Source organism: Apodemus sylvaticus, chromosome 9 (assembly GCF_947179515.1).
Source record: "Apodemus sylvaticus chromosome 9, mApoSyl1.1, whole genome shotgun sequence".
Lineage (NCBI taxonomy): Eukaryota > Metazoa > Chordata > Mammalia > Rodentia > Muridae > Apodemus > Apodemus sylvaticus.
Window position 1 is genome coordinate 10,245,976 of NC_067480.1, and position 72,089 is coordinate 10,318,064.

Consider the following 72,089-nt stretch of genomic DNA (forward strand, 5'->3'; position numbering starts at 1 on the left):
GCAGCTGCCAAGACCTGGTCACATTATCTTCTTCCTCACACACATAGTCACTGGGTGATTCCAGTGTCTCATTAACACTATTAACAGTATTAACATTAATACTATGTCCTCAAATTATTCAACTTGATAACTATTTCTCTAATTATGTTTTAATTACGTATTATTTTTTAATCACACTTTCTGTGTGTAGGGGTGAGGTGGGAGTATGCACGTGACTGCAGTACCTATGGTGGCCAGAAGAGGGTGTCAAATCCCCTGGAGCAACTGGTGCTCGTGAACTGACCAACTTGGGTACTGAGAACCAAATACGGGTCCTCCGAAAGAACAGTTTGTTCTCTTAACAACCGAACCCTTTCTCCAGCAGCCCCGTCAAGTTCTTGCTATAATTCTAGCAGCCACAACTGTAAGGGTATTTTTCGTGTAAGCTGAAGCTAAGAAAAGAAGGAAGGGATTATGCTGAGATGGTCAGCTATACTTTTCAAAACATTTACTTAGGCTGCAAAAGGAAAGAGAACCGGTAAGGGATGCGGAATGGATGCGTGTGGGTGGATGAGTTACAAAACTTGGTCCGTCGCCCAGAAAAGACTAATAGTATTTGTCACAAATCAGATGAGGACATTAGGAAGATTACTCCCAGATTTCCAGTTTGTATTTTGGGAAGAGGTAACATCTGCAATGCCGAGAACACTGGAGAGAACCGGGGCTTCCAAACGTAGGCAACCACAAAGGGAGTAGTCCGTCTAGCTTGACTCCAAGGACGCTTGATAGTAAAAGCCTCCGGGAAAAGCAAGATGAAGGGAGGTAGTCAGCTGGACTTACGAGTCTTGGACGGAAGGTTTGCAAGATGTAAGTTTCCGAGACACGGACAACAACATTGCTTAAGAGAGAGGTTTGGGAAACAGAACGTGAGCAACCCGATTGTTTTGACACTGGACAGAGAACCGATTGTTTTGACACTGGACAGAGAAGAGGTATGAAAAGAAGTGTCCAAAGTGAGAGGCCAAGAAATCACATAGTCTCCAGCTGTTAGCATAGTGCATTGTCTCATGTAAATATCTGACAGACAGGAATATTGTTCCAACATCCATACTTGCCTCCCCTAATGATGAAAGTCTATGATTTCTCTGCGATTTTCACAAGCCAGATGTGGTGTAGATGGTGCTGGGTTTAGGGAACCTTGGTATGTATCCTGAAATCACCTTCAATCTGTTATTGTGCATTGCTTAACCCCTCTTACAGGTAAAACGGGGGCAGAATGTTTACTCTACCTTAAGTCTTTGTGAAAATTGAACACAATAATGTAAAGTGTGCTGCACAGTATGTAGCATATGGTAAAAGCTATATTCCCTAATATTCCCTAGTATTCCCTAGTATTTCGCTTTCTATGGAAATATTAGGGAATAATACTGAGAATAACACGAAACAAAACACATCAGTGTTTTAGGATCTAACAAAGAAAGAGGTTATACCTTATTTTGCAGAAATAAGCAAGTGAGGGAAAAATCAGACTTCTGTTTTAATCACTGTCCAGTTGCTGTGAAGAGACACCATGGCCACCATCACTGTAGTAAGAGAAAGCATTTCGTCAGGATGTGCTTAGAGCTTTGGAGGTTTGTCCATGAAGCATGCATGGCTGACATGGGGCTGGAGAAGGAACTGAGAGTTCTCCTTCCAGACATGCAGGTAGCAGGAAGAGATAGACACTGGGCCTGAACTTGTGCTTTTGAAACCCCAAAGCCCACCCCAGTGATGCACTTCCTCCAACAAAGTCACACCTACTCCAACAAGGCCACACCGCCCAATCCTTCTCAAGGAGTATCTCTCCTAGATGACTTACACATCTAAGTATGTGAGCCTGTTGGGGTCCATTTTTAGTCAAACCACCACAATCAGGGTGGAGACCACCAAGGACCTTCAGTCCCAGGAACTTTGCCAGCTCTCCATCCACCCTGCAGCTTCTCCCAAAATACTGGGGTACACAGAAGGAGAAAGGAAGAGAAGAGGCGATTTGAGGCGAGGTGAGGAGAGGAGACAAGATAGGAGAGGAGAGGGAAAGGGAGAAGAGAGGGAAGGGGAGGGGAGGGGAAAGGAGAGGAGAGGGGAGGGGAGGGAAGGGGGAGGGGAGGAAAGGAGGGGAGAAGAGGAGGGGAAGGGGAGGAAAGGAGGGGAGGAGAGGAGGGGGAGGGGAGGAGAGGAGGGGGAGGGGAGGGAAGGGGAGGGAAAGAGAGGAGGGGGAGGGGAGGGGAGGGGAGGGAAGGAGAGGAGGGGAGGGGAGGGGAGGGAAGGAGAGGAGGGGGAGGGGAGGAGAGGAGGGGAGGAGAGGAGGGGGAGGGGAGGAGAGGAGGGGGAGGGGAGGGAGAGGAGGGGGAGGGGAGGGGAGGGAAGGAGAGGAGGGGGAGGGGAGGAGAGGAGGGGGAGGGGAGGAAAGGAGAGGAGGGGGAGGGGAGGGGGAGGGGAGGGAAGGAGAGGAGGGGGAGGGGAGGAGAGGAGGGGGAGGGGAGGGAAGAGGAGAGGAAGAAGCCATGCCTTCCGTAAACTATATGAGCAGATTACAGAATGTTCCGTGCTTTGTAATCTCCTCCATTTTTCTTCACCAAATGCAAAGCAGACATTCTTTCATTGAACAAACTGTCACGTTCATGTTGCTATAATCAAACGCCTAACAGAAGCGATTTAAAGGAGGAGAGGTTGATTTTGGCTCATGGTTTCAGAGGGAACACTCCATCACGGTGAGGAAGGCAGGCAATTGATGGGGCTTCGATCGTGGCCACAGGAGATTTTTGTCTGCCACTTCTTATACCTTGATGGACCAGTAAGGACATTGCTAAGGCCAGAATAAAAAGCAAATATTACCTCTAGAGCTCCCTGGTGACCCACTTCTTAGCTGTCATAGGCCTAAGGGTTCTGCAGCATCCCACAGTGCACCTGGCTGAGGACAGAGAGTTTAAATACTGAAGCCTGTGGGGACATTTCAGATTCAAACCATAACATATATTCTTATGGTTATTAATATAGAGTTATTTGCGTTAGGAGCACTGGCAAACACTGCACAAAGATCTTGTCCTTATGAAAGGGCCAGTCTGGTAGGAAAAGATAAAACTGGCCCGAGCTGTTAAACACATCTTAAAATAGGCTTATAAAATAAACTCCCAGACCATGAGGTGAGTTAAAAATCCTCACTGGTATCTGGGCAGATGCCTTATAAACTCCCAGCCTTGTGAGACAGGCTCTAAATCCCTGGCTCTCTGGCCATACCTCAGGCTCTGAGCTCAGGTTCTACCCTTCTGTATCTCTGTGGTTTGGGGACAGCTCTGTGTCCCTGAGCCATTGTTAGATTTGCTTCAAATAAACGGGGCTCATCAATGCCTCAGTATCTGTCATGAGGATCAGCTGTGATGGTTCACAGGAAGAGCATCCCAGCAGTGTCGTCACACTGTGGAGATCAGCACATATGTATGAGTAGCGTTATTGTCTGATGAAACCAGAACTTGGAGTTATCAGCAGGGGACAGTGGAGAGGAGAGATCTTGGGACAGGCACAGCCTAGTCTGTTGGGCAATTGGTGTGCTTTCTCAACTTTGCACCCCTTTCCCATAGAGAATATGTTGTATAGGAATAACATCTCACTTGCTGTATTATCACAAAGGTGAGACCAGTACACAGAAAGCATTAAAAACAGCACCCGGGCAATCAGCGGACACTAATAATCCATACGCCATGGATGTTGAAGGAGGGGTGTGCTACAGCCATAACTTGGCCTGAAACTCAAGAGCCAGCAAGCAGGAGCAGGAGGCTCCAGTTGCTGGTTGTGTCTTTGACATGATTTTGGGAGGGAGGAGAGAGCTGTTGGTAAGATTTCACTCGGGGGGAAAGATTAAAAACAGATAAGTGGGAGTGAGTCATTGCCTGAGACGGGTGATTTGCTATTTTACCAATAACGAATACTAAATTATTCCAGTGACAATAGCTTAATATTTCTGTGGCTGATTTGTGTGTGTGTGTGTGTGTGTGTGTGTGTGTGTCAGAAAAAGAGAGACTGTCTGTGTGTGTTTGTATATGTCTGTGTGTGTCTGTAGGTGTATGTGTGTGTGTCTCTATATGTGTCTGTGTGTGAGTCTGTGTGTCTGTGTATGTGTGTGTGTGTGTGTCTCTCTCTCTCTCTCTCTCTCTCTCTCTCTCTCTCTGTGTGTGTGTGTGTGTGTGTGTGTGTGTGTGTGTGTGATGTCAGTAATTGCCATAGGATTTATCTTCCGCTGGCTCCAGGAGACACACTGCTCCTAGAAACAGCATTGTGCATGGCAAGAACTTAGATTATTGCAATCACACCAGCACCCGGGAGCTGGTGCGGTTACTGTAGGGTAGGATGTAGGCGACATCTTATTTTGTTTTCCAAATAGCCTGGATTATTTCAGTCTGCAGCTGTGACTGAGAACTGTCTTAGGAGAAAGAGGCACCTTCAGAATCCAAATCAGTGGTCATCAAAACCCTTTTCCTGGCAGCTGCTTGCTACACAGGGCGCGTCAGCATGCAGAATAAAGCCTGAGTTTTTCTGTCACATCACGAAAAGCTGACTTCAATTTCTTTTGCTCCCATTTGGCAAAACGAAAGGAAAAGAATAAAAAAAGACTTTTGTTCTGTTCGTCCAGCCAATATTTAATGAGCATCTGCTACAGGACAGCATTGTCTTTAGTGTGAAGGCTATGGTGATGAGCTTATATGTAGTAAAGGGAATTGTGCCCTAGCAGTTGCTTAACTGACTGATTCATGTTTTATGTATTTCAAGTTCAACATACAACTTGTAACTGGTTAAAATCGATTTGTGGATTTATTTTAGTTTTGAGAGATGAGCTAGTTATGTTGTCCAGGCTTAAATTTATAATACTCCTGCCTTAACCTAAACACTGGGTTTCAGGTATGTACCACTGCCTAAAAACTTGTGGGTTCTCCAGGTAAAATTGTCTTCTCAACTTTTTAATTGTAGTAAAAATACATCCAGCACCAACAGTCTTAGCATTTCTTCAGCATGAAGAGGTTAACCATACCCAAGAAAATGCAAAGAATAAATAATCAAAGACCAGCACATCCAAAACGGAAGAATAAACCCCACATCATAACAACAAGATCAATAGTCAGTGCTCATTGACAGCTCTCAACACCAACAGTCTCGGCTCCCCAATTAAAAAGGCACAGACTAACAGACTGAATTAAAATAAACGGGGTCCATCCTTCTGCTACATCCAAGAAACACACCTCATCATCAAGGACAAACCTCACTTCAAGTGAGAAAAGGATGGTGTCTTAGGGTTTTATTGCTGGGAAGAGATGCCATCACTACCTTAGATCTTACAAAGGAAAACATTGAATTGGTCCTGTCTTACAGTTTCAGAGGTTTTGTCCATTACTGTCATGTGTCGTGGTTGGGCATGGTGTCATGTGGAAGAGAAACTGAGAGTTCTACTTGATCCACAGGGAACAGGAGACTGTCTGCCACCCTGGATATAGCTTAAGCATATAAGACCTCACAGCCCACCCCCACCACAGTGACACACTCCCTCAAACAAGTCCATACCTACTCCAACAAGGCCACACCTCTTAATGGTGTCACTCCCTATAGCCAAGCATTCGAACACACGAATGTATAGGGGTCATACAATCCTATTCAAACCAGCACAGATGGAAAAGTCTGTTCTACGGAAAAGGATCCAAGAAGTAAAATGGCAGGGATCCATCTTAATACTTGACAAAATAGACTTCAAACCAAAACTAGTCAGAGGAGATAAGCAAGGACAGTAGATACTCATTAGAGGAAAATCTATCACAAGGATACTGCAATTCCAAACATTAATACACCCAACATAAAGTCACTCAAGTTCATAGAAGAAACATTACTCCAGTGAAATATCATGTATTGACCCTAATGCAGAAATATTGGCTGAGTTCAATACCCAGCTCTTAGCAATAGACAGGTAATCCAGGCAAAACCCGAACAGAAAAAAATGCTAGAATTACATAATTTCATTAAATGAACCTGGCAGATACTTACGTAACATTTCACCCAAACACAAAAGAGTATTCTTTCTTCTCAGTATTCATGTGACTTTCTCCTAAACTGACCACGCACTTGGACTCAAAGCAAGTCTCAATAGATGTAATAAAGTAGAAATAACACACTGCCCCCTATCCTAATCTCATCACTGTGAATTTTGCTGGATATCAACCACAGAAAACAAGAAAAGGCATGCAAACTCACTGAAACTGAACAGCTCACTACTGAAAGAAAAATGGGACAAGACACAAATCAAGAAGTAAATTTAAAACATTTTAGAAATTAATGAAAATAAAAACACAACATACCCAAACCTATCAGACACAATAAATGCAGTTCTAAGAGGTAAGTTCATAACACTACATACCTACATAAATAAATAAATAAATAAATAAATAAATAAATAAATAAATAAAATGCAGATCTTGTATTAGCAACTTAACAGCACACCTGAAAGCTCTAGACTAAACAAAAAGAAAGAAAGAAAAGAAAGAACACCCTAAAAGGGTAGACTACAACAAATAAAACTTAGGCTTAAAATCAATAAAATAGAAACACCATCCCAATAGCAATAACAAGAAAAACAATTCAAAATTGCACAATATCAAAAAAATGAAAAGTTATTTTTTGAGAAAAATCAATAAGATCAATAAAACTGCAGGCAAATTAACTAACAGATGAAGAGAAAGGGTTTAAATTAATAAAATTAGGAATGAGACAGGGGACATCACAATGGACACCAGTGAAATCCAAAGGATCATAAGGACATCCTTTAAAAATCTGAACTGCACCAAACCAGAAAACAACAGCAATAACAACAATCTGAATGGCGGAATTTCTGGATATACATGGCCTACCAATGTTCACTCAAAATTAGATAAGCAATTTAAACAGGCCCAGAACCCCTAGTGACATTGAACCAATTTCTAAAAGACTCCCAATTCCCGAGATAGAATTTAGCACAGATTTAACAAAGAAGTTTGATGCCAATACTCCTCAAATTAGTCCCCAAATTTTTAACTGGAGAAAATGATTCTCTAGTTCTCTGAGGTCACTGTTCCTCTAATATCTAAAGCACACAAAGACCTAACAACAAAAAGAAAACTGCAGAGCAATATCCTTTATGAACATAGAAGCAAAAATTCTCAATAAAATACTAAGAAAATAAATTCAAAGATATATCAAAAAGATCATCCACCATGGTCAAGTAGGTTTTATCTCAGAGAATCAGGGACAGCTCAAAATATATAAAGGTATCCCACCATATAAACAGGGTGAGAGAAAAGCCCACATGATTATTTCATTTCATGAAGAAAAGGCCTTTGACTAAAATCTAATGCCACTTCATGATAAAAGTCCTGGAGAGAGACTGGGTGTATACAGGACTTATCTTAACACAATAAAGGCAATTTACAGCAATCCTACGGTCAACATCAACCTAACCAGAGAGAAACAGAAAGCATTTCCACTTAAATAAAAAACAAGACAAAGTTATCCACTCTTTTCATGTCTATTCAATATAATACTTGGAGTCTTAGCTAGGGTGATATATATAGTAGAGTCTTCCTAAAATAAAATATTTAAATATATGAAAGAAATCTAAATGGAGTCACCACCAAATCACAGGGGGAAACAGTGCCTCAACTAGAAATCTTTTGTTACCAAGTAAAACATTCAACTAGGTTGCATCTAGTTGAGTCCTTGGCCAGTGGGATCCCATGGGAACCCCCCAAATGGCTCAAGCAATTTTCAAGGTTCCTCTCTACAAACTAATGTTAAGGCTCTATTTCTAAAGAAAGTATTTGCATATCTCACTGAACACAGAGAGGCTGACCTACACTCCATGGAGAGCCGTCAACCCTACTGACTACTGGAAGATACTCTGCCTTCTACAGAGGAAGGAGAAAGGAAACCGTCAGTGCACTGTAAACACTGATCTGCAAAAGGGATCTGCATATGAGATATGGAGGTATAATAGTGGCAGAAATGCTGCGGGGCTAACCAATCACCTTCTGATTTAAGGACCTAAGAGGTGGGACCTGTGCCTGACAGTGCTCCGGAGGCCACAAACCTTAGCCTGGATAGGCCATGGACCTAAGGCAAAACCAACTATGACAGACTCCTAGTGACATTCTACAGTACCAATAGATCAGTGCCTGGCTCAGATCTCCTCCTCAGTAGCTTCCTCTTACAGAAGGTGAGGACTAACACGGAGACCCAGCGCTAGACAACGTGCAGACAGGGCGAGCTTTTGGAAGACTCATGCCTTCGCGATGCCTTCATCCAACTTCCCCCATCAGGATTCAGGGAACATTAAAGAAGAAGAAAAAGCTTGTAGTGTGTTGTCTAATGCTGCTTGTATTATGTTCATTTGGGTCCCCAAAATTGCACGAGAATACACAGGTCCACATGCAAGACGCCGAGGGACCCTGCCCCCAGGTAGTTTTGATTGCTAAATAAAGTCGAAGGCAGCCAGTGGCTGGGCTGACAGACAGAGGCGGGGCTTTAGGATTCCTGGGCAAGGGGCTGAGGAAGGAGAGCTACCAGGCTGGGAGAAGGTGGAGAAGTGGCACACCTGAGAAGGTCATAGAGCTTAGCCACCATGTGGGAGCCAGAGGGGCCTCAAGCGGCTGCCTGACTGGGTCCGGGGCAGAGGAGATGGAATCCAGATTTTAGTAAGGAATGACTTGGGAATATCAAAGGGAGGTGGATTAGCCATGTCGAGGTTAGGAAGTGGCCCAGCCATTGAGCTGCTTAAGGCATATCAAAATATAAAGGCGCGCGTGCGTGCGTGTGTGTGTGTGTGTGTGTGTGTGTGTGTGTGTGTGTGATTCAGGAACCCAGAACTTTGGGGCAGGTAGTGAGGAACCTGCTGCAGCCGCTGCTGGCGGTGGAATCAATCTGAATAATTAATTGAGTGCTTCTACAGTAGCTGAAAGACTATAGACACCAGAGGCAATGGAGGACTCCAAGAAAATGCTGTCTCCCATACACAACAGGACTGATGCACATAGAAGCCCACAGAGATTTTGGTAGCACGTACCAGCTCTCTTCTGGTTCAAGCCAAATAGTGTCCCCGCACTGAGAGAGGGAACGATGTCACTGGCTCCTTCTAGCCAAGAAACTGCCTGCAACTGACAGTGAGTTTTCTCCGCCGGAGACTCACCGCATATACTAACCTCACACACAGACAGCCCTCGCGTCCGGCTTTAGGTGGTCAACACAGAATGAAGTCAGTTTATTTTGTAGATGTTTTCTCTCATTCTGCTTTGTTTTGTTGTTGTTTTTGTTTTTTGTTTTGTTTTGTTGTGTTTTTTAATCATAATGGCCTTTTGCTTGTCCATTATGGTTCCCACTTTTTTTGTTTTTAGTGTATGTTGTGTTTACTGTATTTTTTTCTTTTGTCTGTTTGCTTATTAGAAATAAAGGGCATGTAGTTGGGTGGGGTTGGGATACCGGAAGGATCTTGGAGGAGTTAGGGAGGAGAAACAATGATCAGAATATATTATACAAAAATCTTTTTATTAGTAAAAAAAATATATTTTAAAAATAACTTTTAAAAAGGTACAAGACATAGTTATTTTTTTCTCATTTATAAAACACATCACTGACCTTTTGACTTTGCATTGTGATTATAAATTGAACATTTTAACTATTTTCTGTTAGCTAGTTATACTAGTTTTGAAAACCATACTCTGGCTGGACACTATCAACACGTTAGAAAAAAGTTTAAATTCATTTGAATTCTGTGTTGGCTTGTGGCAATTATAACCATGCAAGACATTAGATGAATACACAAAAACTGCATTGAGTTGGGAATAGCTAGGTCTATAGAGCAGTGATATAATATCAGGGCCAATATTCTGTTTCTAGAAGCATGTCAGCCATGCATTTAAACAACTTAGATTCCAGATACACTCCGTTTTTATTGGCCTAGAAGAAGCAGAAGCCATAAACATATCCAGTATAGCCTCGGTTGGTCGGATATCACGCCCTTCCCGTGCCTCTGCAGGTCTTCCTCTGCCTTCCCACTGGCTCTGATAAACAGCCCGACACTGTGGGAAGCTGTCCGTTATCAGACTTGAGCTTACTTGGGAGACTGGTGGTCAGTGATATGTATTTCAGTGTAAAATGGAAAATGCCGATCTTGTTGGGTACTTAGAAGCCACTGACTGGGACTGGGACAAATGTGTAACATGGAGTGTACCTTGTTACAGTCAGAACTAAAACAAAGTGATATCCCTTCAGGATTGTTCTGTCCTTACTGCCTTTCCACGGTGGGTGGAAAGAAGAGCAGGCGTTTCGAATGTAAGGCCAAGGATTCTCTACTCTTTGTGAACGAAAAAGTTGCCCTTTCTATTCAGTGAGACATGAGCCCTTGACCAATTTGTAAGTAAGATGAGATGGGTAATCCAGAATACAGAGCCAGCCTTTAAAAAAAACAGTGTTTGCGCCATTCCAACTGAAGGCAGCAAGATGCGCTGGGCTATCCGAAGAGCATCACGCAGGCTGCATAGCTGAACATAGACCATGATGAGGACGATGCTCTTCTTGTGCTCGGGATGAAGAGAGGTTTTCTGAATCCTGTTATTTCACTTTCTGTTTGGTATAAGGCACAGAGAGGTAATGTTCTCTTCCAGTAAGGGAAGCTCTTCCCCTGGTGAAACCATCACAGGCTTGACACTCCCAGTCTCTTTATTACCCTTGTACCCTTGGCTTTCTAGTTTTACATTTCGGTACAGCTAATGTCACACACTGTGTGTTTGTTACATATATCAACACAACCTGAACTCGTAGATTCAACGCAGTTTCCTTACAGGATCAGCCTAAGATACAACTCAGAATTGGTCAAGTGTAGCAGTGTGTTGATTTTTTTCGTGTTGATGACCACATATCTAACACAACAATTCAAGGGCCAGGTTTGGGGACTCAGTTTCACAATATTCAGCCCATGGGTGCTACCTGGGATGAACCATGTATACCACAGGGGCAAGACCCCATGGTAGAGACTCTTCATGGTTGACAGGAAGTGGAGACAGAGACTAAAGACCTGCTGTTGCATGTCCCCTTTCCTCTTTTATTGTCCCCAGGTTCCCAGTTTATGAGACATGGCTGCTCAAATTCTTCCTCAGTTTTTGCTCTTTGAAAACTCCCTCAGAGACATACCTAGGTGTCTCCCATCCATTTCCTAGGTGATTCTAAATCCTGGCAAGTTGGAAATGAAGACAGTCTACTTGCACTACCTGGTTTTAGAACTCTATAAGATTTTCTGCTATAAATTTAGCAACTTCTAATCTGGGCAGGTATGAAGTGTCCTCACTAATGGGTACAGTGGTGTGCACCTAATTTAATTCCAGCACCCAGGTGGTAGAAGCAGGTATATCTCTGTGAGTTCAAGGCCAGCCTAATCTACATAGTAAAATAATGTCTACCCATTTGACTGTCTTCCTTCCCAGCTTTTAAAACCAAGATGTTTTAAAAAGTCTTTTGGATGCTGTGTGCTCAGCCTTGAAATTATCTGCTGGCATTCTGCTGCCCAAAGCCCTTGGTACTGAATCTGAAGAGACATTTCAATGGACAGCCATTTAGAACACTCAGAGGATATGAACATTTGATTTGAATAAAATCAAATAAAAACAATGATTTGAATAAATCATTGACCCAAACAAGAAAAGTGTCCACATTATTTTAAGTGCATTGATAATTATCAGTGAATTGGGGTACAGTAGATTTTTGCTCCAAGAGCAGAATTCATCACTTTTCTGACCCCATCTAATTAAAAATTAATACTCCATAAGGCTCCCTTCTGGTCATTGAAAGAATAAATTGTTGTAAAATTTATGACCTAGCCTCCCCCAATTCATGTTTGCTTCCTGTTCATCTACAAAATCCAGCCTTTTGAAGCCATCGTTCAAAAACCATTCCACTAAATAATAAGAATTAACAAAACTTTGAATGTTAATTGTTCATAGTCTCTAATAATTAAACAGGATTCATTGTTTTGAAGGACTTATTTTTGCACTACTTGTGATTTAAGCTATGATTGCAAGTATTAAAATATCTTCATATGGATGGTGTTATATACTCACTTCGTAAGTAACCAACTTAGCTATGTTTCATGTGTACCTCAATAAAATGTACTTTAAAACTGATTGCATAAGCCGGGCGTGGTGGCACATGCCTGTAATCCCAGCCCTTGGGAGGCAGAGGCAGGCGGATTTCTGAGTTCGAGGCCAGCCTGGTCTACAGAGTAAGTTCCAGGACAGCCAGGACTACACAGAGAAACCCTATCTCAAAAAAAAACAAAAACAAAAACAAAACAAACAAAAACAAAAACAAAAACAAAACAAAACAAAAAAACCTGATTGCATAAAGAAGTACATAATAATAACCATGGAAAATATTTACAGGTCACATCACAAGTCAAAAATGAATTTTCCTAATAATATACAGTTTGTAAGATAAAAACGGAAAGGGCCCACAGCACTAGAAAAGTAAATGTGCAAAGAATGTGAATTTGTTTGCATTGAGACAGCACAGCGGGTAAAGGCACGTCCTGCGAGGTTTGATGACCTGAGTTCAACCCCTGCACCCACATGGAGGAGGAAGAGAGTTGACTCCCACAAGCCATCCTCTGATCTCCACATTTACACCTTACAGGGGAAGAGTGAGCCCTGAACATGTAAGATGATGGCCAACCTTCTTTAAGAAGGAAAATGCAAATAAGATATGATTGAAATAACTTTTTGTCTACCAGATTGCCAAAATTATGGCAAGATCATGAGCAGACACATTTCTATGTTGTAGGGTGAGATAAACTGGTGCCACGTTCACTGAAGATGATTTTATGATAACTACCACATGTGCAAATGGACTTTCTTTGGCCCAGTGAAGTATTCAGAAATTGACACACGTACCAGGATATTCATGGCAGCAATCCTTGCAAGTGCTTGGAAAGCCACCTAACTCTAACAGTGATGAGCTCTTCGATAATGCCACAGCCCCAAACTAAGTCAGTCCGAAAAAGGAATGGGGGCGTTCGTAGGAACTCACAAGATATTATATTCAAGATATAGTTATTGTTTGGGGCTGGAGGGATGGCTCAGCAGTTAAGAGCACTGACTGCTCTTCCAGAGGTCATGAGTTCAAACCCCAGCAACCACATAGTGGCTCACAACTATCTCTAATTATATATGATGCCTTCTTCTAGTGTGTCTGAAGACAGCAACAGTGTACTTACATATAATAAATAAATCTTTAAAGAAAAGATATATTGCTGGCTGAAAATAATAACAGAGTATGATGGCAGTGTACGTAGTTACCTACCATCTACAAAAGGCAGAGATGAAATATATTAATATTTGCTGGGTATATACAAAATATCCTTAGAAAGATATCCCAGAAATTTGATATTATTAATATCTCCAGAAAGGGCCACCGGTTGGTGTGGGTGCCAGGGCTCAAAGTGGGGTTTCTCTTTAAATTGCTTCTGAACATTTTGAATATATACTAAGTGAATTTATTTATAAAATGATAGGTTTTTTTTAATATGTCGCCAAGTTTCTATCTTTCCAAGTGAGTCTGAGATGCCTTCCAAAACAGAATAAATCTGAACCACAGGGTTTGCACAGGATCGGGTCAAAGGGTTGATTTCCTCTGCCTTAAGGGAACTGCAGGGTGGAGACACGGAACAATATTAGTTTCTTCAAAGAATTCTCAGAACCAGTTACAGAATATGGTCATTCAGATTCTAACTCAATCTCATATTCATTGGGATTTTGCTCATCTTTCTGAAGAATGTTTTTTCTCAAATACTTCTATTCATAGCGCACAGAAGACAGTTTTTATATTAAGACAAATTAGCTTGCTGGGTTTGTGTCATGTCTTATTTAGGGTGTGCAGCATCATGCTGATAAGTCTCTGAAAACTATCCAAACTAGGCTTGGCAGTCAATTATCAAATGGCAGGCTGGGCTGCCATTTGATGAACTGTCCAACACAAAAAGTAAACACATTGAAGCCCTGAGTTAGAAGTCAGGCCACGTGAGCGACAGCCTTAGGTGGGTCCCAGCGCTGAGAGACTCACTCAGGGGACGTACTCATCTTTCCGATAGGATAGAGTGGTCACTCTGCGATCATTTGGAGTCACATCTACAAACAGAGCAGACGCTTTTCAGTTGCTCTTCTTATTATTAATGGAGGACAAGACACTGAAGGTTCACTTTGCATCAGGAACTTTGGGTAAATGGGTTTTATCACTGTAAGAGTTGGCTTAATTATCTCTATTTTCTAAAGAAGACCCAAACAGAATTGTACAGATTCAAAGCTGTTACAGCAAGGATTCAAACAATTTCAAGTCAACACCAAGTGTAAGAAGCTCTTGTTCCGGTGCTATTAACTCAAACTCCCTATGTAGTCCAGGCTAGACTCCTGAGTCAGCTTCCTAGACACTGGCCTTATAGATGTAAACCACATGGGCATTATGAAAATAGCATCTCTATTTAAAATGCTAAAGTGTTCATTTTGTACCTGTTTTTCTTGATGGCATTCAAGTTTGTATTCTTAGCTGGAAGAAAATGTGGTCGTATTTTTCACATAGTATATCACCAGGAAGCACAAGATATGCATTAGTTGCTTGTGTATGACATGGCCCAAGTACTGAACATTTCTCCATCTTGTAATTTCTGGTATTCCTCTGTCTTGGTTACACCAACAGTACATAGAAGGATATGTTATGACTGAACATATATCATACATCTTACTAAATTTATCCGTATGTTTAGCATGTACTCGTAATTTTGATAAAATTCAGTTACTTAAATATTTGTCTGTTTTGTTATAAAAATACTTACAGGTTCTGGGAAGAAGAGTAAGGACCATTTGTGCTTGGATCCCTGGTGCCTATTAAGAGTTGGCCACCGCGGCCGGGATCTGCAGCCCTAGTTCGGGAGGAGTAGAGATGGGTCATAGGTCATACCATGTTCCTAACCAAACTAATAGTCTCTGGGTTCAGTGAGAGATTTTGTCCCCCAGAATAAGTTGGGGAGAAATTGAGGAAGACCCCCACATTAACCTCTGACTCTATGTGCATGCACACATGTGCATCCACATGTACACACCAACATAAACATTCACAGACATTACACACTCGGGCAGACAGAAATGACAACCTTGTTAAAAATCTGAGGATGTTAGTAGTCTTGTAGATCTTGATCTAAAGTTCATTTGATAGATTTGATAAATATTATCTTAAGGTAAATTTTTTTCTACTTTGGTTTGTAGTTCTGAGAATTTTAGCATATGGGTAAATTGTGCTCCCCTCTCCTTGCAATTGGTATATAAAGCAGTAGCAGCCTCCAAACTCCCTTATTAATTGTTTTCTATAAACAATTGAATTTATTTATATACTTCTTCTTTATTAAATATGTATTCTATTCATAACTCCTTTATAGATACTTTTCTGGTTTTCTGTCATATTTAACCAGTCACATAAAGTTGTAATGGCTTTGTAGAGCATAGGTTTATTAGTTAAGTTCCTTTGGATTAGAATCTCCCTGTGAGATAGCTAGATCCTCTGTTCAGGGTCTCACCTGACTGAAATGAGAGTGCCAGTAGGGAGTGAGGTTGCCTGATATCCAGAGCCATATTCCCGACTCATTTCAGGCTCTGAGGACCAAGGACCTCAGCGTTGAGAGAACCTCCCTCTTCAGTATTTCATAGCATGGCAGTCTGCCTGTTTGAATCAAGGAGAAAGTGCTTCCGACCTCTGTCTGTGGACTCCCCAGGTCCAGCCCAGTCCTTCTAGGGGTATGTTCCCTCTAACTAATTCACAGCCCACAGAATTAGAAACTTAGCTGCATCTGTAATCTCCCTTGCTCTATAATAAAACAGTCATTATCGTGACACCCGGTCTACACCCACAGATTCAGACCATATGCAAGAGAGGGAATCACACTTTAGATCTAGGGCTCTAGGGAACCCCATATCAGGACGTACAAACCTTAGGGCTATCTGGAATTCCGAAACAGATATCTAGAGAAAAGCTCTCTAAAATGTCAGTGTGTGTGTGTGGTGTGTGTGTGTATGTGTGAAGTTAACTTGAGTGGTCCCAGAAGTTGTAACTTGAACCAGGTGCAACTCCACACAACCAGGCTTAGCTTAGTAGGACAACAGCTACTCACACTGAGGCAATAAAATTCCTTCTGTGACAGGGGTGGGGGGGTGGGGGGTGGGGGGGTGGGGGTGGGGGTGGGAAGGTAGGGGGTGGGGGTGGGGGTTGGGGGGGTGCACCTGTTAGATCTCCTGAGCTCTTAGAAGAGAAATTACTATTCTAAGTTTGTAATGTAATCTACCATTTCAGAAAAAAAGAACTAAAAATTTTAATAGTTTTTACAATTTACATTTTAAAAAAGTTAAGCTGGAAGAATGGATAGTTTGGGGACTACATTTGTACTACAGTCCCTCACTTTAAGGAACTGTCCTGGTGTGAACCCCAGGCTGAATAAATAAGTTTCCTAAGTTAGGAAAGCTGACCATGAGTCACTGAAGCTCCTGTCAGGGTTTCAATTAGCACCCGGTTCCCACAGTGCCCAGCACCTCCTTGGCCTCAGCGCCCATCAGTTTGTTCCACTGCTGTGCGTCCAAATAATCCACTTGAAATTGAGAGTGTTTTAAAGAGGTTAACAATTTCTCAAGACATGTACTTTTCAAACTTAAAAAAAAATGAAAGTCTTCTTTATTTTGAAATTGGTCGCCACAGGGCAGGTTTTTATTCATGGTTTCTCTAACAGGATATAATTCATCAAGTTTTAGCAATAATTAATATATTGCTTTTGAAAAAATATTCCAAGAGAGTACCCAGAAAACCATGCAGAAAAGCAAAGGGTCTGCCAAATTAACTCATCACATGAGATGTCTACACAAGTGGGTACTTCATGGAGTCTCACATCAGAACAAATATAATAATGAAGATATCTCTCGGGACCTTTCTTTAATATAAGAAATTACTACCTGAAGAGTAGTAATTGCACATAGAAGCTGCTTCGTACATCTCAAGTACTGTTTATAATCAATAACCTTGAATGCCTTTGACATTAATCAAATATGATCTAATTTGACATCAATCAAAGTTGTCCATGGTCAAAGAGTAGTATACATGCAGAATATCATACTCAATGAGTCTAGTCAAATGTGTGTGCATGTGTGTGTGTGTATGTGTGTGTGTGTGTGTGTGTGTGAAATAGATACAAATACTGCAAAAGAAATAAACACAAATCACGATAATTCTAAAGCCTATGGAAAAAGTTGTACAGAGTAATAGTAAATTTGTGATAGAACACAATAAAATTTGCCTTTGAATATTGCTTTGAATTAAGTTAAGTTCTCTCTTTCTCTTTCTCTTTTTTTCTTTTTGTTACGCTGCAGAAATATTTTTATTATAAAAACAGTCAACAGAGATCGACAATGCAAATGCTATCTCGGGACATTTCCCCTTGCTTCTTGAACTTCTGAGTTTACATTAGTATTTCTCTCATTTGTAGGTGCTTCTCAGACATTTGATTTTATCAGTTGAAAATTCTTTCTTTAGCTGTGCATCCCATTTTTTAATAGGGTTATTTGGTTCTCTGGAGTCTAACATCTTGAGCTCTTTGTATATATTGGATATTAGCCCTTTGTTGGATATAGGGTTGGTAAAGATCTTTTCCCAATTTGTTGATTGCTGTTTTGTCCTATTGACAGTGTCCTTTACCTTACAGAAACTTTGTAATTTTATGAGGTCCCATTTGTCAGTTCTGGATCTTAGAGCATAAGCTATTGGTGTTCTGTTCAGGAAATTTTCCCCTGTGTCCATGTGTTCAAGGCTCTTCCCCAGTTTCTTTTCTATTAGTTTCAGTGTGTCTGGTTTTCTGTGGAAGTCCTTGATCCACTTGGACTTGAGCTTTGTACTAGGAGATAAGAATGGATCAATTTGCATTCTTCTGCATGCTGACTGCCAGTTGAACCAGCACCATTTGTTGAAAATGCTGTCTTTTTTCCACTGGATGGTTTTAGCTCTTTTGTCAAAGATCAAGTGACCATAAGTGTGTGGGTTCATTTCTGGGTCTTCAATTCTATTCCATTGATCTACCTGCCTTGATTTTTATGGTCCTTTCAAACATGATTACTACATGTATATGTTGCTTTGAAACAAACACAAATCCATCTGACAGTAAATCCAGCCAAAACAAAAGCAGGAACGATGCCCCCAGGCCATGTTCTATTGTGCTTTCACATTTTCTACAGGGAGACAAAATTAGTTCCTACACTTTCAAAACGGAACAGAAAAGTAAAATTAATACTGTAACCACATAGTGAAATATCAATGAGTCTTCCATTCACAAGTTACTGAATCAAACCCCAGGAGTTGGTCATTTCAGTTCCTTTAGAAACCCTAAAGGAAGTCAGCACAATGGTAATGCTAACAGCTAGGAAACCAAGGTCTGAGGATCATGAGTGCAAAGCCAGCTTGGGCTAAATAGAAACTTTGAAACCAGCATGAGCTACAGGACAAAACTTAAAAGTCTTAAAGAAACTAACACCCACAAGTCTTTGTAGTCCTAGAAAATGTATAGATGTTTCCCAGGGCACAATCATGCAGCTTCTATCTCACTGGGATTAAGAAGAGCTGCTTTCAGAATGCTTGCCACTTATCCTGGCATTGAAACTCCCTCTACTAGAATACTTCAATATGAAAATGACAAGCCAGTTAAACATGGGCAAAGGAACTGAACATATATCCCTGCAAAGAAAATATTCGGTGAGCAATAAGTAAATGGAAAGATATTCAAAATCGTTAGGTGAAGAAAACGGTGAGGAGCACTGTAACCACGGTGATGACTCGAACCAAACGCTGGCCTGCAAGGCTGATGCCCTAAGTTTAACCCCAGGACTCACATGCTGAAGGAAAGAACCAACTCCTGCAAGTTGCCTTCGGACCTCTACTCATTTTTAGGTTGTTGTCTGTGTATTCACAAAGAATAAATACATATGAAAGCGTTTACATTGTTGAGCTGGCAGTGTAGCTCAGAGGTAAAGCACTTGCCTAGTGTGTGAGGCCCTGGCTTCAAGCCTGCGTGCACACACATTGTCAAAGGAAGGCATGGACATCAAGAATCGGATGTCGCCGGCATTATATAGTCCATCATTTTCCTTAAAAGGTAGAAATACTCACAAATACTAAAACAGATACTTTTTCTAAATAAAAATTGCATTGGTTAAAATGCAGGCATTATGACCCTTTTATACTGCTGACAGAACAGTGTAATGTTATACTATTTAATAGTTTCTCAAAGCCTAGAAACAGAATAGCCATATGACCTGGCAATATGACCTGCTTGCATAGATACAACAATATAACCATAGATATAACCCAGAGACAAAAGACAGGCCTTGCAAGTGCCTGCTGCAGCATTATCCACAATGGCTAAAAAGTAGAAGAAGCCAAGTGCACAGCGCATGTACAACACACATATATTCTCATCTATAAAGAGGAATGACCTTCTAACATATGCAATGACATTATTAAACCTTGTAAGCATTAGGTAAGTGAAATAACTCATGCATAAAAGCATCCCTATTATATGATCCTTTACAAAGAGATACGTAGCTGGACAACTCCACAGTCAGAAAGCACAGTGGAGGTTCCTGTGGATTGGAAGTAAAAGCGATGAGGAATAGTACTCCATTGTGTATATAGACCACATGTTTTGCATGCACTCTTCTGTTGAGGGATACCTGGGTTCTTTCCAGCTTCTGGCTATTATAAATAGGGTTGCTATGAACATAGTGGAACATGTATCCTTACTACATGCTGGGGAATCTTCTGGGTATATGCCCAGGAGTGGTATAGTAGGATCTTCTGGAAGTGAGGTGCCCAGTTTTCGGAGGAACCGCCAGACTGATTTCCAGAGTGGTTGTACCAATTTGCAACCCCACCAGCAGTGGAGGAGTGTTCCTCTTTCTCCACATCCTCGCCAACATCTGCTGTCTCCTGAATTTTTGGAGTACTATTCAGCCATTAGAAACAATGAATTCATGAAATTCTTAGGCAAATGGATGGAGCTGGAGAGCATCATACTAAGTGAGGTAACCCAGACTCAAGGGATGAATCATGGAATGCACTCACTGATAAGTGGATATTAACCTGGAAAACTGGAATGCCAAAAACATAATCCACACATTGAATGAGGTACAAGAAGAACGGAGGAGTGGCCCCCCTTGTTCTGGAAAGACTCAGTGAAGCAGTGTGGAGCAAAACCAGAACAGGGAAGTGGGAAGGGTTGGATGGGAAAACAGGGGGAGGGAAGGGGGCTGATGGGACTTTCGAGGAGTGGGGGTCTAGAGAAGGGGAAATCATTTGAAATGTAAATAAAAAATATATCGAATAAAAAAAAAGAAAAAATAAGGGAAAAAGAAAATATAAAAAAAAATTTTAAAAATAAAAAAAAAAAAAAACAAAGAAAAAAAAGCGATGAGGAGCTATTGCCTAACAGGTAGGGAGATTTGGTTTTCAGTGGTGAATATGTTTTGCAAAGAGCGATGATGACTATGTAACATCCTGAGAAAGAACATAGCTGATAAATCATATATGTAAGAATAATTAATCCAGGCATGGTTGCACACATCTACAGTAATCCCAGCTGTACTACAATAATTCCCAGCAACCACATGATGGTTCATAACCATCCATAATGTAACCTGATGCCCTCTTCTGACATGCAGACATACATGCAGATAGAGCACTCATGTACATAAAATAATTCAATGAATCTTTTTAAAAAGTTCAATGTTTTTATATATTTTAAACCATAACTTTAAAAAAATAATCATATAGCATATTTTTTTTAAAAAAGCACTGAATTGTTTGCCTTAAATTGTGGAATTTCATGATCTATAAATTACATAGTTAGCAATAAAGGTATTATTTAAAAGAACTAATGTTGAATCTTAAAACCTCTCTTGAATATTACTTACATTCATACACACAAATAAATATATCTGTGAATTGCATCTCTGTTATCAAGCAAGCTTTCTTAAATCTCCCTAGTTCCATTGGGGAAAATCCCCCCACACTTTCCCTCCAAGTACCATATTTAAAAATTTTCCCTGTTACATTGCTCGTACCACAGAAGCAGGCTTTGCATTTCTTTTAGTTCTGTATTGCTTCACGATGCAAGGAAAGTATCTGATAAACAATTGGTATTATGTGGATAGATGAATGGATGGATGAGGTTGGATAGATGGATGGATGGTAGATGAATGGATGAATGGATTGATGGATGGATGATAGAAGGATGGATACTGAGACTAGAGTTTTCATCAATTGTTTTGTGTTTTGTTAGTTGACAATACAAAACTACCAAAATGTAAAAATAAAATATTTTAAAGAAGCTAGCAACAAGTTATGATTCTCAATATTGCTTTTGGAAGCCCATCCCAAGAGACATTTTAACTGTGTATGTGATGGTTTGTATATGCTTTGCTTGGGGAGTGGCACTATTTGGAGGTGTGGCCTAGTTGGAATTGTTGTGTCACTGTGGGAGTGGGCTTTAAATACCCTAGTCTTAGCTGCCTGGAAGCCAGTATTCTGCTAGCAGTCTTCAGATGAAGATGTAGAACTCTTAGGGTTAGGGTTAGGGTTAGGGTTAGGGCTCCTACCTTGATAATGGACTGAACCTCTGAGCCTGTAAGCCAGCCCCAATTAAATGTTGTCTTTTATAAGACTTGTATTGGTCATGGTGTCTGTTCACAGCAGTAAAACCCTAACTAAGACAGTGTGCACATCATTACAGAGGGACTCATGCAGACATGATGAGGGTGGTGCACTGGACTTCTGATGGCCAGGGGGCTGTTTCATCTTTAGAGAAATGATTTGCTTATATATTGTTTGAAATTTGAGTTCTGGAGGCAAAATAATAAAATAAGCGGTAAATACTGAGCACAAGCAAAGGTTGTTTATAGGAAAAGAAAACTTTCAATAAAGAAGCAAGTAGATATGAGTAGTTTGGATTAAAGAGAAACTCTTTAAAGAGATCGGAAACGGGAGGGAAACAGCTTCAGGTTGAAGAGGTCTGCAGAACAGTAAAACAGGCACAAAGGTCAGAGGCAAACTGAATCTGGAGAAATATCCTTGGAGCTAATTATAGTCAGAAAGTGGAACCATTTCCCTAAAGAGGTAATTATCATAAACTCAGTCGTGACATTCAGAGGGAAATTAGAGTTTTCGGAAGACATGGTGTGGTGCTCATTTCATTTTTCGGATCCGGGGAGTTCTACGTCGGCCGCCTCTGAATTCATTACCCTCTTCCACAGTGAAGTTTTCCATTTCATCTGAGCTCGGGTCTGCAGAGGGCTTTACACTTCTGTGCCTAGCTGCTGATTTGTACTTTACCAGAGGCATTCACTAGAATGCCTAACTTAAAACTGCCCCTAACAGACCAGGCTGGTGATAGTTATACAATATGATTTTTCTCATTTTTGAGATAAATACAAGAAAGGCTGAAATTCCTGTTTAAATTTTATTTCCTTCTTTTTTCTCTTTTTGTACCCCAAATCTCACCTGTCCAAGGCTCACCATACAGCTGAGAACAGCCTTGAATGTCTGATCTTCCTGTCTTCGCCACCTACACGCGGGAATTACAAACATGTGCCACCATACCTGGTTTATACGTGCAGTGGATCAAACCCAGCTACATTGCCATCCCCTTGAAGTTTCCAAAAACATTATAGACCAGTAAAAATTCAGACTGTATTATACTAGACAGTTAACATTTTGCAAAAACTTGGTACATTTATATATTACAAGATTCCGGTATCACAAAGCAAATTTCCAGCAAGCCCTTTTTCTCTTTCTCCCTAAATTCCGATAAGACGGCAGTAAAAGAGTAAACAAAAAAGCTAAATTGCATCAGTGATGGAAGTATGTTGGAAACATCTAGAGAACTGAACAGGAAGACAACCTATTGGCATCTGCATAAGTGAACCTAAGACACCGTAGTGCTCTGGTGTGAAAGGAGCAGCTGATGCTTCGGGAAGGCAAGTGCAATGTGAAGAGAACCAGAAGAGGGAAGGAATGATGGACCTGTGTCCCTGAAGAGCTTCTCCGGGCAGTCTTCTCTTCAGGGAATTTTATCCCCGGTAAACAAAGGCAGAGGGTTCTTCCTTTAAGGTTCAGTGATCTGCCCATGAGCACTGGTTAGGGTAGGAGTCTATACCATTAGCATATTGTCATTTGGGGGCCACCTCTGCAGGAGACTGCCTCCCTTTTTTATCTACCTCGACTCCACAGGTCTGCAGATCTCCTTCTGTTCAGCCATCTGATGATGTTGGAGAACCAATGAAAGCAAGGCGCCTGCCTGGACCGCTCGGAACACAAGGCAAAGTGACACACATAAAGGAAGCCTCCACACAGGGACGGTGGAAATTGATAAAAGAAAATCCCATGAAAACATGACAGAAGATAGAACGGGCTCAAGACAGGAAACAGCAGCAAAGGTTCCGGAATGGGAGGCTTCTGTTATTCTTCGCACTGTAGATCTGTTCATGAGACAAATATCAGAAAGCAAGTGTTTCTTGTTGACATGGTTCAAATAAACAAACTGCACTGTGGCCGTACTTGGGTGGAAACCATGGAACGAGAATCCATGTAGCAATATTGATTACGGGTGAGCAGAACTAGCTTTCCAGCCATCCAGAGGTCATGATGTGGTGACCCGGAAGAGCATTGTGCTGTTCCCTAGGCCACGCCTACGAGGTGCTATTGGCAGAGTAGAAGGGAAATAAGGCTCATCAAATGAGCAAGCATTTTAAAAGATGACTGGGGAGAGGATATTAAATATGCAAATGTATGCAACAGAAGAGCTAAGAGCCTAACTTCCAAAATCTACAAGACACGGGAACTGATGTACAGAAAACCGTGACTTCAGCCTCTTCTTTCCAGGCAGGAAGCAAAACTCAGTGGCTTAATTGAGCAAACAAGAAAAGAGTGCTTGAGCATATTTATTGCATGCAAATAGTCACCAGAAAATAAAAATGCTTAGGCGGCTGCTTCTGTGTGATGGGCCTCGGAGGGAGACTGTCGCTCTTTATCATGAGCCCTTCTTTTGTTGCTATATATGTGGGTTACTTTGATTTAAAAAAAAAAAAGGTTAAAACTCAATCGTTTTTCTGAAAGTCAGGGAGGAAATAAGAGATTTGAATCACCACTTCACTTAGGAAATTAATTTGTGGGGGGGGGGGCATGATACAGCAACATATTTAAGTTTATTTCCAACCACGAAGGGGTTGGGAGGTAGCCATCCCTGGGGCGTGTAAGAAAACAAACCGAGCAAGCCAGAAGGAAAAGCCGTGAGTGGTATTTCTCTGTGGCTTGGCTTCAGGTCCCTCTCTTGTATTCTTACCCCCACTTCTCTAAGTGATGGAGTGTGACCTGGGAGCTGTAACAGCAACTAAATCCTTTCCTATCCAAGTTGCTTTAGGTCATAGTGTTTATCATCATAATAGAAGTGCCAGGAAGTTCTGATCTTGGCTTTTCTGCTGTATCTCCTTTCCTACCAGTCTTTGTAATCCTCCGAGAAAAGGGCAATAGCTACTGTGCTGTGTAGTTTAACCCAATTATCGCTGCTCAGATCGATCCGGGTGGCGGGTGCGGTTCTGCTACCCACCCACCCTCCAATGCTTAAAGTTCCCGGATGAGGGAGGCCCATGCGAACAGCTTTGATAGGCCTTTAACAGCTCAATGGCTGGGCCACTTCCAAACCTCCGCATGGTTAACAAACTGCCCTGATATCCCTGAGTTATTGCTTATTAAAATCTATATTCCACCGTTGTTGCCCTAGAACAGTTGGGGGCCCGTTGGGGCCGCTCTTCCCCGACTCTTACATGTCGGAGTCTCTCTGTCCTCTGCACCTCCCGGACGTGATATCACCTCTCCTTCCCCAGCTGTCCTTTTTCTCCTTCCTCTGCCCCTTGCCCAGGAATCCTAAAGCGCGGCCTCTGTCTCCCTGCCCAGCCATTGGCCGCTTTATTTACCAATCAAAACCAACTGGGGGCAGGGTTCATTCAGTTTCTTACACGCGGACATGTGTATTCTCATGCAATTCTGGGGACCAGATTAACATACTACAAGCATCAGGGCAAATCCACAATAGCGCTGTATCTCCAGCATTTGCAGATACCAACTAGCAAATGATTGGTCCTTAGTAAAATAGACTCTACTGTTTCAAGTTCCCATCTCTACATTAGTTCCTACCAGCCTTCCTTCGAGACATGATATGACAAGCCGCTCTATACTGTTGGAGAAAGAAAGGCCACCGTTTGCTTGAGTTGAGGTGAAGAGGAACGAGTTTGCTTCTGCTGCGTCAGACCAGAGAGATCACACTTTCCCTTTGCTACCCAGACTCCTCTTACATCCCTCTGTATCACCTGACTATCGACTAGAGACAGAAAGAGAGGAGAATTCAGTGTGGCAGAGCCAGTCCCAGATACTGATGCCCGATGCCCCCGGCTCACAATCAAAGGGATAAAACTAATAGAACAAGATTTCCAAACTCAAGGACAAGGCTCCCCCCACCTCTCTCTCTCTCTCCTCTCTCTCTCTCTCTCTCTCTCTCTCTCTCTCTCTCTCTCTCTCTCTCTCTCTCTCTCTCTCTCTCTCGTAGAATGGGCATAATGGATATCAGACGACTGCTTCAACAGCCTCAGTAAAAAAAAAAAAAGTGTATGTATTACCAGATATTCACCTAGTTTCTTTCTCTGACTCTTGTGAGTAACTTCCTCACTCTTGTCTATTAGAGAAACATTCTTTTCTCCAATATGTATTCTTGTGGCCTTTGTTGAAAATCACCGGGTTAAAACATTGGATGGAGGTGGGGTCCCTTTGAGTTAGGGGAAGGATTGAAGGCCCTCAAGGAGATGGCAACCCCATAGGAAGACCAACAGTGTCAACTAACCTGGACCCCGGGGAGCTCCCAGAGACTGACTTTATTAAACACCAGCCGTTCTTATTATATTCTCTTTGATGTGGGTGTGGGGAGGGTGTGTGCAGGTACCGGTACCGGTACCGTGATGTGCTTGTGAAGGCCACAGGTTAACGCATGGGGGGTGGTTCTCCTTTTCTGCCATGTGGATATTGGGGATTGAAGTTGTCATCGGGCTTGTCAGCAAGGACCTTTACCTGCTGGCCTTCTCAATGAGTACAAGAATAGAAAATACTTATATGGGATGTATTCTAAGAAAAGTGCTGAGACAAACATTTTAAAGGTGTTACCTGTTTAATCCTAGCAACAGCTATGCACTACAAACTATTATGTTACCCACTCTTAGAAAAGAGGAAACACTTGGAAAGGGGTAAATGATTTGTTTCTGCCTCACAGCTAAGCAGCAGAACCCAGTCTCTAGGGAAAACTGTTTAGCCATATCGTGTTGCCAGCACGGCCTTGCACTGGTGAAAGTGTGTGAACCAGTACAACATGCCAAAGCCGGAGATTTCACCGGTCAGTCTGGCCCCCACCTGTAAGCTTTCTAGAAACCTCCTACTAGGACCAAGCTGGCTATGCATCTGAGGAGAATTCTGAGCTCCTGATCCCCCTGCCTCTACCTTTCCAGGGCTGCAGTGACACAGTGAGTCACTATGTCTAGTTTGTATGGAACAGTTCTCATGGGTTTTACCAAATCACTCTATTAACTGAACCACACCTCTAACTCCAAGTTTAAAAAAAAAAAGTGTATGTATTACCAGATATTCACCTAGTTTCTTTCTCTCCCTCTTGTGAGTAACTTCCTCACTCTTGTTTATTGGAGAAACGTTCTTTTCTCCAAAATGTATTCTTGTGGCCTTTGTTGAAAATCACCTGGCTGAAACATTGGATGGAGGTGGGGTCCCTTTGAGTTAGGGGAAGGATTGAAAGCCCTCAAGGAGATGGCAACCCCATAGGAAGACTAACAGTGTCAACTAACCTGGACCCCTGGAAGCTCCCAGAGACTGAGCCACCAACCAAAAAGGATACACGGGCTGGTCCGTGGCCCCTGGACCCTAAGTAGCAGAGGACTGCCTTGTCTGGCCTCCATGGAAGAAGATGCACCTAATCCTGCAGAGACTTGGCGCACCAGAATTGGGGGGGGGGTGGATTACTCAGGTGGGGGGCTGCCCTCTCAGAGGCCAAAGGATGGGGTGGGGGGAGGAGTGCTGTGAGGAGGGACTGGAAATGGGGTCAGGATTTGAGATGGAAAGAAAGAAAGGAAGAAGGAAAAGAAAAGAAATGAAAAGAGAAGAGAACAGTCACTGGCCGCAGATATATGGATTTCCTGTTGGGTTCTCTATCACACATCCCATGAACCATGTGCCTGTTTTAATGCCAGTGGCGTGTTGTGTGCTGAATACAGCTTTGTAGAAGTCAGGCCCTAGAATGCCTCCAGGTTTGTCCCCTTTTCTTCAGAGCTGTTTGGCTACAAAGGGTCACTTGTGATTCTATACAAGCTTTTTCAGTGTTCAGGAAAAATGTCTTTGGTGTTTTGGTAAGAATTATATTGATGTGCAGAGCCCTTTGGGTGGTGTGTACATCTAAACAGTATTAGTTCCTGTAATCCACACATCTGTCCATCATTATATCTGTATGTGCTTGTGTTCTTTAGTTTACCTCATCACTGTGCTATACCTTGTGAGATGTTTTACTTCCTGGATTAAAATTGACCAGAAAAACACTTTTAAGTCTGACTGATTCCTGCCACAGGATCTTTTAGTAACAACTGTTGAAACGAAAACAACTCATCTTTGTTTTACAGAGGGCAGGGCAAAAAGCCAAAACCACTTGTACAAGGACCAACATGTGTTTTAAACCTGGACCTGGTGGGTCAACTTTAAAAATGGGCTCTGTCATTTACTGTCTTAGTGACACTGGGAATGTGTACGAGTGACACAGTCTGTAAGATAGGTCGCATGCACTATTTGCTTCACAGAGCCCACTGAATGGGCTAAATGGAATAACATGATCACATAAAGCACTTTAACGTATTCCCTGTCACCATGGAGTGTTCTGTAAGAAGAATGGCTGTGGGTGACAGTGACAGTGGCATCATTTTCAAATATCTTCAATTATACAAGAAACAAGACATAGTATAAATATTAACTTTTTCCACTTTTTTTCCACATCCTATGAATTATCTTATGCAACTCCTTGCAAGCATGTTCCTTTCTACGAAGTATACTCTTGCAAAAGCTCCACATGAAGGGCGTTTCCCAAAAGGTCAAGGGTTGAGCCTAGGCAAATTCTCCAAATCTGCTGGGATTTGCTCCATGTAAGCTGCACCCTTCACAGATGCCAAGGGCAAACCCTGCAGCCCAGTGCAAAGACCTTTCTTCCTGCCTCACTTCTAAGCCGCAGTCACTATATGTCTGAAGGTCGCGTGGGTATCCCACTCCCCCAGGAGGCTCACAGTGGCTTCTCCATCACTCCAGCCTCCAAGTTAGTACGATGTATGATCACTCTCACACAGTTATCTGCCATCTATTTCATTTCCAGTTCTACACACTGGCCCCTCCACCAAGGCTTTGAGGTAGTAGACAGTTCCTGTGTCCAGTGTCTGCCGATCCCCCGGTGCCCAGATCACCTCGATACTGGAAATGTGAGGTCTTCAAAATATGCCCCCCAAAAATGTTTTAAGAAATTTCACTTTTTTAAATTAAATTTTGGTGTAACATACAAAATAATGAGTGTTGTGGATAGCCCTGGGCTTGTATTTTGATGCTAATTTCACTCTTCAGAGGGGCTGCAGATGAGGAGTTGCCTTGTGAACCTTCTCCCCACCCTTAATTTTTCAAATAAAGTCTTGAGCCAATGATTGGGCAGGAGGAAGGGGGAGGAGCTGGGAGTTTAGGGGAGGAGCTATGGAGGATCAACAGGACAGGGAGGAGCTACGAGGGATCATCAGAGAGGCTGCAGAGAGAGAAGCTCCTGGCAGGAGAAACCGGGAGTTAAATGGATAATATAGATGGGAATAGAGAAGTGTAGTGGGAGATCTGCCCAGTCTAGGCTTATAGCGTGTTTTGTTACTGATTGAGTTGTGATTTCTTTTACAGGGGAATTGGGTTGGAAACAAAATAGCAACAAAAAAAGAGTTTTATTAGGATATTTTCATATCTGTGTGTCACTGTGCTTTTCCATTTTCAGCGCTGTAACTTCATCTCATGTCCCCCTTCCAGTCACTCCTATTCTGCCTTCAAATAGACCCCTTACGTATTTACATCATATGTACTTCAGTGTGCACATAAATGCATGTCACATGCACCCGTGTACATAAATGCATGTATATGTTTAAATCTAGATTTCATATTTAAGTATGTGTTATTTTATCTTTCTTATTCCATTGTCCTCTTATTCTGTTTTTTTTTTAAAAAATATCCTGCTGCTGCTGGGATGGTGGCCCACACTTTTACCCAGCACTCTGGCAGAGGCAGGTGGATATCTATGAACTGGAGGCCAGCCTGGTCTACAGGAGTGAGTTCAGGCACAGCTAAAGCTATATAGAGAAACCCAGTCTCAACAAAACAAAACAAACAAAAAATACACACACACACACACACACACACATACTCTGACTTCTTTGTCTAAAATGTTCTACCACAAGTTTGAACATAAAAACAGAAGGACCTTGCTACATCTAATTCAAATATATTTCTTGAAATCAAACAATTACAGCAGTAAAAAGAGCATTCTTATTTTTCAGGGGGTAGAAATAAAATCTAAGATATAGCAAGATTAGGTAAAAGTCTGTTTTAAAAAAAATCTGGGGATCAGCAATTAAGGGCAGGTGCTGCTCTTGCATAGGACTCAAGGTTGCTTCCTAAAACCCACACTGAGAGGCCACAGCCACCAGTAATTCAGTTCTGGGGGACCTGATGCCCTCTTCTCAACTTTATGGACATACACATACATGATTCTCACATACTCTTAGACTCTCTCTCTCTCTCTCTCTTTCTCTCTCTCTCTCTCTCTCTCTCTCTCTCTCACACACACATACACACACACACAGAGTTACAAAGAGAGTAAAAATTATAATAAATATTAAAATGAATTTCTAAAAAATTCAAGGTAATTCTTAATTCACCGGAGTAAAAAGAGTTGTAAAAGATAAGAATAGAATTCTGACATTCCTCTTATAGGTTGGTTCAAATTAGATCAGTCCCTTAGGTCAAGAGAAGCTTGGTCTTTCTTGGCTTTGCACATAATTTGCTGGCAGATCTAGGTGTTATTTGAGTTGTAGAAAAGCACTAAGGTTTTAATGTCTGTCCACCTGCCCCTGGAAGAAAGCCCAGCTCATGCTTGTTGTGCGTTGTATCTTGAGACTGGAACATAAACAGTGCTGTGCTGATAGATGGCCAGAGTGCCGGATGAGAGCAGCCAACAGAGAACTGTCACCAATTTCCCGCTCCACAAAGAGCCCTTCAGACAATGAGTAGTTTATTATTAGGTAGCCTTTTTCAAGGCAGGCAGCACAGAGACCGACCAGGCAGCCGACAGGCACCCATTTGAAGGTCACTTTCTCTGCCCTTGTCATCTGGAAAAACAACAGGAATCCACAGCATCCGTTTTCTAAAGGTTTTAAGTCTTGGAAGAAAAAAAAACCAACCCACAAATCTGTGGTCTTTGTGCTTTATTGTTAGTGAAAATAACTAATTCCTATGATTAGCAGAGCGGCTTTCATGGAATAATGGAAGCCACGTGGTGAAAAATAAGCTTTACGGAAATAAATAAGCTGTGTAGGAAATCCCAACCACAGTTCCGCACTTCGGTTTCCTTAGAAAGTAAAGGGGTGGGGCTTGGCTCTCTTTTGTTTCTAACCGTCGGTGGAAAAGGATGGGAAGATGGGCGGGGGAGGGGCGGTTGCCAGGTAGAGGGGCACCGAGCAGAGCCGGGAGACCTCTAGACAACTGAGTAGATCTGAGTCACCATCTCCCTCCCTCCCTCCGGGAAGAAAGACAGACTCAGGCTCTGGGACAGTCTCCCCGGAGGTGCTGAGGGAATTCCAAGCACTTCTTGAACCAGGGGGTGAAAGCTACAGTGCTCAGAATGAAGTACTTTCTAGTTCCGACTTTACTCATCGTGTCTGCCATGTTGCTCAAAGCCGATTCAGTCTTATTCAGACAGCATTGATTTGGTTTGGATCATTCAGAGAAAATTAGCTTCAAACTGAATAACGCTGGTGATTACACATTAAAAATCTGTCCTCATTATGTCCTTGCCTTTATCTCACTATTAAGGACTCTGTGCTTTTTTAATAGCTGCTTAAAAGTGTCTGGATCTTCCCAACCCTCAAAAATGGAGATACCTTGCAAAAATTGGGAGGCTTACATGTGATTCCCATCCTTGGGAGGCTGGAAAAATGTGATTGAGGGTACCAGGCTAGCCTGGACTAATGGTGAGATTCCATCTTAAAACAGAATGGAGCTATACTAACTAGCCATTCACAACTGGTTCTTGTGGAGAGAAATTGGTCAGGCCAAGATGATTCAAAACCTAACCATTGACTTGTTATTCAACGCGCCCTCTAAACCAGCTAGGAGTTTTTCTTCATTGTGTGACTACAACTGGGTGTGTGGTGAGTTGTTGGCAAAAGCTTAGATGTGTGTACTGACCCGACAACCACTTGCCACCATTCTCTTGATCTCGGGAGGCAGAAGCAGGCAGACCTCTGAGTAAAGGACAGCCTGGTCTTCACAGCAAGTTTTTTAAGACAGACAGGGCTACACAAATTAATAATTTGTAATTGATAATTTGTCATTCCCATAGGTTGGATGGGAAATTGGCATAAAGTAGCAATAGGTTTTTATCTGTCATGAAAATCAACAAGAAAAGCTACTGTAAGACCAAAATGAGGTACAAATTTCAGAAAGGATCACCTTCAAAAGAGCAAATGTACCTGGAGAGACATTCAGTTCTATCAGCGACGCAACATACATGAAATTAAAAATGAAGACTTTGTTTTCACCCTCCAAGCCAGCAAGCACATCATTAAACTAAGACATGATGCCCAAATCTGCTGAGGTGGTCCAGCACCCTGACATTTTAATTGGCTCGCCCCTTGGAAGCACATCTTGGCAATAAACACTGAGAACAGTAAAAAATGCGCATGCTTTAGGAGCTGGAGAGATGACATGGTGGCAGCAGCACTTGCTGCTCTTACAGAGGATGGAGGTTCAGTTTCCAGCACCTGTCTAGCAGTTTACAGCTATGTGGGCCCATCCATGCCTGGATGCACTCCCCCTACACACATACATGCCCCCATACATATACATATAACAAATATACATATAACAAATATTAAATTTTTTAAAAATAATGCATGCTTTGGGTTCAGTTTATGTGAGGAAATAATTTCTAACATATATAAAACACCATAAATAATCGCCTTTACTTGGGGTGTGGTCTGTCCTGGCAAACTCTTTTTACTGGGGGGTAGTTTTTGTCTATTGTTATAAAGACATATATTGTTGTTGCTACAAGCAAACGGTGACTGAAGGGTGAGGGCAACACTGAAGACGTTCACATTCCTTTTGTGAGTCTGAACTTGGACCATGCAAAAGCTAACAGGAAGATGCTTGCTAGAGGCGGATAGAAAAGAAAGGCAGAAGCCCCAAGCCTTCTTCCTGTCCAGTGATATGCTGTGGGCTACCAGGAGTCTCTGTGGTTCTGAGTGTCTGCATGATTTATCACAGAGTTATTCACATTAAAAAATTTTAAAAACAACTTCAATTATCAAAAAGAAAAATCTAAGCTGGGCTTAGTGGTAGATGCCTGTAATCCCATAACTTTGGAGGTAGGGGCAGTGGTTGAAGGAATTCAAAGTTATATAGCAACTTAGAGGACATCCTAGGCTATGTATGAACTCATCTCAACAAACAAGAAACAAAAAGAAGAAAGAAAGAAAAAAACACAAAACAGGAAGAACGTTAAACAGATGGCCAGTTACATAACCACAAAATGGACAAGTATTTACATACAACTGAAAAACTGTATATAAACTTCTGGTCAATATGACATTGTAAGAGATTCTTCCTCTGCCTTAGATGCATCAAATTCTCACTGAGGGTTTAACTTAACATCTCACTTAAACTCCAGAGAAAGAGCAGAAATACAAGACACAGAAAAATGAAGTAATTGCTGAAAATTCCCCAAAGAATGTCAAGAAACTTTCAAAGGTGACAGAAACCTTCTTTTTGGGGTGTACTAGTGGTTTCACAAATATACACATTCACAAAAATTCATGCAATTGTAAAAATTTAAAACATGTTCCATTGTACATAAATTATATGACCATAAAATTATTTTTAAGGATAAAAATACACAATTTAAAATGTTAACTGTTTAGGTTAGGTCAACATCACAAAGAGAACGTCATGCACCCCGCCTTAGTTCACTTCCAACTGCTATGTCCAAACACTGGCCAAAGGCACCGTGGGAAGGAAAGGGTTTATTTCATCCTATGCGTCATCATAACAGTGCATCATCTAGGGGAGCCAGGGCAGGGCCCTGGGGCAGGAACTGAAGCAGAGACCACAGAGGAGCACAGGGACCACAGAGGAGCACAGGGACCACAGAGGAGCACAGGGACCACAGAGGAGCACAGGGACCACAGAGGAGCACAGGGACCACAGAGGAGTGCTGCCACTGTCTTGCTCTTGGAGGTTTCCTCAGCTTGTGTGTTTGTTGTTTGGCTTTTCATTTTTTATTCTTTTAAGAATGTTTTTAATTGAAATAGAATCACAAGACTTAATTCCCCTCCTTTCTGCCCTCCAGTCAGTTCTAGCTCCCCTCCCTGAAACCCCTTCCGCCCAACCCCAGTCTCAAGTTGATGTACTGTTTCTAATTGATTATTAGTGTTATACACACATAGATGTGTGTATGTATATGCATGTAAAATATGTGTAAATTATGGGTCCTGTGTTTATGCTTTCCAGACTGACCACTCTGCACTGGACATCCAGTGAGGGACTCGTCCCTGGGAGAGGCTGATTCTCCTTTTTTTTGTTTTTTGTTTTTTGTTTGTTTTTTGTTTGTTTTAGTTGCCTATAGTTCTTTGTCTGGGGGTGGGACCCTGCAAAAGCGTCCCCAGTCCCAGTTAACTTGTCTATTGATAGTGCCGTTGTTCCAGTCTTGTTCATGCAGTCATTTCTAGGACAGACTGTTTCACAGGTGACTTCTTCATATTCTGGCTTAAAATCTTCCTGCCTCTTCTTCCTCAATGCTTCCTGAGACACAGGTGCAGAAGCTGTGATGTAGATGCATCCACTGGGGCTGGGTTCCCTCTATTCTGTTGGTCTCAGGATTCTTCTACAACACCTGCTCGGAGTTGGCACTGCCCACAGTGGCCTGTGCCCTCCACATCCATCATTAATTTACAAAAAATTAAGCTTGTGGACATACCCACTGGCCAATGTGACGGAGGTAATCCTCAGCTGAGTTTCTGATTCTCAGGTAACTTTAGTTTATGTCACTGACAAAAACTAACCAACATCTAAATCTAAAGAGAAGAATGGAGTTGTGTGACGGATATAGAACAGTGCTTCTTAAACCTTTCCACACCAAGTCCCTATTTACCGGAGCATGTTTATACTCCCTTGGGTTACCTATAAAATATACGAATCAAACATTAGATAATAACAAGTCACAATGAAATTTACTTAAACCTAATTTTGGCATACATATAATTTTGCATATTAATGACATAGATAAGCTTGTTTCATTTTGATGTAAAGAATTAAATATTGGCTGACACGTTGAGATTGCTAGATGTAGACAGGCTGTAATTAGTTTTTCAGAATTGATCAGTATTCTGGTTTCACAATCCTCATCGTTGAAAACATAACCATGAAATACAACTAGAGGAACGGTGTTTACGACCATTTCAGAGAATGCTGGAAATTCTAACACCAAGTCTCACTCATTTCACATTTTATGGAATTCCAGTCAGCAACTCAAAGAGCTTTTTATTTTCCTGTACTTTAATTAATTTTTTAAAATGATTTTTATTTATTTATTTATTTATTTATTTATTTATTTTATGTATACGAGTACACGCATCCCAGAAGATGGCCATGCGATTCCATTACAGATGGTTGGGAGCCACCATGTGGTTGCTGGGAATTGAACTCAGGACCTTTGGAAGAGCAGTCAGTGCTCTTGACTGCTGAGCTGTCTCAGATACCTGAGCCCCGGGACCAGGCCTGGCTGGGGCTTAGGTTATTCCTTTGTAACGACTTTGTTTTTGTTGTTTTGGAGATAGGACTTAGTGTTGCAAGGCACTGTTTAAACTCAAGCATTCTATGACAATCCAATCCAAAGAGTAATAATTTGGCCCTTATATTCTTAGGAATTATGACAGAAAAATATTAAAAGTCTGTTTTTCACAATAAACTCATCTTATTTCTATAATGCCAGAAAATTTGTATGTGTACATAAAAAAAAAAACCCACAAAACAGTGTAACGTATAACATATGATAGTCTAAACTGGGAGCTGAAGTGTTTCAGTGTTTTTTGGTGTCTTACATGACAACATGCACGGTATACAATGTACATCCGGTACGTGCAGAGCCAAGGACCCAGCAAAGTCACGTGCTGCCAGACAGAGAATCGCCACTGCAAGCCACCAGGGTGGATCATTCAATGTTTAAATTTAAATCAGTTTTGGTCCCTGAATGCCCAGAGACCTTGTACTGTTGTCGTTTTTTCTCTGTGTGTGACCCCCGTATTCGTGAGACCCGCATATTCGTTACAACAGGGTCTTGATGCACGCACAACTTAGGTAGCCATGATTAAGAAAACCCACTAGCAATAGGAAAATAAGATAAAGGGACAGAAACTATAAATGAAGCATAATGGACAGTGGGAGCTAGAAAAATGCAGACCCAGTAAGAAGTTCCTGGAATCTAGCACTGAGAAGATAGAGAGACGCATTCGGAGTGAAACTCTTACGTGTTCTAGAGAGAAAAGCCAACTACAGCCCTGCGTCTGTCATTCTGAGGTGAGCTGGTAACATGAAGCCCAAAGGTGCTCCTGAGAATGCCGTCTCCTCTATGCTGGGTAGTGAGGCTCGCACTAGGAAGCATAGACTTTCTATAGACTTTCCCATTTACTGTCTTACTGAATTCTCTAGGCACTTAGCTTTGTCAACAGATGGCTTTGTATTTTATAGGCTTCTATCTATGTCACCTTGAAGTAATAATTTTTACTTCCCTTTTCTCAATTTTACTTGTTAAATGTCTCTGTCATTTCTAACTACACTAACAGTTTTCCACAGAAATGCTGAGGAATTCATATCTGTGTCTTGACCACGAATGAGGTCACATCCAGGATACAACCTCAAATTAACATGATACCATCTTCAGCTGTGAGTGAGTCCTTCCAGATGTATACCTCTGTTGATTGCTAATACATATTTTTGATTCTCTATAAAGAACGGTTTATGGTACATTTTTATAAGGAAAGGCTTTTGTGAGATTTTAATTATTTTTATATAATGTGTGTGATTGGTTCGTTTGCATGTATATCATCCGTGTACCTGGTGCATGAAGAGGTAAGAAGATATCGATGCTCTACAAGTGGAGTTACAGCAGATGTGGCCGCAGTTTGGGGCTGGGAATTGAACAGTGAGTGCCCCTAACCATTGAGCCAGGTCTCCAGACCCAAATATACCTTTTTTACATCTTTAACGGTGACCATATCATTTTATAATTTTGACTTATTAGTGGTACACATTTTAATGCTGGTTTTCCTTAGAATTTTGGAAAAAGTGTCTCTTGATCATGACATTATTCTTTTTCTTTCTGCTGAGTGAAATTTATTGAGATAGATAGATAAATAGATAGATATTGATAGATAGATATAGATATTGATAGATATTGCTATCAATAGATAGATAGATATCGATAGATAGATAGATAGATAGATAGATAGATAGATAGATAGATCAATAGATATGGCAGATCTCAGAAGAATTTTATATAAAAAAAGAGTGTCTCCCTGTCTTGGTCATATTTAGGCACTGTGTTCTCATCTTATGAACAGAACTTGGACATTCTTCTGTCCTGTCAATCTGTGCTTCTGCCCTGGAGTAGTTTACACAGAGCTAGAACTTTCTTTCCTTCAGGGACCAAATGTAAGCATCCAGTGAGAACTCCTGTACTTGGGGAAGGTCCCGTCTTACAGGGTACTCTTTTTATTTCTCTGATTATGTTTTTAAATATCCTCTTAGCCATTTGTGGTGATTAATGTTTTCCTATGTAATAAATTTCAGCAATGTAATACACACAGACACAGACACATATACTTACATATCAAACTTACAGGGAAATGCAAATATAATTAGGAGATTTTTTTTTTCTGAACTATTTAGGAGTGGCTTCTGCCTGGCTATTCCTAAATTTCCCTTACAAAGTCTTTTATATTTTTTTCTTGCTCTTACTTCTTTGTTTGAGCAGCTAGATGTAATTCCTTTTAAAATGTAATTTCATAGTTTCATTTACATAGAAGTTTTATCAGAGGAATATTAATAATGGCTTCCTTCATTACTTTTTTGTTTCTAAACAGTTTAATTAATGCACAGCAGTGGGCCTCACTGTCTCTTTATACATGAACAGCCTCAATAATCCATCTGTAATTCTTCTCAGCCCCCCTCCTCTTTTGTAATGGCTTCATGTCTGTTTTCATGCCAATGTTTCCCCTCCAAGATTCCACAGGCGAGAGAAAAACATAATTTGATGATTTGTTATCATAATCAATACACAAGTACCAAATTCAGGAAGTCTACATCAGTATGTGATTACCTTCTAATTTTCAAATCCATTTACATTTGTAGATGGGGTTAATTATGTCCTTTAGAGCAGAAAGATCAAGTTTAGGATCATTTAGTTATCATATCCCTTTAGTGTCTGCCAGTGTGGAAGAAGCATTCTTTCAGTGATGTTCATGAGTAGCACCTTAAAATATTTATCAACCAGCTGTTTTGTAGACTATTTTCCCCGGTTATTTGTCTAATGGTTCCTTATGATTAAATTCCACTTGTTTTGGAAGAGATTATTACAGAAATGATGGAGGGATTTTTATCTTATGTAGTTAAATTTATCAGTATAAGATACATGTCTAGACTTCCAGGTCACAGGAGATAAGCTGTTTCTATGCTAAGATTCAGGAAGTTTTGGTTCTTGCTCTCCAATGGTCTTTAAGTTAGTTGAACTTCCCATTTGGATTTCTGAAGGATCTGGAGTTTACTCTTGTGTAGATAGTGAGGTTACTTACTTTGTCCCAAATATCTACACAAATACATCTTTGGCTCAGTGACTTGAGATGACCTTCCTTACAGGTTGAGCTCTGAGTGAACTCAAGTCTAGTGTGTTCTGGTCCATTACAGTTGCTCATTTGTGTATTGGTGTGCCTGAACCAGACTACTTTATTTGAAAACTGTGTACTGTTCTGATGCCTAGCAAGAGCTGTCTTTCCTTACAATTTTTCATTTTTGGTGTTTTAGCCTATTTTTCTCAGAACTGTTATCAGTTGATCTACCTCCATATCTGTACTGTGGTTGAATTAACAATAACTTACACAGGAAACATGCCACGTATTTCCAACCCACATATAGAAGATCTACTTTGCATTTATTCAAGTATATTTTTGTGTTCTTCGGGAATGTTTTAGATTTTATCTCATATGCTTTGGATAGTGTCTGCTAATTTAAATTTTAAATGTCTTGCCATTATAAAGTCTTTGCTTCTGCTGGTTATATAGAGGACTTTGTGTTAAACTAGACAAATTTTCCTTGCTTCTTATGTTAAATGCTTTTCTTGTGACCAAATAATTGGTGAGGAGGAACTTAAGGGAGGAAGAATTTGTTGTTGTTGTTGTTGTTGTTGTTGTTGTTTACTAACAATTGTTTAGGTTATGGCATTGCAGGAACTCCACTGTACATGCATGTGAGGTAGCTGGTCACATTGTATCCACAGGCAGGAATGGTGACTGGTATTGCACAGCTCATTCTGTCTATATTTTTAATATAGTGTTGAACCACAAATTATGGAATATTGCCATCCATGTTAGGGTGAGTCTTCCATCTCAGTTAGCACAAGCTAGAAACCTTCAGATGCCTGTGTCTCCTAGGCGACTATAGACTCGGTCAAATTGACAATTAATATTGCTCACCACACCTTCCCCTTTCTTCTATGCAATAAGTTATTGACTTTATTAACAGAGTAAAACCCACTGAACACGGCTACCTTCCCTAACTCTGTTTTAAACCATTCAGGATCCTGAATGGCTCACAGTGAGGTTCTGAAGTCTCCGGAGCACAGAGTGCTCAAACTCCAAGCTGACTGATTCAACCTGACTTCTCTCAGCTTCTCACTGAATTGCTCTGCTTGGCCTCAAATTAACTCATTTGTTCTGATCTTTTGGCTCCTTCTCACTCTCTGGTTCATTCTGTCTTCACCAGTGTCTAGCTTTGGTCTCTCTGCAACCTGTCTCTGTGAAACTGTCCTGGTAAAAACCCCTCCTCCGCTCCCTGGGCTGCCTCTCAGCTCCATCACTCAACAGGACCAACTGACTAGGACTTAGAGATCCGCCTGCCTCTGTCTCCTGAGGGTGGGATTAAAGTTGTGTCTGTATTGGAGCCAGACCTCGCAGCCCTCAGAAGTCTATAGCTGTGATTCCTGGCCGGAGCAGCTGTTGCTGGCTCCTCCACAGCGTGCTATCTTTTCAGTTAATCTGGCAGCGAGTTGCTCATTTTACGCTAAGAGATTTTTAATTTGGTAAGTCTCTTCATAAACACTAGAAAGAAGTCACACTCGACTTTGACGCCGGCACTTGGGAGACAGAAGCAGGTGGATCTCTGTGAATTTCAAGCCAGCCTGATATACATAGAGAACTGAAGCTACGTGTAGCAAGCCTTTGCCTCAAAAAAAGAAAAAGATAAAAAATTAAAAAAAAAAGAAATGTTTCATATTTCTTAAACACATGAAGTTCTTTATTCCAAGAGCTAACTAGTAGTAAGGAAATAGCATTTATTTATTTATTTATGCTTTTTTTGAGACAGGGTTTCTCTGTGTAGCCCTGGATGTCCTGGAACTCACTCTGTAGACCAGGCTGGCCTCGAACTCAGAAATCCGCCTGCCTCTGCCTCCCAAGTGCTAGGATTAAAGGCGTGTGCCACCACCGCCCGGCATAGCTTATCTTTAAAATGACCACTGACAGGGAGCAAATGTTCCGCAGATAGAAAACAAAGCATAAGATGGATGAAGGCAAAGTCATTCCAGTGGGTCTAATGACCCAAGTGACTACCCGTTGTTTAGAAGTAGAAGAGTTGAAGGTCCTTCATGTTCTGACAGGAGGAGATTGTCAGTGGGACAGGACTGGACCGGAAGAGGAGGGAGGGGCATGGCGACTCAGCTCATTTGCAGAGGCAGTGATTATTGGAGGACTCTAGTTCTGGTTGGCGGGGTCCGCTACTGGCGTCCATGAAGCTTATGGAAGGGATGTTTCCATGGCAACTGTGGAGGTAGGAAGGAGAAGGTGACTGTCTTTCAGGTTACATGCTAAAAGTGTCAAGGACACAAAGAGAGCAGGCATGCACACTAGTGGCCAGACGCATGCTAAAGGCAAGTAAAACGTGATACTTATGTCCTCCTGACCCGAAAGCACACGGGTTGTCGACTCCTGCCCTATCCAAATATGAGTTTTAAAGAACTGTTGATTGGCACGGTTTGGAAAGATGTGCTCTTTTTTAGATGATAAGTACTACTAAGTTGTGACAATTATCTTCAGATGTTAGGGTCTGAGTTCCCTGTTCACTTGAGGGGAAATGGTAGAAACTACAGCCCTCAGCATGAGTGACGTGGGCTTGGGTTTACAATTATTGCTATACATATTTCTATACCGCTGCTTGAACCAAATATACCTTTTACGTTTAAAATCCATAATATCGAGTTGAGGTACATTTTCTACAATCTAACATAGTTTAGATGTTTTATATTTAAAAGTGTAAGCACTAAAATTTTCTTCAGACTCAGGCTACCACAAGAACTTATATTCACACACACACACACACCCCACTTTATGAGATTCAGAGGTAACAGACATTTCAAAGTGTTTTTATTCTGTTTCTATATTTTTTCACTTTGTACATTAATACGGTGTGATTCTTTGGACTCATTGTTAAAAGCCATGTGTACTATGTGTAAGTAGAAATCCTTTCATTATGTTAAATGGTTAACAAATAACTACTTCAAAGCTAGGGTTTTGAATGTTAGAAAGACAATAAGATAACAAATGTCTAAAGTAATACTCATGCAAATTCCATTTAGCACGTCTATAATTAAATATTAGTATCATGTATTAAAAACGGGACACTGTACCACATAAGTACATGGAATTACTATGTATCAACTACAAATAAGAATAAATATTTCTAAAGCATCTACAGAAACATCCATTTTGTTTTAAGGTTTTTTTTTTTAATTTTTATTTAGCGTTTGTTCATCTATCTTTGCTGCTACAAAACCCAGACGCTCCATACATAGAAGGCAAATGCTCTACCATTTCAGTTGACCTTTAGTCCCTGATCTTTAAATACTTATCTAGGCACCAGAGATTGTAGCACACAACTGTAATCTCAGCACTCAGTGGACAGAAGCAAGACGATCACTCAAGTTCTAGACCAGCCAAGACTGGACAGTGAGACTCTAGCTCAACAACCAATCTATGCAGCCACCCCCAAAAAAGTCACCCCAAACTTTGGTACATATATCTGTATTTACCACCTTGTGGCTAAAGTCTTTCTTTGGCATCTATTATTTTATTTAACTCTGTGGAGTAATTCATGTTCTGGGGCATTATGATCATAAAATTAAAGCCACCATCACTTTCATATTAAGATCAGGATTTTAATGTTATGCTGTTACTGATGCATTTGATTAACTGAAAAATAATCCACCTAATTGACTTTTAAGTACTTGTAGCTTTTCCTTCCAGTAGCATTGGAAGGTATGCTGCCACTGAATCAAAAGGAATTCTCACAACTCTTCTGAAATTCATGTCCCATTTAGGAGTGCACCGCCGCCATCAACCACGAGACAGGGAACTAACTACATTAGTGTAGGCAAAGGTGCCAAGGATTTACAGACACAACATTCTTCCCTACAGAGTGAACATAAGCAGAGCACATAAGATACTCCAACGAGTTCTGCATTTAGAACCCAGGGGGTAACTACTGGTAACTCAGAATCCAGCAGGTCACCCTTAGCTAAATTCATGAATAATAAATTCATATTATTAACAATTCTGATATTAAATTGTTTCTGTTTTGCTCATCACAGCTAAACTATTTTGCTAACTTTCAGGGCTGAACTTGAGACTTAAGTTTAATTATCACTACATAGTACCTGTCAAATCAAGGCAGAAAACAAGCATGTTCCCGTGTGATAAGCATTAGCAAAGGGCATGAAGATTTCTGAGCTTCAGCCCAGGGTGTCACTGTAATCTAATTATTGTTCAAAGATCATTCATCTCTGACTCTGCATCAGAGACAAAAATTACTTTATTTGATTAACCAGGAGGACTGAAAAGAGTCTTCCATATATCTTAATATTCAACTCTAATGCATTCATTAGAGAGAAACGGTCTCCTAACCTCAAGTAAATTGTCTCAAATTGGAATGGTCAAAACAAAAGCGTTAATATCCAGAGAGAATTTAGTACATTACATAAGCTCGTGCAATCACCTAAAATTAAAACTAATCACCCTGTGACAGAGGCAGTAATAAAAGTCAAACTTCTGCCTCCTTGTTTTCCAGTGAACAATGAATAATTCATGACTCAGGGAAGGTCTCCATCTCCCTCGCATCTTCCATAAGATTTTACCAATTTCATTATTCAAATTGTTTCCCTTTGGAGTCCGTTAGCCATGCTGGCACTGAAACAATGCTAGACAGCAACCGCTCTGATGTTCCTTGTACACTTCCCAGTGTCGAGCGTGGGCTGACGAAGCCTTCTGGGAAAATGCAAGATCTGTGGGCCTGGCTCTGTGGCCTCAGAGCTTGCCACCCCTCATGAGTCTGGCCTGTTCTCTCTCTGGATCCCCTCACACTATTCCCATAATCAGATCTTTGTTACTTGGAAGGATTTGGTCTTATCTTTTTTTTCCCAGACAACTGCATATAGCAGAACACTTAAATTATTATTCTGTAGCTAAAACTTTCCTTTAATAGTGTTTTTTAATCTCATGATAAATGCCCCCATTGATAGTGTCAGCATATTTATCCATCAATTCATATACATTACATATACATTATATATATGCTACATATATATTACATATATAGTGCATACACATTGCATATATATTACAGTCAATCAGCAAACATTTGCTGAGGTTTCAACTGGGGGTGTGGTGCTAAAGATGGAGGGCAGGGAGAATCACAAACTGCCTCCTGGGAGGAGACAGATGTAGCAGGCAGAATGTAAAGCACCTGTGATGCTCCTCCACACAGACAGGAGATGCCCAGGCTTACAGAGACAGTTACTTCCTGCTTCCTAAGGCTGGGGGAGGGGCATCTGAGGCAAGAGTTAGAAGGCCACCAGAAGGGGAGGATGGACATCTATGAAGGTGGAGAATCAGGGAAAGCAGAGGGCTTCAGGCGAGGGGTTGCACACTCTGGTGTCTCGGGCATCAGACACTGTGTGGATGACGAGATGCAGCTGAGTGCAGGGTAGGAGAAAGCAGAAGACTGACTAGAGAATGAGGGCTCGCCACGCTGAGACCCTGCCTTGAAATAAACAGCTGCATGGACTCCATCAGACATTCCTTCCTTCTCAAGAGAAGTCAGAAATCCGGGCTTCGTGTGGTACCAAAGCGTCTTACCATTAGCAAACAAAATAATTTTCAAATTACTATTCTGTAGATGAAGTAAAAAATATCCACTCTGGAAGAAGAGAAAATTGCAAGAGAAAAATACAATATTTTAGACAGAAGAAGGACAAAAATTGATGCCTTAAAGGATGACTTAGAAAAGCACAACTTGACTGAGTATATTGGTTGGAAAACTGTTGCAGAAATATCAGCAGTCTTAATAAGCAGGACCAAGTCAGCTGGGGTATGGTCTAAAGGCCAACCAGATGTTACAATCTGAACTGGTGAGACGTAAACTAATATTGGGAGAGAAGAAAGTCAAAAGAGCCAGATGTGCCTCCAACTGGAATTAGTCGAAGTTAAGAGGAAAAGGGATGTTTGGGAAGCAAGATGAGTTTTGAGTTTGACAGGTTATGCTGTCAAAATGGCATGCTATCATGCATTCTTCCATTTTACTGAAGTTTCAGGGCATAGTTAAGAGATGTCTGTCAATGCTCACTGTATTGAAGACACAGTTTGAAGAGTACCTCATGGGGATAGATTATGAGAAAGGGAAGGGAAGGGAAAGGAAGGGAAGGGAGGGAAGGGGAGGGGAGGGGAGGGGAGGGGAGGGGACTCTTGAGAGGAAGGGAGGCGAAGGGAGGGGAGGGGAGGGGACTCTTGAGAGGAAGGGAGGCGAAGGGAGGGGAGGGGAGGGGAGGGGACTCGAGAGGAAGGGAGGCGAAGGGAGGCGAGGGAAGGGAAGGGAAGGGAAAGGAAGGGAAGGCCCAAGGAGAGGAGGGAAGGCAAGTACAGGCTCAAGATAAACATCTATGAGAAGAGAACTAAAAAGTAGAGTCTAAGAATGGTTCTGATGCTAAGGTCTTGTGCCCCAATTGGTAATTAGTCTATCAGATGCCATGGGCCAATTACTGGGCAGAAGGATAGGTGGGACTTCTGGGGCAGCAGGAAGCTGGCAGACACAGGAGAGGGAGGAAAGGAGGTTTTTGCCATGCTTCTGAGGGAGAAAAGCCAACCAGCCAGGTGAGATCTCCGGCAGAGCAACCACTGGAAGCTTCTACAGGCCGGAGGTTGGGGATGCTGAGCGGGATTGAAGGAGGCTGAGCAACTGACGCTGAGTGCAGATTTAGGGTGCTGAGTGCAGATCTAGGGTGCTGAGTGCAGATCTAGGGTGCTGAGTGCAGATCTAGGGTGCTGAGTGCAGATCTAGGGTGCTGAGCTGGGAGTTCTGGGAAGGGCACGCTAGCTGAGGGAGACTGGAGGCTCCCAGCCGTTGAGACAAGAAAGCAAGTTGGAATTTAGCAACTGTGTGTGCCTGTGTTTTTCATCCGTGGCTCCAACATTCTCTGCGTGGGGGCTGGTAGCTCGATCCATGATCCATTCCCGGAGCTTATCGGTATAGCAAAAGCTACACACAACAGTAAAGGAGGTCCTAAAATAGGAAGAGAGCAAACACCCAAAGATTAAAAAATAATAATAATTCCAGAGAAATGGTTATTGCAGAAATGCGAGGTACAGAAAACTAGCAAAGCAAGCGTGTAGTAGTGAGGGCCAGGCACTGAGGACTTTACTGAAGATTTTACAAAATCAAATTGTGGTCAAAGGAATACGGCGATTGAAGGAACATAACTGCTATTTGCAAGGAACACTTCAGCGCTGGTGAAAGCTTGTGAGCAGCTGTTGGGTGTAAGTCAGTCGAGAAGAAGATGTAAGGTGTATATATAACAAGAATAAGCAAAGGTATGGGGTTAGCTCTGGGCTAGCTGATGGACGTCATGGCTGTCTTGGAGTAGCTTGGGTGAAACCGGAGTTGAAATCAGAAGTAACAGGCACAAGGAAAATGGTTATTAGGTCATCAAGTGATGGAGAAAGACAGCTAACTGGGAGCAGCATGATTAATTGTAACGGGAATTAATTAAAAAGAAGCGGCCCCGTCCATTCCCGCAAGTGACCTGGGCCTTAATGTTGTGAGACCCGCCAAGATATTTGCAGCTGCTCTGCTAACTGTCTGTTGGGAAGACCAGACCATTGCGGACTCTTAGAGCGGTTTTATGCCACTCTCTGGCTCACCTCCACCTAGCGCCACGCTACCCACGAGCCACCTCACTGCCTCAATGTCATTGGATAGGAAATATCTTGCAACAATTAATTCCTGGCATCACAAAAGATCAGTGTGTACTGGGGGCTATGAATGTATGTGTGCCCAGGTGTGTGACTGTCCTCCCTGGTCATTACCATGAAAACCACAGTCCAGAAGAGATAAGGCATGCCAGGAATCTGCCAGGAGGAGGTAAAGATGGGAAGTATACAGCCAAGGATAGGGTGCTGGGGAATAAGGGAGCCCAAGCGTTAGAATGTTCTGATTTTAGAATAGGATTCAAGCCTCTGTGTTCCAGAGTTGGGGTGTCTAAATGGGAGAAAGCAGAAATCCTTAGAGCCAAGGACAGTATGAATCGTAGTGTGATAATAGAGAAAAAGTCTGATATGCAGCATTGTTAGAGCTTGATTATGACATATGCCAGAGACTCGTGTATTGAGTACTTAGTTCTAGCTGGTAGCATTTTTTTAGGAGGGGGGCTATAAATTGGGAGATATAGGGTCCGTAAGGAAGAAGTGGGTTGCTAAGGATATACCATTGAAGGCTATTCTGGTCCCTTCCCCACTCTCTGTTTCTGGTCTGTTACGATGTAAGAAGCATCCTCTTTCACACAGTTCCTTGACCGTGATGATCTGCCCAAGTACACAGAAACATGTAACAGTGAAGTGAACCCTCTGAAACAATGAGCCAAACCCTTTTCCCCTTTAGCTTGTTATGACAAATGTTTTGGTCACCTGTGATGCAGAAGTAGTAAGATGTAAAGAAAAATGCAAGCCCTCAAAGAACTTCACAGCTGGCCACTTTGTATCTAGTGCACACTGACTAATGAGTCAGACCCAGTATGAACTGAAGGAACATACAGTGCTGCTTAAAACAAAGCTACTAAGTAACATATAGACAGTCGTGGATATGACACACCTGGCTACACTGGACACACAATGTTCAGAGATTTCACAGAGGAATTAAGGGGTTTCTGGGGTGTTAAGAGGATAAACAACTAAAAGTAGATAATGAAGACTTTAGATGCAAGTGAAGATTGCAAGCACTGAATATACAAAATTGGACAATGTTATCCCCTTCCAGCATCTCTTGCTGCCTGAAATCTAGGTGTTCCCTCCATAAGCAGCTCTGCACCCACTCACCACAGCTCTTGGCCTTAAATACCACTTTTCCTTTGTCCTTGAACCTCTGGGAATACTCTCTCAGCTTCCCACATGCTGTGCTTACAGGTGTAGCCAGCTCACCTGGTTACATATTTTTAAAGAGTCACCAAAAGCAGCAAGGTACCCAAGCTGGCTGGCAGCATAGCCTTATGCAAATGGATGTTTTCTCAGAAGGCATATAGATGTTCTCTGAGAGCGCTCTGGTGAATACCTGCCCACCCTGAAAACTGCTATTGTAATAAAATTTTGTCTTCTTGGTAATGGGTGAGGCATAATGCTGCAGAAACAAAGAACAAATAGATAATTCCAGGAGTATGGAAGACGTGCACACAGACCATCTGAATGCTGTAGTTATACTGTAGCAGACACCCAAAGAACAGAAGGATCCCCAAAGATGCTTGCAAGTATGCTAAGTTTAAAATAGGATTTTTTTTCTTTCAAGTTTCCCTTTTATATAACATTTTCCTTTCAAACTTGAAAATCTCAGAGAACCTGTGAAGTTACATATCATGTATGAGAAAGCAGTAGTAAATGGACGAGAACTGCTAGCAATATCTTTCTGTAAACTTCCAAGGAGACTAGATCTATGTACTGCCATTTGACTTGACGAATTTTTAATAAAACGCAGCAAATACTAATCATTTGTCCTTTTGAGTCACGAAATGTAAGTGTTTAGATGCAACCAGTGCGTCACTGGTAGGAGCTTCACCTACTTCATATTCAGACTCGGCACTGAAACGTGGATGGAGCTAGGGTCCAGATGCAGATGGCCCCCGGGAACCAGACCTGTGGTTATCCACATCCAGGTACTATCGCTTGCTGTTCATACATCTGCAGCTGAGAAAACACGCTTCTGCCGACGAGAAGCTTTTCATACGTTAGGCATGCCATCTTTATGTGGTTAGTCAGATCCGTAATAATGCATCTTTATGATAAGCTTGGGAAAGGTGTAGGAGTGCCGGAGATGAAACCATAGCAGGCAGCTGCTCTTCCTCCTTTGGTAGGCTGCTAAGAGAAAGAATGTTCCAGGTCAACATAAAATTGAACACAAAATCATCTTCCATTTCTGAGAGAGTATTTGGAAATAAATAAGTAAGTGTGGCGTGCCACGCACTGACCCTGCATTTATAGGACGGTGAGCTCCTCACTAACTCCTTTCAGAGCACTGGAGCCATTTTCTCCCTTGCCACCGAAGCTAGGAGATCACAGAGTGATGTGCATAGTAGCACAGTGGATGAAATCTATATTTAAAGGAGACATTTCCTTAGCATGGAGCTAATTTAAGGACGCTGAAGTGAGAAGCGGCTGAGGGTCACACCATCCTGTTTTAACCAAACCACTCAAGTACCCTTGACTCCTGTGCCAGAGTCTGAGTTATTAGTGGAGACGCTGCTGCCACAGCTCATTAATGACACACAGTTTATTTTTAGGAGGGATTTTATTAATCTCTAAACATTTTAAACAGGTTGTGAAATTAAACACACGTGCACACGGGGAGGGGCAGTTGAAATTTGGCTCAAGGAAACCCAAGGGATTTCTGTAATTCATTAGGACGAGAGTGAAATCACTTTCATCTGGAATGCACACATCCACAGTGAGTTTGCAATTATAATACTTTTCAGAGCAAAAAATACACTGAAATAGAGCCCTTTTAACAAAGCATAAAAACGTACAGGGATGGGAATAAGAGAATTATAAAAGCATGTTCTTCCAAAGCTGGACATCAAAAGGGTCCCGGTTAAAGAGCTGTATTGTCACATCTCTGAACAGAATCTCCAAGACAAGGTGAATTTGCCTGAAAATGAAATTACTTAAACCATTTAATATTTAGACGGGGACGTGTTATATTGAGTCCTATACATGTAACCAAGAACCGTATACGCACATTGATGATTGATTAATTATGCCCTCTGTCCACTCCAATATACACATAAAGCGGATGAGGCAGTATAAAGGGGTTTGATAATATTATTTTTCCATAGATTGAGGAAAGAGAGATGTGCTTCCTCAGGGCAGATAAGAGTGTGCTTAGAGACCCTGAAGATCTGCACTCTGGAATACAGAAGACCAAGTGCTAGCTTTTGGTCAGTTTTCCAGTACTCCGGGAAGAGTATGTGGTAGTATGCATTAGAATGGAAAGAGATTTACACAGTCTAGATCTTTGAGTCATAGAAACAATTATACGTGAAACTACCTAGAAGCCTGAAGACCATCAAGAGTGCTTGGAAAACATGTCTTTTGAACTCAGGAGTTTCAAAAGACTTCATTTGGGCAAAAGTGGGCAAGATAGAATCAAGTTCCAGTGACAACACCTGTCTTAGCCACTGCTCTGTTGTTAGAAAGAGACTGTGACCAAGGCAGCTGAAAAAAGACAGCTTTTAATTGGGACTTGCTTTCCGTTTCGGAGGGTGAGTTAATGGCCGCTGTGGTCGGGAGCACAGCAGCAGGCAGGTGTGGCAATGGAACAGGAGCTGAGAGCTCAATCTTACCCAAATATTGGAGAAGAAACAGGCCTGTGATTGGCTCTTTAAACCTCTAAGGTCACCCACTAGTGACGTATCTTTTCTAATAAGCCCAAACCTCCTAATCATTCCTCAAACTGTTCTACCAACTAGGGACCAAGCACTCAAATATATCAGTTTACAGGGTCCATTGTCATCAAACCACCAAAAGCCAATGATTATCTTCAGTTGGCTAAGAAGTGAAGGGGAACGGTTCCAATATAAAATACAGAACTTTTCAAATTTTTTCTACTGTCATTTACTTCCCATGGGCAGGTCATAAGCAAGCAAGAATAAATCACACATAAGTTCAAATTCCATGGAAATTTGATTTCGTTGTTAAAGTACCACCCAAAGGTCATTCTCATGCAGACACACTTGAAATGCAATCAGAAGAAAACATCAGCCTTGGATTGCGTAGGAGAACAAAGTCTCAGCCTTTGCACTAAGGTCACCCACCCGGCCTTAGGAAACTGCTCATTCAGACACTGCTTCCACCTATATTTGTTCAAAAGCAAATCCAATCTCTCTCCACTGTGCATGACAAGCAAGAAATTAAAAGGGTAGCTTCTAAACTCACTCTACCAGCTACACTATGCAGTAGCAAACAGTCTGACATTAACCAAGGAGGCAGAAAACCATTAAAACACCATCAATTGAGAGATGTGCACAGCTACTTACTTTAAGCTGAGATTAACTACCTTAATGCAAAACAACCTTTATTAAATTACTTAATATTTTATTTGGATCCTCCAATGATTTCCTTATATCAGAAACCAACATTGTGTAATACTACTGAGAAGAGAATAGCTTTAAACTTTACCAGAAATTGTAACTTTAATTTTATTTTCAAAATCTATTTTTAATGATGGTTCTTAAAAGTTTTAACCTTCATTTTAATCCACCACCCATCAGAGAAAGTTGGAAAGAAAGGATGGGGCAGGGAGTGGACCTGCTTAGAAAGGTTCTTTGGAACCTTAAGCAACTCCCATCTGTGTTGTCTGGAAATCAGCAGTTCAGTTCACAGGTTAGCAGGCAGCAGCAGTTTGAGCCACTCACAAACATCTCACAGATACAGCAGCAGTCCAGCTCAATAGAGTGAGTTAGCAACAGCCGTGGCACGACCTAGCAGAGACAGCCAGACCTCAGCCTCTGCTTGAGTCAGCAAGAGGGACTAGGAGGGGCACCAGAAGTTCTTGGCTGTGTCTTGCTCAGTGAAGTGAAAACCCACAAGCGTTGCACAGCTAGCTCTCTAAGCAAGGCAAGCTCAGCACATCACTGTGCATTGAGTCCTATTTAAACCTTCCAAACATCACATGTCCTCCACACGTCTTGCCTCAGTACGTTCATCTGTCTCAGCTGACATCACTCTGCCAATCAGCTCGAGCAGGAAACTGCAGTAATCCGTGGCACACTATTAGAAGTTTTATGGTGCATTTCTCTCTATGGAGTCCAGACAAACACAGCTCCACTATGCAATGTAAGGGGGTCCAATACCTGTGTGTCATTAGCAAAGAATCCCTCATCGAGTGTCCTTTCGTGTGCTTGCTTTAGCAGAACATCCTTTCACCTGTGTCTGCTTCAGCTAAATGTTCCTTCACGTGTTTGCCCCAGCATAACACCATCCAAACAGCCCTCCAAAGAACCTTACGTTTCCACTTCAAGAAATGCCGATTTTTTTTTTCTGATTTTCCTCACAAAGCTCAGATTCCATCCCTCCTCTTAGTTCTCTAGTGCAACAAGAGGTTATGCTTACATACAACACACATTATACTTGCTTCAAAATAGTCAACCGAAAGGTATTGTACAACTAATAAAGTCCTCCTTATACTATAAACACATCTTTGCAGAGGTCGTAATGTTTAAAGGTTTAAGAAAATGTCTTCTTTAACAGGAAGACTTCTCACTGATTGTATATCTTACAAACTGGTCCAAGTAAGCATATAAACATGGGAATTGCTTCACAATCCTGATGGAGTAGTTGCATTCTGTTGCCTCTCTGGATTAATCATTAAGCCACAAGTACAGACGGTATAATGGTCTTATCAAGTACTGCTCATACACTGAGCCACCAGATCTGTGTCCACATGTGGCTGGGGAAGCAGATGAGAACAGTACCATTCTGTGACGCTTCTGGGACCTGAGACCAAATGCTTTTTTGTCCAAAGCTGACAAGGGATAAAATCATGATGCATTTCAAGTACTTATTCACAGGCAGCATGGAAGACTTGTTTCCTAAACTAACCTGTTCAGTTTTTGATCTAAGCCCTTTAGGCAAGACTACTAGTATTCCCATTCTAAATCTGAGGTGACTGTGGCTGAAAAACTAAGTAGTTGATCATAGACACAAAAGTAGAAGGCAGAGAGAGTGCTGCCGAGATGATGTAATTCTAGACTTCCCTAACCACTGCTCTCTGTCTGTAGTCCTCCATACTGCATTATAAAAGGCTTTTGTTGTTGTTGCTGCTGCTGCTGCTGTTCTTATTGCTGCTGTTCTTGTTGCTGTTGCCATTGCTGTTGCTGCTACTATAGTTGTTGCCATTGTTGCTGTGGTTGTTGCTATTGTTGTTGCTATTTTGTTGTTGTTGCTATTATTGTTGTTGCTGTTGCTATTGTTGGCTGTTGTTGCTATTGTTGCTGTGATTGTTGCTATTGCTATCATTGTTGCTGCTGTTGCTACTGTAGCTGCTGCTGTTGCTTGTGTTGTTGTTGCTGTGGTTGTTGTTATTACTGTTGTTGCTGTTGTAATGGTGAAAAGAAAGTCAAGTAATTTAAAGTAGTTCAAACTGTTGATAGCCTCTGGCTTCTCATAAAGCTAGATTTATATGCCCAAATAATATACTTTTCTTAATCAGAATAGTTATGAGCAGTCTAGACTTAACTCTTGGGAGCTTCCTTTTCCCAGAAGTTCTAGCAAAAAGACTGATGTTCATAGTTGCGATTAGCCAGTTTTGAACTGGCCTCTATAGCTAGAATCATAGACCATGATGGTTGCTTTTTGTCAACTTGACACAAACATACACATACATGGGAAGAGAGAATCTTGAGAAAATGCCAACACAAAATTAACTTCGGTAAATCTGCTAGATATTTTATTGATTAATGGTTGATGTGGAAGGGCTCAGCTCGCTATGGGTGGAGCCACCCCAGGCAGACAACCTTGGGTTATATAAGAAAGAAGGCTGAAAAAGCTTGGGAAGCAAGGCAGTGCTCCTCCACAGCCTCTGCTTCAGGTCCTGTCATTGTTCCTGACTTGAGTTTCTGGCCTGACTTAATTCAACTGTAGCCTGTAATGTAGAAGTATAACATGAAGTAAACCTTTTATTTAGCACCAAGTTGCTTTTAGTCATGTTGTTTTAAACAGTGATAGATATCCTAACTAAGAGAAGGACATGTATGACTCCCAACTGTTGTGTGCCAACTATTAGCATCAGAACATAATCCAGCCCCTAGTTCCTGCCACACACCTAAGCATAGATATGAATGAGTCAGCGGTTCCCTGAAGAGGTAGACTTGATACCATTCTAGGGGAATGGATGCTAACCAGACATGAACTACAGATGTCCATTATATCCACTTTGTCATACTAGAAGAGTAAACTGTGATCTTGTCATATAATTGAAATGTTTTAGTTTCTGCATCAAAAAGTTTTCCGATGATGAATTGACCTGTGTTAAGTCAAGAATCAGTCTGTGGTGTCTGAATGAGAATGGTCTCCACAGGATCACATGTTTGAATACTTGGTCCCCAGTTGATAGAACTGTTTGGGAAAGATTAGGTGTGACCTTGTTGGAGGAGATGTGTTTCTGGGGAGTGGGCTTTGAGGTTGTAAAGAGCCCAGCCCATCTCTCTCTCTCTCTCTCTCTCTCTCTCTCTCTCTCCCCCTACTTCATGGTTGTGGATCATGATATAAGCTCTAGCATACCTGTTGCCTGCCTGTTGCCATGACCCCTAACATGGTGGACACAGTGATCACAGGCTCACACTCTGAAACTGTGAGCTCCTTATATATGCTTTCTTCTATGAGTTGCTTTGGTCATGGTATCTTATCACACAAGTAGAAAAGTAACTAAAACATCACTAAAGATAATTAATGAGGTCTCCTTGGAAAGATACAAGGCATGCATGCATCAGATTTGTCCCTGAGTAAATAAACGGAAAGCAATACTACTGTTACAGGCAGCAATATCTTACCATGTCACGGGTTTTATGGAGATAAGACATGAGGGAGCTTCAGTACTCTCCTGCAGAGACTTATGCTGACGTGACCCAATTTCTCATGAAACATGGGCTTTCGTTCATTGAAAGTTTAGCTGGGTATGTAACTCAGTTGGTACCGCATTTGCCTGTCATGCACAAAGCCCTGATTTCCTTTCCCAGCACCACATAACACTGGGCAAGGTGGCATAACTGTAATCAAGCTCTCAAGTTTGAGGCCAGCCTAGGCTACAAGACCCCTGTAGCCTATGGAAAGGGAAGGAGTTGACTACCAAGTTCAGACTGTTCTGTAAGTCAATGAGAAGTTGGAGCTGTTTTCCCATTGAAGACCTATTATGAAGATATCCAGGTTCCAAAGCTAGCCCAGGAATATCTGTGATGTAATTTGAATATTCTCAGCATAGTGCTTAGGACATTATAGGATAACAGATTAAAGTTGTTACTATTTTATAAGTATGAACAAAATAATCATAATCATTTTTCAATAAAAGTTAAGGTGTCAGGCACTTAGAAAACTGAGAGGAATACTTAGTAAGATACTATGAAAAATTTTGTCCCTTATTTCACTTCAAAGAAGATATTTAATATAATTCAGCTTGGAATTTTTTCTTTTCTTTTCTTTTTTTAACATTATTTGTTTGTTTGTTTGTTTGTCTGTTTAATGTGAGTACCCTGTTGCTCTCTTCAGAGATACCAGAAGAAGGTGTCAGATCCTGTTACAGAGGGTTGAGAGCTACCATGTGGTTGCTGGGAATTGAACTCAGGACCTTTGGAAGAGCAGTCAGTGCTCTTTAACTGCTGACTCATCTCTGCAGCCCCTGGAAAAAATTTTTCTTAATACCAAGGAAAACAAGTAAGGAATTATTTGAATATCCTTTATAACAGAATATTTTATTAAAACTTTAATTAGTGAATTCATGTACTGTGGTTATAACTATATCCATGCAAATGGAAATAGTATTTAATGAATTTCTTTTGACTTAGTAGAATTTCTTGGACTTTCTCTTTGCACATGCACATCCAATGCAATCCAATCACCAGGCGAGGAGGCTACTAGCAGTACCAGGACCGGAACTGCAGCTGGGAACACAGCTGAGCTGGCGTCTTCATTACCCACACCCTCCACCTGCAGTTTCCATGTGCCTGAGAGCTGTTTGGAAGACGAAGTATCATCCGGGATTACTAATACAGATTCTCTTTAGACACCAGTGACAAGCTCTTTCAGTGACTTGCATAAGTTCTCAATAACATTACCTTCACTTAAGAATTAATTCCAGCCTGGTCTACAGAGTGAGTTCCAGGACAGCCAGAGCTATACAGAGAAACCCTGTCTCAAAAAAAAAAAAAAAAAAAACAAATCCAAAAAACAAAAACAAAAAAAGAATTAATTTCAATGATCTCTTATGGGATGATTTGATGCTGATTCTACTTTTAATTATATAAGTGCTGGAGATGAGATATCTGGCTGCTATGATTTATATGATCACTGGTAAATTTAGGAGGAACTTTTTATTAGGTTTATTTTATGGTTGGAGGGGTATTTCATGGCTGAGACCTGTATTTACCTAATTTTTACCCCTTCTATCCTTCTGCAATTCTTCCCATGCCCTCTCTTCACTCTCCTCTTAACCCATGACCTCTTGTTTTAATTATTGTTACACTCATGCATGTGTGTGCGCGCGCGCACACACACACACACGCGCACGCCCACACACACAGACACACACACAATGCAGACACACACACAAAGTGGGGGTGGGGAGGAAGAAAGGAAGGAAAAGAAAAAGAGAAAAGGAAAGAAAAAAGAAAGAAGTAAGAAATGAAAAGAACAGAATAAAAAAACAATGTCAATACTAACAATTACTACTATCTCAATAGAGTTTGAGCTTCTGCGTTCTAAGTATTTGCTACATGATATATCAAAAGGGACAAAAGGGACGAAATGGGACATATACAATGTATGTGAGCATATGTTTATGAATAACAGTCGGGACTAGATAACCTCTCAGAGATTTCGTCCTTAGTCAACAATAACTCCTCTCCTCTTGACAGCCATTGGCACAGCTCTTTGTCTGTGGTGGGGCCCTGTGGAATTTCTTGGGTGGTTTTTAAAATCAAATGTATGCTTAGGAAATAAATAGCTGCTGTGGTGGTGTGTGACATTACTCCTAGCAGAAACAGGCAGACCTCTGTGACTTTGAAGTCAGCCTGGTATACATAGTGAAACCTGAGACATCGAAGGCTATAGAGAGAGACCCTGTCTCAAAGTGGGGGTGGGGAGGAAGAAAGGAAGGAAAAGAAAAAGAGAAAAGGAAAGAAAAAAGAAAGAAGTAAGAAATGAAAAGAACAGAATAAAAAAACAATGTCAATACTAACAATTACTACTATCTCAATAGAGTTTGAGCTTCTGCGTTCTAAGTATTTGCTACATGATATATCAAAAGGGACGAAATGGGACATATACGTTGACTGAAATTCTTTCATTCAATCAACAAACTCATTACTGAGCACCTAGTACGTGGCATGTGTCATGTATTTTTATAGATCAAGGAAGACAGAAGAAAACAATACAAAGCCCCATTTATTTTCATGGAATTTATATTATGCTTGGTTATTATGCACAGGAACGCATCAGATATTTTCATTATTTTAATATGGGGGTAATAGAGATACACTGAGGAGAAGGGGATAGTGATCAGGGAAGAACTTCTAGAAAAAAAAATGAGAGCTGAAAAGAGACTTGAATGAGAAATCGAGCCACACAAACCCAGAGGTGCTGGGAAGCCAAGATCCTGGGGCAGAGAAGATGTAACTGTGTTCAAGAAAGAAAAAGCAGCGTCGTGGTGTCTACAACAAAGCGGCTGAGAGGAGTGGGAGGGGCAGGCAGACGGTGTGGGACCCCAGAGGCGGCTAAGGCATCTTAGGGGACGCCAGAGGCGGCTAAGGCATCTTAGGTTTCAGGCATGAGGAGAAGCGGGATGTTGGGAACCAGAAGCCATGTTAAGCAACGCCCCAGGAAGCGCCAGAGCAGCCGTTCTCAGCCTGTGGGTCCCCGCCCTTCGCAGGGCTTGAATATCCAATACTTACATTATGATCCATACCATGAGCAAAAATACAGTTATGAAGTAGCTACGAAATAATGTTATGGTTGGGGGTCGCCACACCATCGCGGTTGTATTAAAGGTTCAGAGCGTTGGAAAGGGGGAGAACCGCTGTCCTACAGAGACCGGCGAGCAGTTAACAAGAGTTGAGTGTCAGCGTCACTGCCATCTTGACTCTCCACTGCCGGGTTTAAAATATGAAAAATAAAAGTCGTTTCCGTGCAAATGGTGTGTTAAGAACAACACATACACACACACACACACACACACACACACACACAATCAGCTGTCTTTCCAGAGTGTTTCCAACTTAACTCAAAATAAAATATCTGTTTGGGCGGGGGGACTGTGGAAGAGGGTGACCAGGAGGAGGGCAGTGGACAGTATGGACAGTGAATAAGTAAAATAAATAAGTAAATAAATAAAAATTAAAAGCCCGTTTCTATTATAGTTGTAGGGGAACTGTCTATGCAAGCGGCCATCTCACAGAGGCTCTTTGTGGATGGTACATTAGAGTATAAAGGCTCAGAATATTCTGGAACATGTCTCCCATCTTGCCTCCTGTCTCCTTCCCCTGTTGACAGCCTGACTCCTGGATGCTGTTAGAAAGTAAAGCCCAACTGAACCACAAGCACCCAGCATCTTCTTCCACAGGAGAACACTGCCATCTGGAGGCTTCCAGAATAAACAGATAAAATTAAATTATTACATGAAGCAGAGTGGATCCAGGCAGGGCCCCAGACCCACATCTGTTCATTTCTATATACAACACCTTTCCTCTCGAGAAAAATCATACAGCCATTAACTTAAAAGAAATAGGAAGGCATCTGACCACTCTTGCCTTGCTGCTCTGACAGGCCTGCTACATTAAATGTAACCCCCAGACGGTCAGATTTATAAACCTTATTATTTTGTGATCTGTCTGTTCATTACCAGTGTAAAGAGGATGTCATTTTTCCACTACTACTGTGCCAGGTCCAAGTCCCCTTACCGATGGCAAATCTTCTCCATTTCCTCTCTGGGTATTGACCAATCCAGGCTCTTTCTTTGCTCAACTATGATTAATTATATTTTTCTAAAAAAATCAATTTTTATCATTTCAAATATATTTACATAGTTATATGTAATATTCTATACAATTTTACTCTTTTGTCTACATTCATGTATAATTTTTAATCTTCTGTATTATATCATTACTTCTCTTTTACATAAGATTTGCTGTTTGATGCTGCACTGTTAGGATTGAATTCAGCAAGCCTCACACCCATTAGGCAAGGGCTGTACCACTGGCTACACATCCTGTCCTATCACGGGGTTTGGAGTGCACGCTACTCTGGGAGATAACATTGTAAGCTATTGTGTTGACAGACACAAGACTCAGGAGTATGGTTTAGAGGTCAGCTTCAATATCTCTAATTAGCGGTGACATAAAGACAGGATCACTTAAATGTCAATAATTGAAAATCTTCTGTAAAGGACTGGAGAGATGGCTCAGTGTTTAAGAGCACTGACTTTTCTTCCAAAGGTCCTGAGTTGAATTCTTAGCAACCACATGGTGGCTCACAACCATCTGTAATGGGATCTGATGCCCTCTAATGGTGTATCTGAAGTCAGTTACAGTGTACTCACATACATTAAATAAATAGTATTTTTTTTTTAAAAAATTCTTCTGTAAAGACCTATGTTTTGGGGACTGGAGAGATAGCTTAGCGGTTAAGAGCACTGACTGCTCTTCCAAAGGTCCTGAGTTCAAATCCCAGCAACCACATGGTGGCTCACAACCATCCATAATGAAATCTGATGCCTTCTTCTGGGGTGTCTGAAGACAGCTACAGTGGATTTACATAATTACATAATACATAATTACATAATAATAAATCTTAAAATAAATAAGTAAAGACCTATGTTTTGAGGCAGCTGAACAAAATCCAAGAGCAAATTACGAAAGCCAAATTTTAAAAAGTAGTTTTTGTATGGCTTAAAGAAAGCATAACACAAAATGGACACCGAATTAAAATAATGACCAAACTGGCTACATTCAAGAGAAAAACTGTGAAACAAAAGTACCATAGGTAGGTAAGACGTTTCTGAGAAATATGATAATTGTAGACCAAGTCCCTTAATATGTGTGCTAGTTAGACTGTGTCAACTTGATGCAAATTAAAGTCACCCAGGAACCAGATTGGTTTGTAGGCATGTTACCTTGATTGTTGATTGGTGTGGGAGGGCCCAGCGACTGCAGCCAGTGCCCTCCTGGAGCCGCTGGTCTTGGTTGTACAAGATGAGCAAGCCATGGAGAAGACGCCAGTAAGCTGTGGTCCTCCATCCCCCACAGCGTCTGTAAGTTCCTGCCTCCAGGAACCTTTCTTCCCCCAGGATGGTTTGATCAGTGTTTCATCACAGCAAGAGAGCATGAGCTGGGACACACCTGAAACATTTACTCTGTGAACGACTGTGGTATGATTATGTATAGTCCTCATATAGGGCCATTTTACTTTATTCTGAAGTAAAAATCTCAAACACTAAGGAGGAGGAAGAGATGGATGAGAAGAAGAAAAAGTAACTAAATGATTAAAAGTGTATAATGAAATGAGGAGACGTTTATCAAGGAAGTGGTAAGACTAGTGCCGTGAACAACTGTCAGCGCTGCTGTCTGCTACAGAAACGCAAGTAAACAGCAGTGTGCTCATCACAAGACTCCCACAACAGCTACAGAGAGAGTGACGGCAGTACCCGGCAGTACCCAGCACGGGGAGATGATGCACCAAGCATGGATTCCTAGGAAGGGTGTAAAATGGCACAACAACTTCCGTAAATAGTTTGGCGGTTTCTTCAGACGCCAAACATGTATCTGCCACATATGACCCAACTGTCACACTTTGGGACTCTTTTCCCTAGAAAAATGAAATTTGATACTTACACAAAAACCTGGATAGAATATCCACAGCCATTTTGCTTTCAACACCAAAAGAAAAGGCAATTGAATATCCTTCAACAGATGAATGGTCAACCATACACCAGTGTACTACCAGTAAGCAATTAAAAAAAAAAAAACCAAAACCAAACCTATACAGCAGTCGGTCAAGATGGATCACGAGCTAATTACACTCAGTCAAAAGCCAGCCTCAAATGGCTGTACAGCCGCATGCACACACCACTCTTAAAACGACACAGTCGTAGAAATGTAGAGCAGACTGATGTTTTGCTAGGTGACAGGTGACAGATCTAGGTAGCAGGGCCAGGGCAGATGCAAAAACAAACTTGGTCGAAGAAATAAAATCGTTTATACAAATCCACACATGGAACAAAATCATATAGAATTTTACATGTAGGTGTGTTGCTATATTTTTCCAACCCAATTACACGGTAAAAGAAATCTCAGCCGGGTGGTGGTGGCACACGCCTGCAATCCCAGCACTCTGGGAGGCAGAGGCAGGAGGATTTCTGAGTTCGAGGCCAGCCTGGTCTACAACGTGAGTTCCAGGACAGCCAGGGCTATACAGAGAAACACTGTCTCGAAAAAACCAAATCCAAGAAAAACAAAAAACAAAAAACAAACAAAAAAAAGAAATCTCAATCAATAACAATATAAGCTACAAGCCTAGAATGGGCAGGTCTCCCACTACACTACTCTATTCCCATCTATGTTATCCCATATAACTTACGGTTTCTCCAGGTCATGAGCTTCTCGCTATCCTCCGTAGCTCCTCCCCCTTCCTGTCAGTCATTTTCTCCTCCCCCAAATTCTCAGCCCCTCCCACTTCCCCACTTCCCCTGCCCAATCATTGGCTCTAGCCTTTATTTGAAAAGTTAAGGTGGGGAAAAGGTTCACAAGGCAATTCCTTGTCTGCAACACCTCCCAGGAGTGGAATTACAAGCCCAGGGCTATCCACAACAGGTGGATAAAAATTAGACAAACTATGCAACTTGTTACTATTGGAGAAACTGGATAAGTCTGTACTGGACTCTGAGTATTCCTCAATTTCCTATAAGTCAATAGTTTAGTCATTTTAGGTTAATGAGGAAACATGTTATGGCCTTCAAATAGAGATTTAGATATTTTTGATGTCTTAGGGGTACTATTGCTGTGATCAAGCACCATGATCAAAGCAACTTGGAAAGAAACGTGTTTATTTGGCTTACATTTACACATCACTGTTCATCATAGAAGGAAGCCAGGACAGAAACTCAAGCCAGACAGGAACCTGAAGGCAGGAGCTGATACAGGGGCAATGGAGGAGTGTTGATTACTGGTGTGCTCATCATGGCTTGTTGGGCCTGCGTTCTTATAGAACCCAGGACTACCAGCCCAAGGATGGCACCATCCACTATGGGCTGAGCCCTTTCCCATCAATTCCTAATTAAGAAATGCCCTACAGCCAGATCCCTATGCAGGCATTTTCTCAACTGAAGCTCCCACCTTTTAGATAACTGCAGCCTATGCCAAGCTGTCACAAAACCAGCCAGCACAACTGACCCCTTGTCAACTTGACACACATATACATCGTCTTTAAACCAAACCCTTCTTTTTTTACTTCCTCAAGATCACACATTAATATAAACATCCCAAAGTTTAAAAAACTCACAGTCCTTAAAAATTCAAATACTTTTTTTTAAAGGGCAAAGTCTTTTAAAATTCAAAGTCTCTCAATTGTGGGCTCATGTAAAAGCAAAATTAAATACTTTTCTACTTCAAAGGGGGATAACCATGGCACAGTCACAATCTAAATAAAACAAAAACCGTACTCTGACAGTATGGATATCACAACATCTGATGTATGGGATTCACTCACCATCCTTCAAATGGCTTAGGTCACTCCTCTGTCTCTGCCCTCTGAACCGTACAGAACTTGTCTTCTAGGCTTCAGCTGACTATGACCACTATATCTACTATGACTATTGTTCTTGATGGTCATCCCGTGATACTGACATCTCCAAAATGTTGGGGTCCCTGATATGCAACTGGGCTGCACGTTTACTAATAGCCTCTTCTGTGCTCTCTTCCGGGACTCCAGCCCTGCCACACAATGCCAAGCCTCAGCTGCTCTCCATGACCCCTTCATGCCTTCAAAACCAGTACCACATGTATGATTCTTATACTACCAAGTTTGGCTGCCAGTGCAAGGCCATGTCTGGAACACAGCTTCTGTGTGCTGAGCCTGAGGAAACATGTCCCAGAAGACTTCACCTCACTGATGATGTGACAAGCCTCAGCTGCTCTCCATGACCCCTTTGTGTCTTCAAACAAGTTCCACCTGGGTGACTCTTAAACTACCAAGTGTGGCTGCCAGCACATGACTGCTTCTGGAACACAGTTTCTTTGTGCTGAGCCTGAGGAAATATTTCCCAGAAGGCTTCACTCCAATAATGCTAGTCTCCTTCACAATCACAACTGAATCTCTACCCCCCAACAGTGCAGCACCTATTTCCCAACAAAGCAAAGGTTTTACTCTAGTGTTTCAGGCCTCTTGCTAATCACAGCTGACTTATCAGCTCTGGCTGACCACAGATTCTTCCCATGAAAGGCCTGGGGGAATCTTTGCTTCCCTCTGAAATTCCACAGGCCAGGCCTCCATCGACTGTACTGTTCTCAACCAGGCTTCTACAGAACAGCTCACTGGGCTCTCAATATACAATGGCTATTCTAGTCCAAAGTTCCAAAGTCCTCCCACAATCCTCCCCAAAGCAACACAATCAGGTATCTCATGGCAGTATCCCATTCCTGGTACCAACTTGTCTTAGGTAGTGTTACTATTGCTATGATGAAATACCATGACCAAAGCAACTTGGAAAGGAAAAAATACTTGGCTTACACTTCTACATTGTAATTTATCATTGAAGGAAGCCAGGACAGGAACTCAAACAGGGAAGAAACCTAGAGACAGAAGCTGACACAGAGACCATGGAGGGATGGTACTTACTGGATTGCTACCATGGCTTGCTCAATCTGCTTTCTTATAGAATCTAGGACCATCAGCCCAAGAATAGCAGTATCCACCATAGGCTGGACCATATCGTATCACTAGTTAAGGCATGCTCTACTCTACAGCCAGATCTAGATCATATAGAGGCATTCTCTCTAAGTTTAAGGCCAACTTGTTCTAAATAGGGAAGTTCAGGCCAGTTAAGAAGACCCTATCTCAAGAGAAACAAACAAAAAGCAAAATGAATTTGTTTAGTAAGTTCTCTCACAGAAATGTTCAATATCTAAAGATCACCTCTGTGTAACCAATATAATACAATTATCAGAAACATTGCTGATGTCTATTAAGAATGTATAATTTAAAGTTGGGATATAACTATACAACAAAATATAAGTAATTTGATTAGTGCTACTTAGTGGATCTTTGTCCTACATTTTTTTCTACACATGCGATTAGATAATTATCCTAATATTCCTATAAATCAGAAATTGTAATTACCCCCACTACTCAGAGGGAAGGGAAAAATGTGTCATAAGGAGCTGAAGCAACTCAAACAAGGTGCTCAGCTAATGAGGGACAGCCCTTGCTTCTTCCACAGCAGTGCTGGGTCACAGAGCAACAGGGGTGCTCACCCTCATAAAGGGATCTTAATAATCAGTGGGAAAATTGTGGTCTTAAGACTTGTCTTAGTTAGGGTTCCATTGCTGCAAAGAGACAATATGACCAGGGCAGCTCTTATAAAAGGACACTTAATTGGGGCTGGGTTAGAGGTTCTGAGGTTCAGTCCAGTATCATCAAGGCAGGAGCATGGCAGCATCCAGGCGGGCATGGCGCTGGAGATGCTGAGAGGTCCACATCTTCATTCAAAGGCCACCAGGAGCAGACTGTCTCCCAGGCAGCTAGGAGGAAGATCACAAAGCCCACCCCCACAGTGACACACTTCCTCCAACAACTTCCGCCACACCTCTGAACAGTGCCAGTTCCTGGGTCAAGCATATTCAAACCACCACAAAAACTATCTAGCACTGGGGTTATTGCTTGGTGATAAATTGGCTACCCAGAATGAGCAAAGCCCTAGATTCAGGTCCCAACACTTCAAAAACAGAGACAGAAACTTTATCAAAATGTTAAATGTTTAATGTTTGTATCCAGAAAAATGCAATGAAAAGAAGACAATTAGTGTGTACATCTGTCCCACACTGCAGGGAAGCTGAGCATGATCTGAAACTCTCTCATAGAGAATGCCTCCAAGACATCTCTTCCTCTCCTTGGCAAACTTACTGCTTCTTTTAAGTGTGGCTCATCTTCCACTGTCGGACCCTTTGTACCTTTGGCATTGTGATTATATATGTGTGTGTATGTGTGATATGTGATAAAAAACACATGAATATATGTAATATATATGTGTGTATATATGTGAGATATATGTATGTATATGTATTCTTCATTTATATATATATATATATATACACACACACATACATACATGTATGTGTATGCATATATGAGAGATTTTGTTAAGTGAAGTTTTATCAGAGCTCCTTCCTCGAAGACATCATTTTTTTATTCATATCCACCCTCCCCTGCATTTTTATCTTTGCCAGATAATTCTGATCATGTGAACATGGGTTTTTGTAAAGTGTCACAGTTTTGCCAATGGTAAACATAGAGGCAACACACCATGCTTTTGTTGTCTGTATGTGAACTGAGTAGCAGAATCTAAAAGAATTGATGCTCTGGTCATTGACCATGATGCCCAACTTCTATGTATGTCATGATCTGTGACCTCAAGAGCTAAAGACTCTATTTGTTCTTTACACAACTGCAGTTAGGTTGCTATGGTTACGACTGGGGGACTAGTGTTGTGAACATATAGCAACTGACAGTTCTTATTGAAAATAAACATTTTCAAACAATGTTTTCTGTTTAGAGTTTCTTCTCTCATCTTCTTCAAGATCCAACTGCATGCCTTTTCTTCTGTCTTTCTTTAGAGGAAAAACAAAGGCAGAGTAGAACAAAACAGAGAAAAAGAAAAAGACCAAAGGAAAAGAGAAGGGGGAAACAAAAGAAAGAGAGGGAAGGGAAAGAGGAAGACAGAAAAAATAAAATCAGAAGCCATAACACACAAGCAAAGGTGTAAGGTGAAAAATACCCAGCGTATTATGAGTTAAAAAGCTCTAGAACAATGAGTTCATTTTGTGTTGGCTGTCTTCTGCTGGGTCTGGGCCTCCCCTAAAGTGTGGTTTGTATACCCAGTGAGACTCCCTTGGAGAAAAGGGACTTTTCCTTTGTGAGAAGTTGTCTATTGGACATGCTTCCTAGCTAGGGATGGGCTATCATGCCCACATCCCCCTCACAGTACTGTGGTGCCATCTGGTTCTTTTTTTTTTTTTAATTTTTTTATTCGATATAATTTATTTACATTTCAAATGATTTCCCTTTTCTAGCCCCCCCACTCCCCGAAAGTCCCGTAAGCCCCCTTCTCTTCCCCTGTCCTCCCACCCACCCCTTCCCACTTCCCCGTTCTGGTTTTGCCGAATACTGTTTCACTGAGTCTTTCCAGAACCAGGGGCCACTCCTCCATTCTTCTTGTACCTCATTTGATGTGTGGATTATGTTTTGGGTATTCCAGTTTTCTAGGTTAATATCCACTTATTAGTGAGTGCATACCATGATTCACCTTTTGAGTCTGGGTTACCTCACTTAGTATGATATTCTCTAGCTCCATCCATTTGCCTAAGAATTTCATGAATTCATTGTTTCTAATGGCTGAATAGTACTCCATTGTGTAGATATACCACATTTTTTGCATCCACTCTTCTGTTGAGGGATACCTGGGTTCTTTCCAGCATCTGGCAATTATAAATAGGGCTGCTATGAACATAGTAGAGCATGTATCCTTATTACATGGTGGGGAGTCTTCTGGGTATATGCCCAGGAGTGGTATAGCAGGATCTTCTGGAAGTGAGGTGCCCAGTCTGGCTCTTAACTGTGAAGATGCTTTGCATGCTGCCACCATCATTGTGACGTCTTAACCTGTCAAGCCTGTTGTGCCCAGAAGGCCTTCTTTCTTTCATGTCATCTATCCCTTCTGGCTTCTACAATCTCCCTGTCTCCTTTTTCTGCAGCTTCCTGAACCCCAAGGGGAGAAGTTTGATAGCGACATCCCACTTAGGACTGTCTCACATTGCCTAGTTTGTTCCCATCTACTGCAGAGGAAGCTTCTCTGATCCTGACTGAGCGGGTCAGTGATCTGTGGCCATAGCAGAATGTACTGGGAGCCATTATGTTGCTGCATTCCTTTAGGAGAACAATAGCATCTGGTGTTCCTCTAGATTCTTGGCCACCTGAGCAGGGTTAGGCATGGCTTCAGTCTCATGGAGTGGGCCTTAAGTCCATTCACATAGTCATTGGTTACTCCCACAATTTTCATGTCACAGTTGTACTTGTATATCATGTAGGTCAGTCATCATTATAGACTGATGGGTTTACAGCTGGGATGGTATTTACTTTTATCCTCTGACGGTATGCAGAGTACATTCCAATATTGTGAAAACTACTCGGTATGGGTGAAGGCTGTACATTGTCACCATATTAAGTGGGGCCTTACCATTATTTGTGGAGACCTACAAATAGCTTGGCAAAAGTCCAAGTTGTTTGGTAGTTTCCATGGGGCCCCCATAGTCAACAACTCAATAAGACAGATGTAACCCACTCCTGGAACTGGGGGATTTCATTTGGTGCTGAGAGTTGTCTAATTGGGGCTTTTTATCCCCATTATTTGGTGATTGTGTGTGTGTGTGTGTGTGTGTGTGTGTGTGTGAGTGTGTTTTTCCTTATGAATCCAAAAACCATCCTTTCCATTCTGTGAAGAATTGTGCTAGAATTTTGATGGGGATTGCATTAAATCTGTAGATTGCTTTTGGTAGGACTGGAAGGTCATTTAGGAGGCTATCTGAATTCCAGATTCAGGAAATACTGGAAGACAAATTATAAGAATTTGGTAAGAAACTTACTACTATGGGCACAATGGATGCCAGTCTTGGAGACTTTTCTCAGAACTATGGAAGATACTGCAGAGCCAGCTCCTCAGCGAGTTGAGACACTGAGGTTCTCCCACATGTTATTAGTTGAGGACCCATCCAGAGGTTTAACTAACCCTTACAATCAGATCCAGAGAACAGACTGGGCAGAGAGACTTGAGAACACAGGGTCATGAATACAGAGTATGTGTAAGCAGCTTCTATAGGTATGGGCTTGGAAAGGGCAGACCACACCGGAACACACTCCACAAACAACATCCAGAACAATGCAATGTTGACAAACTGAGAAGCTGAACTGTATTACCACAGAGGATTGGGTTTCTGTTGGCCTCAGTTGCAGTCTAGAATCTTAGACTGTCACAAATTCTTTTTTTTTAATTGGTTATTTTATTTATTTACATTTCTTTTTTAATATTTATTATTATAAATAAGTACACTGTAGCAGGGGATCAGATCTCATTACAGGTGGTTGTGAGCTACCATGTGGTTGCTGGGATTTGAACTCAGGACCTTTGGAAGAGCAGTCAGTGCTCTTACCCGCTAAACCATCTTGCCAGCCCTGTCACAAACTCTTTTGTGCAGAAGAGATCCACTTGTTGCTGTCTCCTGATCCACTTAGCTGTGTCCTTTAGCTGCTGCTTCACACTCCCTCACACCCCTTCCTCACCAGGCCCATTTCGTCCTGTTCCCCATTCTCAGGGGGAAACTTTCAGATGAACTTAATCCCTCTAACTTCCACGAGGAAAAAAACATTGCCAGCTTTCATGGAAATAAATATAGCATTACTTGCTGATCCATTTTTTTTCCTGACGTATAAGTTATTGCCTATAAATTAGTTGGCCAACTGTTAGGAGTTGCATTAATTCTTTTGGGCCAATTGAGTACCCTTTAGTGCACAAACAGCAATAGAAGCTAAATTTACAACCCTGAGGACTGGAACCATTAATCCAGATCAAAGCATTCCAGGGACCACTGCCGCCTCTCCTCCATCTTACAGAGTTTTCATCTGGGTTATGAATAAGACATCTTATTCTGGGAAAAGAAGTATTATGTCTTTGGGACATTTAAATTCTTGATTAATAATACAAAGCATCTTTAAACCTTCAATGAATATGCTGATGTGCACATTCTTTTTGTTTCTCCACCCCTGGGGCTCTGGGCTCACCTAAGTTTGGTTTAATTTTTATTGCATAATAGCAATCCAAGAGAATTAGCTTTCTTCTAACTGTGAAAATGATAAGAACAAAATTGAGGTTACTTAACTCACCTGATTTGATTTGTAGTTGTTTCCTGTAGAATCTTTCTCTTGGCTGTCATTAACAGTAGCTTTTTCTGATTTCTAAGTGATGTGCTATTATATTATATATAACATGTATTACAATGGATAATGCACTTACTTTTTCTAGTAGAGCTTATCCAAATAATACTATTTTAACTTAAACTTGATTTTTATAGGTGATTTTTTTATAGTTCCTATTATGGTTAATTGCATTAAGTTGGGTAGGCCATGGTAGTCCAGTTTTTGGTCAGACATGACCCTGGGCATTTTTGTGCACATACTTTGTAGCTGTGAGAATAGACTTTAATAAGGTGAATCCTTTTTCATAATGTGGGTTGACCTTGAGTATTCAAGTTGAAGGTACCAAGGGAAAATCCTGAAATGCTCCAAGATAGATGGGATCCTGCTTCCAGGTAACCCTTGGCCCGGAGACTCCATCAGCTTTTTCATAAATAAATGGTCATGGAGAGGCACTGGTCTCACTGTTTTAAAGAATATATTATGGAGAACATTGCTGAGTAACATATCTCTGGGTCCCCCACTAGGTTCATATGGAGCACACACATTATGACTGGTTAAAATGGGGTATCAAATAAGTAAACTATAAAAATCTCAAGACTTGCCTCACTTCTAAGATGGTTTGTAGTTTGTTCTTAGTTTTGGTGTGCTAGCATCCTGTGCAGAAGCTCAAACTCTCAGTGGGCTCTTAAGAGCAAAAAACTGGAGACTCTGACCCTGCCAATAGCTGATGTCAACCACTAGACCTGTGGGAACATCCAGGACTAGTCACATTGCCAGGTAATTTGTAATTGTACAAACAATCACGGATTAAACCACTATAAGAACCACCTGGGTGGATTCGACTCACAGTTAACCTTCAGAAGAGTAAACATGTCGAAATTTGCTTAAATTTTGAAGCAGTATCTAAATAGTGGTAGAAAACTGGTACATACCTTCAGTTGATGTATACAGTGACTAAAAATGTAAAAATAGTTGTGGACACTACCAAGGTTTGGTTCTCCTCATTGATATCAGTCAAATGAGATTTAAGGAAAAAATGTTTTATTAGAGCTCAACAGGGTTAATATAATTATAAACTCTACATTTCTGATAAAATACTCTTAAAACATGTAGAACAGAAAAGGAGTTAGAATTACAAGAAGCAAGGACAAAATCAACAAAATAGTGTTTGATCAATAAAAGTCAAGAAGAGGTCATAGGCTGGAGAGATGTCTTAGTGGTTAAGAGCACTGACTCCTCTTCCAGAGGTCCTGAGTTCAATTCCCAGCAAACACATGGTGGCTCACAACCTCTGCGATGTAATCTGATGCTTTCTTCTGGCATGCAGGTGTATATGCAGATAGAACACTCATAAATAAACCTTAGGAAAGAAGGGAGGGTGGGAGGGAGGGAGGGATGAAAGGAAGGAGAGAAGAAAAGAAAAGAAAAGGAGAGGAGAGGAGAGGAAAGGAAAGGAAAGGAAAGGAATGAGGGAAAGGAAAGGAAAGGAAAGGAAAGGAAAGGAACGAGGTAAAGGAAAGAGGTAAAGGAGTATGTTTCAAGATAGGAGATCATGAACTCACCACAGCTGTGGTTACTTGCACAAGACTGATCCATTTCAGTGAGTGTGAGGGAGGAGCTCTTAAGGTCACATTCCTCGCTAAGGGTCTAATGTTCAAAAATAATACAAAGAGAGAAATTGAAGTTTACACCTGTGAAAGTGACAAAGCAGCTCATGCTAGTAAGAATACGGGGAAAGGGGAGCACTCATCCTTGCTGGTGTGAATGCAAACTTGGATAGCCATATGGACATCAGTGTGTTGCTTTTTTTAGTACATTGGGAATAGATCCACCCCAAGATTTTTTATATAGATATATAGGTAGTGGTATATCGATCAGTATACCACTCTTGGGAAAATAGTCAAAGGACTCTACATCATGCAACAGAGGCTTTTGATCTACTATGTTCATGATGCTTTATTCATAGTAGCCAGAAATTGGAATCAACCTAGATGCCCATCAACAGATAAAGAAAATGTGTTGATTTTACACAAGGTAATGTTCCTCATCTGTTTAAACAAATGAAATCATGAAATTCACGGGTAAACAGATAGATAGAGAAATTTAAAAAAAAGTCATGCTGGTAACCAGACCCCAAAAGACAAATTTACTTCTACATGGATGTTAGCTCCTAAGTGTGACAAGGGACTACAAGTCATCTAAGCGAAGAGGTCAGGTATAGGATGAGAGACTGAGGATATCACTGGACCACTCTAGGACGGGGAAACAGTAAGTAGTTATGAATGGATGGGGCTCTGGAACGGAAGGATCAAATGGGAAGGTTTCAGGAAGAGGAGGAGGGAGGAACAGCCAAAACAGAGGGCCTTTTTAGGGGCTGTGTGAGAACCTAATATAGAAGATGCTTCCTAATATATGCGCATGATGTAAATGGAGTCGCCCAATAATGGAGGAGATGGAGCCCCAGCTGGAATCTCTTGTGGCCAAAAGAAGCCTCCACTTCTGGGAATCAGTCACATCTAATCAAGTTGGCCAACAGACCCCATGGAAGGCCCCACCCCCACCTCCAAACAATAGCTTATTGTCAAGGCTATCGGCTGCTCTCCACAAACTGAAGGTAAGACCCGGTTGTTGAAGACAACACCTACACAGCCTACTGAACATGGTGAAGTTGGGCTAGTACCCACCTAGAGCCTTCACCCCTTACTGACTCAGAATCGTGCGGTAAAAGACCAGCACCAACCCAGCTACAAGCTCTTCGTCTATACCGCTGACCTGCTTGTAAGATGCACTACTGCTCCAGGCAGTGGTGAAGCATGTCTTTAATCCCAGCACTTGGGAGGCAGAGGCAGGTGGATTTCTGAGTTGGAGGCCAGCCTGGTCTACAGAGTGAATTCCAGAACAGCCGGGGCTACACAGAGAACCGTGTCTTGGAAAAATTAAAACAACAACAACAAAGATGCATTACTACATCTTTGGTTGGCCCCAATGGGGGTCCTAGGCTGAGAGTGGAAGTGAGCACAAGACCACTTCCCTAACCCAGAAGCTGTCTCCAACCGATAGCCACTTGAAAATGAAAAATTGGTTTTCACCAATGAAGTTGCACTGGGGATACAAAGCACTCTTAAGGACAGGCCCCTGTGATATTTTGGGAGGGTTTTTTTTTTCCTCATAAACTTTGTCTGAGCATTGTTTTCTTACCCTACAGATATTTTGCTTATATATGATGGTTTCTGATTTTGTGTTTTTAGGCTTCTGGTGTTTGCGAATGTGGTGTCTCTGTGCCAATATTTGCCTCTTGTGCCTTTTCCTTGGCTCTTTGCTTTTCTGTTCATTTGTTTGTTTTGTCCTGTTCAGGCTTGGTTGTTTTTCTTTACATTTCTCCTCCCCCCTCCTCCTCCTCCTCCTCTTCCTCCTTCACGGTCCTCTTGTTCTTCTTCCTTCTTTCTTGCTTCTTTTTCTTTTGTAGATCTTTGTTCATTCTGATAACATCTTGGTCTGTTTCTATTTAGCAGTCTTTGGAGGCTGGGGAGATGGCTCACCTGTTAAGACAGTTGTGCTGCTCTTGAAGAGGACATGGGTTTAGTTTCCAGCCCCCAAGGCAGGCCGTTTGCAACCACGTGTAACTCTAGAGGACCTGATGCCTTCTGAATGTCACAGGTACCTACACTCATGTATAAACTCTCTCATAATGAGAGAACTGAAAAGGATACAGGTAGGTGGAGAGGAATTGAGGAGGATCTGGAGTAGTTCAGGGAGGGGAAGCCATAATCAGAA